This window comes from Protomyctophum parallelum (assembly GCF_964188405.1).
Source record: "Protomyctophum parallelum genome assembly, chromosome: 6".
NCBI lineage: Eukaryota > Metazoa > Chordata > Actinopteri > Myctophiformes > Myctophidae > Protomyctophum > Protomyctophum parallelum.
In genome coordinates, this window is record NC_139701.1 from 53,283,379 (window position 1) to 53,355,467 (window position 72,089).

General features: G+C 43.1%; 2 protein-coding genes across 2 annotated transcripts in view; one reads left to right on the plus strand and one right to left on the minus strand.

The window, feature by feature from the left end:
* Positions 1 to 24,259: 24,259 nt before the first annotated feature.
* Positions 24,260 to 60,089, minus strand: LOC310860089 (receptor-type tyrosine-protein phosphatase S-like; the record flags this gene model as incomplete). Its single annotated transcript, XM_083766851.1, has 12 exons — positions 24,260 to 24,286; positions 28,355 to 28,490; positions 29,129 to 29,283; positions 29,728 to 29,853; positions 31,576 to 31,702; positions 34,782 to 34,960; positions 40,996 to 41,281; positions 42,015 to 42,169; positions 43,783 to 43,902; positions 48,644 to 48,819; positions 50,045 to 50,168; positions 60,060 to 60,089. 12 exons carry the CDS (start codon positions 60,087 to 60,089, stop codon positions 24,260 to 24,262), a joined length of 1,641 nt encoding a protein of 546 aa, XP_083622977.1.
* A 2,901-nt stretch (positions 60,090 to 62,990) lies between these two features.
* The window catches only part of LOC310860090 (ankyrin repeat and MYND domain-containing protein 1-like), a gene marked incomplete at both ends in the record, with an annotated part of 22,201 nt that continues 13,102 nt past the window's right edge, over positions 62,991 to 72,089 (plus strand). Inside the window, 5 exons of the mRNA XM_083766852.1 lie at positions 62,991 to 62,998; positions 67,671 to 67,893; positions 68,667 to 68,789; positions 71,610 to 71,668; positions 71,843 to 72,089. The exon at positions 71,843 to 72,089 is cut by the window's right edge and continues 162 nt beyond it. Coding sequence (XP_083622978.1) covers positions 62,991 to 62,998; positions 67,671 to 67,893; positions 68,667 to 68,789; positions 71,610 to 71,668; positions 71,843 to 72,089 — 660 coding nt within the window. The remainder of the gene's footprint in view (positions 62,999 to 67,670; positions 67,894 to 68,666; positions 68,790 to 71,609; positions 71,669 to 71,842) is intronic.

Genomic DNA, 72,089 nt, shown 5'->3' on the forward strand with positions numbered 1-72,089 from the left:
CATGCAGTCACAATGCCTGGTGTCTATTTAGTGTGCAAGGCTTACATCCGGTCTAAAGCCCACCCACTGTCTGCGCTGATTTATATACACAATACATACACGATCCGTATCCTCCCCTCACCGGATGTTGAATTAACAGTACTAACGGCCGTATTTGAAAAGACGTATCCAATCTTTTACACAATAAACCGATTTCCGACATTTCCTTTTCACTTGATACCGTTTCGTAGAGAGGGCCTACACAAACGTTCTATATACCAAATGAAAGCCTGCATTTCATAGTTTACATAGTATATAACCTTTTTTTAAATGAGCAAGAAATGAGCGAGTTGTGATTAAAAGAAAAGACGTGTGATCTCTTTGCTCTTTAACACACGACACTAGCTAACTAGGCTAGCTAGCTTCTAGCCTGTTGTTTGTTGGTGAAAGACTCCAAGCTGGGAAGTGTATTTCAGTGAGTAGCTATACGTGGTTTTGTTTATTTTCTGTAAAGTCTAACCCAAATGCTCCTCCATACTACTATAGCCATGTGTTCTGTTCTGTGTTTACAAACACAAGCACGCTAATGGGCGGTGATCAGAGCGTGAAACCTGAGGACAAAGAGATTCCAGGACCAATTGTAAACAACATGCAAATCTCGGAACTGCGCTCTTCTGCCCCAGAAACTTGTTAAAAAACAAGCCCACTTTGACGTATAAATGTATACATTTCATTTGCCCAAATGAACAATCTGTTTGAATGAAAACCTTCTTCAACATTCAAACTGTATAAATATGAAAAAAAAAGAAAATCACATAAAAAAAAAAACGAGTTTATTTATTGATTTAAGGCATGTTCATTCTGGCGACATGAGGCATGTTTTGTTGGCACTGGTCACATATGTAGGCCTACTGCAAATTCATGTAGATGGGGAGTCTGAACAAACAGCCAAAAAGGACACGCACATCTACTGTATATAGCCTACCTCTGTAGGCTGGGTGCTGGATCAAAGTAAAGTATTATCTACACTACTACACGTAGTGTAAATAATCGAAAATAAATATAATATTCTACGTAGACTTTTAACAACAAACATGTACATTTTAGACTCCAGATTCATGTAATAAGTACACAAGACACTTAAAAAATCAGACATAATAACACATCCTGCAAATCAAAAACAGTAAATTTCAATAACGCATTCTCACACATTCACTTTATTATACTGTTATCAATACTAAGTGTTGCTGATGCAATGACATATAATCGTTATATACTACACGTGTAGGGGCGACAACCCCTTTTGGTGTTTTAAAGCATTGTTATACTTTAGCTATTGAAAAATAGCAGATCTACAAGCTCATCTACAAGTTATGAACTTGTAGGTCTACTATTTTTTTTAAATCATGAAAATGTGCCTCAAATATTTGAATATATATTATTACAGTGTGACTTATTGATTATGTGGTACCCAACGATATGATGATCTCTATAATTTGCATTTTCGGAAATAATTGATACTAAATGTATGCAAGTAAATGCTCTAGGCCACAACATACCTGTGTGTTTGAAGAGTGCCATCTGCCTGAGATCACGGAGAAGAATAGGGTCTAGCACAATGCCCTGTAGAGCTTGAAAGGCTGGAGAGTCTGCGGTTAGCCATTTCTTCTTGTTGTTCTTCAGCGGTGTAGTCCCGGTGCGTGCATGTAAACTCAACTCCATCTTCCTCCCAACGATTTAAGCCAAGAATATGGTGCACCAAAGACCTCCACTGACGCACACAAGCCTGAAACATAAACACAATTATTTATATTTGAATATGGGAAATTCCATCATCTCTGAAATAAGCATGTTTATTACCCTCCCCCATGATCACTTTAGTAGTAGTAGGCTTACTAATGTTAAAAAAAACACACACAGCTGTTATTAGGAATACAAAAACAAAAGCCTATTACTGATATATAAGATAAACTACTTTGAAATAACTGAATTCAGTATTATAGTACAAAATACTACTGTCTTTATATGCCAAAAACAATCCAAATTACCTGTAAAGCAGCTATTCTTGGAACAGCGTCTTTATGGATGAATGTTTGTCCTTGTTCTCCTTTGGGTAGCCTTATTTTTACCTTTTCAGAGCCCATAGCCTTTCTTTGTCGGTACAGTCTCTGGTTCTGGTTCTTCATCAAAATTATCACTGCAAACTTCCGTCTTTAGTTTCATCAGCAGGTAAATGGATGTCTTTTTGGATAGCGGTAAGCCAAAGTTGCCTCGTTTCTAGGTTAGCTAGACCTGGGATACGATGGAAACTCTACCGTTTCAAAGTGGCTGGAGTTTTTTAGTTGGTACAGCCAGGATAAACGCACTGCTTCATGTTACAAAGCTGGCAAATAGAAAAATAGAAGATGCGGGAAAAGGGCTTATGAAAGCGATTAAAAAAGGACTTTTGTCAAATGTTCATAAAATGAATGGAAGCCAGAGTCCTTGCAGTAGGCCTACGCGTCCAATGCAATAGTAGCCTACAAGAGCTCTGGGGAGAGACGGGTCTGAGAAGCGCATCCACTATCTGCTCATAATAAACAAAGTGTACGGGCGGAATTTGCTCGAGTCGAGATTTCAGAGCGAGACTATTCTAAAAAAAAAAAGCTTATAAAAGCGAATATAAACCACAGGGTTTGATCAAATAAGGTCTTACAATGTTCATAAAATGTATAAAACAAAGTCCATGAGGTGCACGTTGAATGCGATTAAGAAAACAAACGGAACGAATAGACGCACACAGGCTCTGGGAATAAACAAGAGCGACTGAGCGGAAGTCTCGCGATGAGACGAGATTTCAGAGCGAGACGTCACGAGAAACAAGGAAGTCCAGGCGAGCCGGACAACATGGTCAGAACAACAATACGGGAGCACATTTGGGACAAATAACAATGTGAACTCAGTTACACATGCTAACAAGACGATATGAAAATAATTATTCATTTTCGTGACTTTTTATAGCCAAAGTAACTGATGTCCCGTCCCAGGCGAAAAATAAATATATTTAGTATATTAAATGTACTTAATTGTACTTGCCCCTCACCTCTGGAAATCCCTCCCCCCTGACATCAGAAACATGGACTCTATCACCATATTTCAAACTCACCTCAAAACCCACCTGTTTAGGCAGGCCTATGACTCTGTGTGACTTTCTGCTGCAAGCTGTGCCCTAGTTTATTTCTTTTTTTCTTCTGCTTTTAACTGTGTTATTGTACTGCTTTTAATCTGTACGGCGACCTTGAGTGCCCTGAAAGGCGCCTTATAAATAAAATGTATTATTATTATTATTACTTGAAACTATTTGAATTTATTTTGAAACCACTTAGGTTGTACTTATTATACTTAAGTTGCACTTTAGATCTGCTAAAACATATCTTAAATATATTTTTCCTATACGTTTTAACCATTTTGTGACAAAAAGAATAGTGTTAAATTGAAAATACACTTCCAGTATCCCAAGTATACTTTTTCCGATGAGTGAAAAGCATACTTAGATTGTATGTATAGTGTATAGTGTAGATTATTTTTACTATTAATATGATTCGAGGCAGTACAAGTATACTTTTAGCATACTTTCTGTGCAAAAAGTGTACTTAAGTATGGAAAAAATATATTTATTTTTCGCTTTTCACTCATCGGAAAAAGTATACTTGGGATACTGAAATTATATTTTCAATGAAACACTATTTTTTTGTTGTGAAGGGGTTAAAAAAGTATAGGAAAAATATATTTAAGATATGTTTAAGTAGATCTGATAGTGTATTCGAGATAAAGTATATTTTAAGCACATTAGTTCATAATGTTATTCTATTAACACATTGGTAGTATATTTTAAATGCATTTATTTAATACTTGATATACACTCGATATATTCGAAAATACACTATAAATATAATCTAAGTATGCTTTTCACTCATCTGAAAATATACCATACCATCCCATATACTTGGGATACTGGAAGTATATTTTCAATTTAACAATATCTTTTGTCACAAAAGGGTTAAAAAGTATAGGAAAAATATATTTAAGATATGTTTTAGCAGATCTTAAGTGCAACTTAAGTATAATAAGTACAACTTAAGTGGTTTCAAAATAACACAATTTAAATTAAAATAGTTTCAAGTACAAATAAGTACATTTAGTATACTTTAAAAAAGTATACTAAATATATTTATTTTTAACCCCTGTCTAACTAATGACTAGTCTAAACTAAGTATGCATCCCGGTTGAAAGGCGAGTGCTCTACTGACTGAGCTACCAGGCCACCCTCATGTCAGGGTCCAGACGACAAGATTGAGTATAACCACATTCCAATTAGCTAATGCGAAGAAATAACATAAAATAGACACAAGTTTGCAATAGTCACAAAAGTTAAGGTAAGCCTATAACACATTATCATTATAGCAGCCATCTTGGACATATGCAAATGAGGTGTCCAGACACCCTTAAATAGACACCAAGTTTGCATTTTATAGCTCATATGGTTCAAAAGTTATAGCCAAAACATTTTCCATAATGGATAATGATTTTGGCCACTATGGCAACCGCAAAGGTCGGCGGCTTGGTGCCCTAGCTAAATAATTAGAGCATGCCCTGGACCAAATGTGTTGCTTTTAGACTGATCTATGGGGGAAGTTACTTTGAAAGCGTAGCTTGTAAAGCTACAAGTAGCTCACCATGGCAGTAGCTTGATCAAGCTACATAGCTACCCCTGGAGAAATGTAGCTTGTAAAGCTACAGCTACATAGGAAAAAGTAGCTCAGCTACTTTTTATTTTTCAGCGTTAAATTGAGAATGTACATGCGGGAGACCCCTCCTCCCCTCTGGGAGACCCCTCCCACCCTGCTCCCCTCTGGGAGACCCCTCCTCCCCCTGCTCCCCTCTGGGAGACCCCTCCCACCCTGCTCCCCTCTGGGAGACCCCTCCCAGCCTGCTCCCCTCTGGGAGACCCCTCCCACCCTGCTCCCCTCTGGGAGACCCCTCCTCCCCCTGCTCCCCTCTGGGAGACCCCTCCTCACCCTGCTCCCCTCTGGGAGACCCCTGCTCCCCTCTGGGAGACCCCTCCTCACCCTGCTCCACTCTGGGAGACCCCTCCTCCCACCCTGCTCCCCTCTGGGAGACCCCTCCTCCCCTCTGGGAGACCCCTCCCACCCTGCTCCCCTCTGGGAGACCCCTCCTCACCCTGCTCCCCTCTGGGAGACCCCCCCACCCTGCTCCCCTCTGGGAGATCCCTCCTCCCCCTGCTCCCCTCTGGGAGACCCCTCCTCCCCCCTGCTCCCCTCTGGGAGACCCCTCCTCCCCTCTGGGAGACCCCTGCTCCCCTCTGGGAGACCCCTCCCACCCTGTGATACCAGGGCCAATCAGAGGCCAATTAGAGGCAGCTGTTGGCTTGTCAAGTGCTGATATGCCCTCAAAGCAATCAGAAAAAGGAACAGTCCTTGATTTTTCAAAGGGGGTTCTAGTACAAGAATTAACACAGCAACCAATGGTCAAAATTAATATATTTCTTTCATGTTATTGCCCAAAATTGTAGCTTGTAACTTGAGTAGCTAAGCTACAAAAAATGACCCAAAAAGTAGCTGAGCTACTTGACGAGGTACACAAATATGAATGTAGCTAAAATACCACAAGCTACAGCTAAATGTAGCTAAGCTACGTAGCTCAGCTACATGTAGCTTAATACTCCCCCAACACTGTCCATAAGGGCCTGGACTAAATTAAGAGGCCACTATAAATTATATAAAAGTGGTTCACAATTGATACTGTCACACTCACACAGTATTTATCAATGTTGTAATGCTACACAGGGTCCATGTACTGTTACACTCATGAATGTTTTATTTTTTTCTCTTCAGCTCTCCAACTTCATCCAACAGTTCACACAGCAGGTAAACAAACACAAACAGACACAGCATTTTAAGCTCCAATGTTTTTCTTATTAACAAAGTAAAATTGCCTTATTATATTGTCTCCGTACAGAGTCTGATGATGTAAGGTTGGTGGGAGGAACCACTTACTGTTCTGGTATACTGGAAGTTAAACACTTAACGTACAACCGTATACTGAAATGGAAACCAGCAGCTGCTTTTAAGTCTGGAACCTGGAACCTGAAGTCAGCATCTGTGGTGTGTAAACAGCTCGGCTGTGGCTCTGCTGTTGACACAAATCAGAGGATTGTTTCAAGAGGTCAACCTGTGTTGTTGATTACATCTTTCTGTAATGGATCTGAATCTTCACTGAGGGAGTGTGGAACAATGCAGGCTAGTAGTTCTTGGGACATACTGGAGGTGATCTGTTCAGGTAATAAATAATGACTAAGGCCTGACTCACACCTTTACAACAGATTGATGTATAGCTGATGCATGAGATTTGTTTACTGTTGCAAGCTCGCAATTCATTTCCAATTGGAGTCAGATGGTTTGACACAACATTTTTTTGTTGTATGAGGGTGAGGGGGGCAGTCTAAACACAGCCGAAAGCCGTACAACAAAAATGTTTTGTCAAACCATGTGACTTCCATTGGAAATGCATTGGGGCAAGATGTAAACAAACCCTTTGTTTACATCTAGCATCCAACAATGTTGTATGCTAGATGTAAAGTTGTGAGTCAGGCCTTAAACATTCCCTGTTGTTGTTGTTGCTGCTGCTCTGGTCCTTTTAAACACATTACGTGCCATTGACGCATCCAGACATCAGAACAGTATTTTCCGTGATTACAATAAAGATTGCTCTTCACCAACGTATGAATTGTCCTAGGTTGCTCGGCAACCGATGCAACCGGAAATAAACCGGAAGTCCGCCTCCGTCCACTTCCATGTAGACAGATTTACAAAAAAATAATCAACAGAACAAAACGAAATAATTCCTAAGCCAATGTTTCTGCTGCTCTGACAAAACTGTCTAATCAGCACAACTGATAATATTTCTAATGTGATTAATCCGTCCTCAAATCTTCTATTAACGCCTATAGGTGTGACATCAGGCTCATTTCAGCACGACTGGAGAGCCTATTTCAACCAATTGCTTGGTCAGAAGAACTACCTGTATTAATTAATATAAATCTTTCATTCCACTTTTGTCTTTTTTTCTTATTATTTGGGCAACTCCTCTGCATACCACCAGGGGATGGGGGGCTCAAGTACCAGTGGTTGGGAACCTCTGGTATAAAGGATTCATGATGGAGAGGCTTTGTAGGTCCATATAAACCATGAAGCTCTGTGGGTATGGGGTGTTGGTCAGGACGCAACAGACAGGTTATTATGGCGTCTTTACCTAAAGTTGTAGCGCAGCACGCTACGCTGTTTTTAGCGGAATTTAGCGGAAGCAGAAAAATGACGCTGGAATCCTCGCTTCCGGCTAGACACTCTCCCAGACAAGTCAAGTCGTGACACGGCTTTTCTCTTCACAGATGAGTAAGGCTACTTAGCCTGGAACTGAGGCTAGTAGCTAGCACAGGGGGAGTTACAGCCTACAAGCATGGGCTGCATGTGTGTGACAAGTAAGACGCGCAAACGCGGGAAGCGAACGCAGCTCGTGTGTGTGGTTGTTTGTGTGTGTGTGTGTGTGTGTGTGTGTGTGTGTGTGTGTGTGTGTGTGTGTGTGTGTGTGTTTGTGTGTGTGTGTGTGTGTGTGTGTGTGTGTGTGCTACAGCTGCGCCCTGTGTGTGTGTGTGTGTGTGCTACAGCTGCGCCCTCTGGTGGTGGGCGGGTGGTGTCACAGCGGGACAGACACACAGACACACAGACACACAGACATGATCAGCAGGGTCTCATAGTTAGTGCTCACTGCGTTCGCAACTAGTTCCTCAACTCTGCGCAAACTTGACCCCTTGTTTCATGCTGCATTGAGGTCCATAACCAACTCCCTCTATAGGACTCATCACTGTACTCCTTAGTGACTTGGTGTTCCTTAACCTCTTGCAGGTTGCTACATTTGGTATATTCTTGGTAGTCTCCCACTTTACATCAATTGTGTTCTAAATTAGAATTTGTCCAAAACTCTCTCAACCTCACATCAAATGCTTGCCCCCAACAGGGGAAACAAAGCCTTGCTTTTTCTGGACCCTGGTCTTGGAATGACCTACAGACCAGACTCAAACTGGCTTCTGTGATTCCCCTAGTGAGCATTAACAGGATTGCAATGAGCACACTTCCCAAACATTGCTCCTGCTTTGACGTATAGCAAATGTTGGTTCTCTTGCTTTTTAGTTTATTAGCACATTCTGTAGCTTAGTTTTTATATATTAGCCTTTATTGGTTGCGTTATTAGGCGTTCCTACATGTTCTCGAGCTTCTTCGGTAGTGGGTACTGTATTTATGACCGTTACATGTTTGTCCTGTTATTGTCTTGTTTATTGTTACTGGCAGAGCTGTGTTACTTATTTTGCCTCTTCTCTTGGCCAGTTCACACTTGTAAAAGAGACTTCAGTCTCAATGTGGTTTTCACTGGTTAAATAACTTAGGTTAAATAAAATAAAATAAATAATAAGTATAAGTCTAAATACATACAGTATATCACATTACTAAATCATTATATAGTATGCAATACAGTAGACATTTACAGTACACATATGGTCACATATTGATATCAATCTCCAATGACTTAAGTGCATTAACTCTTCTATCAACTGCACAATAACTATAACATCCACAAGAAATGTGGAAATTATAGTCTCCACAGCCATGTACTGCACTCCAATTGGCTTAATTGGGTATACCACAGCTGCCAAACATAAGCTGATGTGCCCATGAAATACACACGGCCAAAAAACAAGTTAAATAATACATTATTCGTATTGTCGGGTCCGCCCAACCACAATGTAATATCATGCTACGTCTCCATCTTGTCCAGGCCTGTTCTCCCAGTGCGGCATACCCACTTCCCCTGGTTCTCCATCCAATATGTTGGTAGGCAGGCAGTCTGGTCCTGGGCATCATCCATGGCAGGTGTCCCTGGAGCGCAGAACCACTGGTTCGTCTGAGCAGTTCAGCCATGTGTGTGGAGGCGTCCTCATCGCATCCTGCTGGGTCCTCACTGCTGCACACTGCATGTAAGCCACAATTAAATCACTATTTTGTGGTAATATGCAAAGACAGAAAGCAGGTTATAGGTTATTCTAAATGAAGGACACCTACCAGCCACCGCTGGGCCCACCGGCCATCGTCTGGGCTTCTGCATATACTGGGCCTCCATTCCTGTCAAACCAGTTAAAGTACAGGTCCATCTCGTTGGCCTGCAGTTGGTTCAGTTACTCACGGCCACGGGTAGAGTGGCCGGTAGAGACGCCGCGGTTCGATCCTTGACCTGAACCTCTAATTGTGAATGTAATGCACAATCTATGTAATGGTGTGTGTGTGTGTGTGTGTGTGTGTGTGTGTGTGTGTGTGTGTGTGTGTGTGTGTGTGTGTGTGTGTGTGTGTGTGTGTGTGTGTGTGTGTGTGTGAATGCACTGGTGAATGTAATGCACAATCCACAGCAGGCTTTCCTGGCGTGTGCACCCCTTGTGGTGCGCAAAGGATCTCCCGGGGGTGCGCGACATGAAAATGGTAGCCTAATGGTGGTAGTATTATTATTATGCACGGCCAAAAAAGTTTGGGAACTGCCTTCGACTAATGACAATGCCTAGTTAAAGCTGCTATAAGCACATTTTAATTACCTTTTTTATATTTATTTATTATTTATTTTTTTGGTATTCGGTGTGGTATTTGGTATAGACAGTCAGCAATGAGTAAAACGCTCCCAAAAATGTAGTCTCTGTGACACATCTAGGGGCCACAATCTGCATTGAAAGATGTTCTTAGAAGCTTTGTCATTGGTCGATAAAACCCTGGTCGAAATGACTAACCAATCAGGGAAATGGACCAATGACAAAGCTTCTAGGAAAATCTTTGAATGCAAATTGCGGCCCCTAGATGAGTAACAGAGACAAAGAAGAAATTGGGAGCGTTTTACTCATTGCTGGCTGTCTGGGAAAAAAAAAAAAAAAAAAGGTCATTACATTTTGGACATAATATTATGTGCCATGGTAATTTTTCAGTTTTTTACATATTATGAAACTACATAATGTAAGCTTTCATCTGATGTATTGTTCATTGAAATTGGAAAAAACTGAAGAAGATATGACCATCTGAAACTTGTTGAACCGGAAACCCCAAAGTAGAGAATTTCCCCTGCAAAGTTCCAAAGATTTTAGCACCTCTGGGCCCCAGGAATGGGTGTGACAATAGATACTTGTCTCCACCCCTAATGGCTTGCATAATCACTCCCCCACCCACTAACCACTCCCCCACTAGGTTAGCTGTCAGTGACACAGTGCACAGATGAGTTGAGTGGACACTTAGTAGACAGTGTGGGAAAGTACATAACGTACTTAAGTTAAAGTATCAATATTGCAATATAGATTTTTGTAACCCATTTTTCACCCCTGTGTCAATCATCTAATGTGATCCTGGGCTCTACACACCCTCCACCAACCTAGTCCCCATATATGGGAGACAAGGGGAGAGCAACGGACTATTTCTATTCTAAGCTCCATCTCGAAAGTGATGGAAAAAATAGTCTATGAACAGGTTGAAAAGTATCTTGCCACTAATAAATTGCTGTACGAGTTCCAATCTGGTTTCAGAACATCCCACTCCACTGACACATGCCTCCTCTATTTGAGCGACCACATCAAACACGAGGTGGATGCTGGAAAATACTGCGGCATGGTCATGCTGGACCTCCAAAAGGCTTTTGACACCGTGAACCACTCCATACTGGTTAACAAGCTTAAAGCTATTGGTTTTGATAGCACATCAGTGAGCTGGATGCAATCCTACCTGGAGGGGAGAGAACAGATGGTGGAGGTGAACGGAACACTGTCCCCTCCCCTCCCAGTGAGCTGTGGCGTCCCACAAGGAAGCATACTAGGGCCTTTACTGTTCCTAATTTATGTTAACGACATGACTTCAGCTTGTGACTGCAACTTGTTCCTGTTCGCAGATGACTCAGCACTGCTGGTCTCGGACAGGAACAAACTGCAGGTTGAAAAGACCCTCAGCTCTGAACTCGGTAGAATCTGCACCTGGCTCGCTGATAACAAACTATCCTTACACCTGGGAAAAACTGAATCCATCCTCTTCGGATCAAATAGTAAACTCAGCAAGGCAGATGGCTTCTTGGTTAGAGTCGGTGACAATATTATCACACGAAAAGATGAAATTACCTACCTAGGTTCCATCCTGGAGGCCAATCTTTCCGGTGATAAAATGGCCACCAACGTAATCAAAAAAGTCAATCAAAGAACAAGATTCCTTTACAGGATCTCCTCACTGGTCAGCAAAACCACCTTGAAGACCTTAACAGGAGCCCTCGTACAAGGCTTCTTTGACTATGCATCCACCTCTTGGTACCACAGCACCTCAAAGGCCCTTAAAACAAGGCTCCAGACCTCTCAAAACAAACTGGTCAGGCTCCTACTTGGCCTCACCCCCCGAACCCACCTCACCCCTGCCCACTTTGACAGGCTGGGATGGCTTAGGGTCGACGACAGAGTACAGCATCTTGCAATGGGTCTGGTCCACAAGATTCGATACACCACCAAGATACCCATGTACCTGTCTAAATACTTCCTTAATGTAAACGAAGTCCACACCCACAACACCAGAGGGAGTGCAACAAACCATGTACAACCCAGATTCGGCACAAACAAGGGACTAAATTCTTTTCGCTCCTATGCCACCAAAATGTGGAACGCCCTACCAACAGTCATTAAGACATGTGAATCCCTTGACTCCTTCAAAACCGCTCTCAAAGGGCACCTACGGACGGCTGCAATTCGAAACTGGCCTCTGTAAAATCTGAATCCCCCCCACCCCCCCACCCCATTTTCCCTCACTGTATATTGTATATTTTCCCTTTTTTGCTTCCCATATGATGAATTCCTGTTCTGTTCTTTACCTACAGAGAAATGTCTATTTGTATGTCTCTAAATGTTTGTATGTCCTTAAATGTTTTGATGAATTGAACAATGTGGACCCTGTTGTAAACAAGTGTAATGCTTAATTGGGTCGTCCACTCACAGTTGACAGTCTTTGTATTGAGTTTGTGCTTAAAATGTACTGTAAATTCTACAAACTGTTAATAAAGATTTCAATCAATCAATCAAACTCATGCTTCCTTAGTACACACAAAGTGTATGCTTTGTAATAACACAATCTACAAAGTAGTAGGCTGACTGAGTTTTCAAATAAATACATGTGGAGTAAAACTACTTGCAGCCAACACTGCAAGTAGGCTATAATGCATTCCACGATGTTGTAGTTTTAGACCCATGCTTTTAATTGCTAAATGTATAAATGTTTACATTATTATTATGTACACAGGTACCTTTTTACCCCTAAATGCATGGCTTGAATCAGCCGTGCACTGATGTGAAAGAGTTAAAACCTTACCAACAGAAAGTCAGGGGGAAAAAATACCATAGACGTTTGTTATGGTCCTTTCCACTTTTTAGGAAGATCACACCAGGATTTGTATACTACACTTGTCATTGATCATCAGGCAGCAGCATTCAACGGTAATAAAGTTACAAAGATTTAAACACAGTGCTAAACCACACATAGCTACATGTGTGCACTGAAATAAAGGGCAGAGGAATGGATTACGACTAAAACAATCTCGTCAGAAGGCACAGCTGTGTGTGGTGTGGAGACCACAAACACAAAACTAGAGCGACTTTTCTTTTCTTCAGTGGACGAAGACGGGTCCTAATCGCTTCATTTATACTTTTATTACAAGATCCAACAGCATCATATCAAGTTAACAATAATGATGTTGTGTTTAATAGTGTGTCATAGAAACACACTGCAACTAATCTGGACGACTGAGTTGGAGACTGACTGGAGAACAAAGATAGCTACAGCCAATCGAAACGACTATGTGAATACGTGCAGGAATGTTCACACCCCCAAAATACGAAAATAATCTTTAAATACAGAGACATTTTTGCAATGTAATTACACCGACTTAATGACACTAAAACGACTTCCTGATGGAATAAAAACATTCTTTAACATTCCAACTGTGTTAATGTGGCTAAAACGAAAACGACAAAAATATAATCTACGCCCCATTAAGGATTCAGTTTTTTTCAATCAAGGTTCAAGTTTTAGACTAAGTAAAAAGTGAGTGTTAATTATTTTCATTTGCTGCTTTCTTTAGTTTTTCCCTATTTTTGACAGGGGACATTATTGTTAACAATATAACACCTGATTGTGTCTGGATATGTCAGTATAGGTAGAGCTCTCGCCTATGGACCACAAGGTCATGGGTTCTAATCCGGGTGCCGACAACGTAGTGTATGAGTCTTCAAAAACCCTGTCACAATTGCATGGTCTTCATTTTCTCAAGTTCAGTCTTCCATGTTTCTATGGCTTATTGTGCTTATTCTTCTTATTGCTTATTAGTCCGGCAGCCGACAGGCTTCTTTTGTTTAAAGTGGGACATTTGTTATATTGTCTACATACATTCATGAATCCACTTGCTGACCGGCTGTCGGTATTGGGACATTTTTGTATAGGGATTTCTTGTGACCCTACCATTAACATCCTATGTCAGGCAAAAATGTCAAACTTCCCATATGCTTTTAAGTAGCATGCTAGGGGTTTTTCATGATTCTGAATTCATTCCAAGCATTCGTTTTGCACAAAATACACTCCTTGGGCTAAAAACAGCCATAGCCACCCAAATGTGCTGACCTCATCACATTTTGTGCTGATCTCATCACATTTGTCATGTGATCAGCGTCTCAAAATATGAGGCCATGGTTCTCAGCAGGAAACCGGTGGATTGTGCAGTCCGGGAAGGGAATGTGGTTCCATTACCCCAGGTTAAGGAGTTCTAGTTTCTCAGGGTCTTGTTCACGAGTGAGGGGAGGACAGAGAAGGAGAACAGCCCTAGAATCGAAGCGGCAGGGGCGGTATTGCAGTCACTGTACTGCACTGTTGTGACGAAAAGAGAGTTGAGCCAGAAGGCAAAGCTCTCCGTCTACCGAGCAATCTTTGTTTCTTACTCTCACCTATGGTCATGAAGTGTGGGTCATGACCGAAAGAATAAGGTCGCGAATACAAGCGGCCAAACTGAGTTTTCTTCGACGGGTGGCTGGCATCTCCCTTAGAGATAGGGTGAGAAGTTCAGTCACACGAGAGAGACTCGGAGTAGAGTCGCTGCTTCTTCGCCTGGAAAGGAGCCAGCTTAGGTGGTCGGGCATCTGGTTAGGATGCCTCTCGGGCATCTCCCTAGGGAGGTCCTTGAGGCACGTCCCACTGGAAGCAGACCAAGGCGCAGTTGGAGGACAACTGCCTTGGAACACATCGACTCCCTGGCCTTGTAACGTCTCGGGATCGCCCAGGAGGAGGTCACTAATGTTGCATCATTGAGCAGTGCATAGAATGGAACGCCCCACTGCACATCAACTTCATTGACTTCCGGAAAGCATTTGACAGCCTGCACCGTGACACCATGTGGAAGATCGCGAGATCATACGAAATTCCTCCCAAAATGGTCTCACTGATGGGGCTGTTCTATCGTCACTTCGAGTGCAGTGTCCTTGTTGATGGAAAACCATCCGAATGGTTCACCGTGGAGTCTGGTGTGCGGCAGGGGTGCATCATGTCACCCATCCTCTTCTTGATGGCCATCGACTGGGTTATGAGGAAGACAGCAGCAGACAGACCCAGGGGCATCCAGTGGACATTGTTTTCTCAATTTTGAAGATCTTGACTTTGCCGATGACCTTGCAGTGCTCTCCTCCAAATATACCCATCTGCAGGAGACATACCTGGGTAAGTCTGATCAGCAAAGAGAATGCAACACAAAAGGACATCAGAGCAAGGCTAGGGAAGGCTCACAGTGTTTTTGTTAGGCTCCAATCTATTTGGAAGTCTAAGCAGTACACTGTAAGAACCAAGATCAGACTTAACAACAGTAATGTGAAGTCAGTGCTGTTGTATGGGTCTGAAACTCAGGATATGAAGAAGATTGATGCCTTTCAAAACCGATGCCTCAGGGAAATCTGCTGAATCTTCTGGCCTGAGAGGATATCTAACGTAGCGCTACACCGGATGAGTGCAACAGCGTAGTGATGGAGATCAAACACTGCAGATTCCGATGGCTGGGGCATGTGTTCAGGATGGCACAGGATTGTATACCTAAGGTCGCTCTAGGATGGACTGGACTGGATGGGAAAAGGAAGAAAGGTCGGCCCAAAATAACCTTGCGCCGAACTGTGGTAGCCGAGCTGAAGGAGATGAACCTGGATGGATGTGTATATGGATGGATGTGTATATGTGTCAGTAACCTCAGGCTGCGTCCCATCTGCGTCCCATCTGCCCTCAAGTCAGCCAGAGTAACACCACTCCTCAAAAAACCAACCCTTGACCCCTCAGATGTCAAGAACTACAGACCGGTATCACTCCTTTCATTTATTTCTAAAACCATTGAACGTGTCGTCTCCAACCAGCTCTCTCTCCATCTCTCACAGAACAACCTGCTGGATCCCAACCAGTCCGGATTCAAGAAGGCCCACTCCACAGAAACTGCCCTGCTGGCAGTCACAGAAGCACTACATGCTGCCCAAGCTGCTTCCCACTCTGCAGTACTGATTCTCCTAGACCTATCAGCAGCATTTGACACAGTGAACCACCAGCTGCTCCTAGAAACCCTAGCGGAGCTAGACATCGGTGGAACGGCACTAAAGTGGTTCTCCTCCTACCTCACCGATCGGACCTACCAGGTTTCCTGGAAAGGTCTGCTATCATCCCCCCGAACCCTCCAAACTGGGGTCCCACAGGGATCTGTACTTGGTCCCCTCCTTTTCTCACTGTACACTAAATCCCTTGGCACTATCATCTCTGCTCACAATATATCCTATCACTGCTACGCCGATGACACACAACTGTTCCTATCCTTCCCCCCCTCTGCCACTCAGGTGGAAGAGCGCATCACTGCATGCCTGGCTGACATCTCACAGTGGATGTCCTCCAACCACCTCAAGCTGAACCCAGACAAGACTGAGCTTCTCTTCTTCCCAGCTAAGTCCTGCCCTATGCGGGAGCTAACTATTTCCGTAGACAACGCCCTGGTAACGTCTGTCCTAACAGCCAGGAATCTTGGTGTTGTGCTGGACAGTCAGCTCTCGTTCAAAGCTCACATCACAGCTGTCACTCGATCATGTAGGTTCACACTCTATAACATACGACGAATTAGACCGTTCCTCACCCAGGAATCAGCCCAGCTCCTAATCCAGACAACAGTCTTGTCAAAACTCGACTATTGTAACTCCCTCCTTACTGGCCTACCAGCATGTGCACTTAAGCCTCTCCAGCTGATCCAAAATGCAGCAGCTCGCTTGGTCTTCAACCAGCCAAAATTCTCACATGTTTCCCCCCTGCTCCGCTCCCTCCACTGGCTCCCGGTCGCCGCCCGCACAGAATACAAAACTCTGATGCTGGCATTCAAAGCAACCAAAGGTATGGCTCCCCCATATCTTACAAGTATGATTGAACCCTACAAACCCACGCGCACTCAGATCAGCCAACGCAGGGAAACTGGAAGTACCCTCACTAAAAACGCCGGGACAACGCTCCACACGTCCCAAACTCTTCTCCCTTCTGGCTCCAAAACTGTGGAATGCACTTCCCATTGCAGTCAGAACTGCAGCATCACTCCCAATCTTCCGCCGTAGCCTGAAAACCCACCTTTTCAGACTCCATCATGGCCCATAGCACTTACCCTAACCCCTTAGATAGCATTTCTGTTGGCTTAGATAGCATTTGACACAGACTTACAGCATGTTATGTAGACAGCACTATAATTGTATTGTATATAGTCATAGCACGCCATAGTACATATGTATACCATAGTAGTGAATATGTATAGTTTATTATGTATAGTGTATGTTTATTATGTATAGTCTATGTATAGTTTCATCATATAGATATTCCACTGTTACCTTCTTAGCTTACGCATGTTTCATGATAAATGCTTTTATGTGATGTATTCCCATGCTTTTGTTCTTGCTTAAATGTAAGTCGCTCTGGATTAAGAGCGTCTGCTAAATGCCTAAATTGTAAATTGTAAATTGTATGTGTATATAGACAATATTTCAGGCCAATAAAAAAGACTATATACCAAATTCCCCACCCGTCCACCCCATCTGCCGGACTATATTGACTTCTTGCTTGGTCTCGCATTATCACTGCTTGCAGCTATATTTGTGTGGGAAGGAGGATGACTGAATTAAGCAGTCACACTATAACCACCGTGTCTCTACTCTCCGGAATAATCCTTATGCTTTCTTGCTATGCTGTCAAGGAAAAGGAGTCCGTGTTGCAGAACTGGTGATTTAATAAACAAAATAATAATTCGAAAAGGACAAACGTGATCAGCCAGGGTTCTAATTCTGTATCCAACCTCCGTAGTGAACAACAAAGTAGTATATCTCTTCCTCTTAATAATGCGACTGCTTCCCTGCACACCAGAACACAAAGTGAACACTCAACCCGCCAACACAGTTAAAGGAACAATCCCCCTGTATATATCTAGGGTTACAACACCTGGCCTGAGTCAAACTAGAACTGGACTCAGAGCTGGGTGTGGCTGCGCACCTGTTGTGCATGGACTTGATTAAGGCACAACAGGATAAAGCAGTCATCTCCACAAACATTCAGAAGATGTCTCTGTCCGGACAGTGGAGAGCCATCTGCTCTCCTGTGTATTAATATTGTTGTGAATTATTCCATGAACTGAGAGGAATAAACCAGTCTATTTGAGAACAACTGCCTGTGTCGTGTCCTTCCGTGCCCTGGGTTGTGACCCACTCTGACTTTTGGCAGTTGTTGATGGCCGAGGAAAATAAGATTCCAAAATGTGTCTGATATGTGGTGAGAACAAGGATGAATTGCTACCTAACGGCCAGCTTGTAGTGCGGGAAATTATGTTTTCCGTGTTTCCGCACACATAAAATGCCCAAAACAGGCAGTTATCGGCCTAATGTGGACACTGCTATATATATCTATCTGAATTGAAAGAAGATTGACATATTATGTATTTTTATTTTACATCATTCATTGTTACAGTCACACAATGTATGTGGATTTCTACAGTGACATATCCATAATTATGAAGACATGCAGGTGGTGACTGACTGGTTGTTTCTACAGTGACAGTTCCAAGGACATGCAGGTGGTCTTGGGGGCAGTGGACCTTAAGAACCACGAGAAGTATGTCCAGATCGTCCCTGTGGTGAGAGCCATCGTTCACCCGCGTTACAACCAGTCAAGGTTCTCTGATGGTCGCCTCAAAGCTTTTCACAATGACGTCGGTAAGGACATGAATGTAATGTCACCGACACAACGTCATACCAGTTAGCATTCTGAATGTGTTGACGTGATCACGTCAACACATTTAGAATGCTAACTGGTTGTAGAAGGTAGAAGGGTTTAACTTCATAAATACATGACATTAGCCTGGCATGGCCAGACTAATATCACTGTGTAGATATTAGTCTGGAACTTTGGTGTGGAAAATGTATTTCCAAGATTGCAACGTCACAGCAAAAGTGTCTCACTTTCAACAGTGGGCTCTGATTTGTCACCCACAACTCTGGGGGTGAGCTAAATGTAACGGATCAGTGCCAGACCAAAATATTCCCTGGGATTATTTTTCTTTTCCTGTGGCAGATTTGTCTGTTTTCCAGGCTAAAATTATAGAGATGCTAACGACATAGCATTTTGTGTGTGTGTGTGTGTGTGTGTGTGTGTGTGTGTGTGTGTGTGTGTGTGTGTGTGTGTGTGTGTGTGTGTGTGTGTGTGTGTCAGCTTTACTCCAGCTGAACGTCACCTCCAGCCCTCTCTGTGCCGTGGAAAGTCGATATGTTAAAACCGCCTGTCTGCCGAAGCAAGCCTTCCCCGATGGCATGAAGTGTGTGATCTCTGGTTGGGGCCACGCTAAACATGGTATGTAATCCAACGAATTACTCTTCATGTGACCACCGCACTCTGACTGTAGGTGCGCTACCCGTTCAAAACATATAAAAAATAACGGTAGTGGGTCGCACACAGCTACACTTCAGTTCAAAATACGAATTAGAATAGCCAACTACGCCCCCAAGGTGATTGCGCCCTAGGAAATAGTTTTAGTAAATACTCCAATTAAGGTAAACCACATGAAACATGAATTACTCTCCACAAGGTTCGTTGTACACTTAAATGTAAAAAGGCAGAAACGGGTTTAACCAAAGTACAAAAAGTTTTATTATAATTACACATAAATCAGTATCATTAAAAAGGCAAATGCATTCATGGCGAATAAAAGTATGAGCAGTGAACTAACCAACTATACTGGGCCTATAGAGCGTCGCAGTCCCACCCAAGAAAATAAAGGCAGGATACAACACTATTTGTTTTGTTTTTCTTCTTACTAATTATTTGATCGGCCCAAAACATTGTAATTATTGTCATGATTTGTCACGATCCGAGTTGGCTTTGTCCGCGGCGTAACCGTCTTTAAATAAATACTTTTTGAAAAGCCTATGGAGAAAATTAATGGAGAATCATTTCCTGGGCCACTCGTCGTTCTGAAAGGGGGCGGGACTGCGACGCTCTATAGAGACCAGTGCTAAGGGGAAGAGGGGAGGGCCAGGCTGACCGACCCAGGGCAGCGCCACCCCCACAAATCAAACCAAACCAAATAATTAAAATCAAACACAACAGAAAGGGGGTTACCACTGCCATGGGCCGTCACCTGGTACCAAACGGGGTCCCCAGCACCAGTCCTGCAAAGGGGATCACAGAACAGCAGTTAGGGACTCATAGTAAAACCTTTATTTATATAGCACCTTTCAAAACAAGGTTACAAAGTGCTTTACAGAAAAACATAAAATCAAATGCAGTGCACACCATAAACAACAGTTGACAATAATAAAAATAAAGAACAGGCAATGAACAGAAATGCAGTAGGACATAAGAACAATAGGGAATGTTAAAAAAAACGTTTAGGTGTTAAAAGCAGCTTTATAAAAATGAGTTTTTAGGAGGGATTTGAAGCGGGGGACGGATTCTGCGAGGGGGAGGGCATTCCAGAGAGTTGGGGCTCTGAATGCAAAGGCCCGGTCACCTTTAGTTCTCAACTTGGAAGCTGGGACTACCAAGAGCGCCTTTTCTGAGGACCTTAAGGTGCGCTGTGGGACATAGGGCTTGAGTAGGTCAGCTATATGTAGGATGGGGCCAGATCAGAGATGGACTTAAAAGTTAATAATAGGATTTTAAAATCAATTCTAAAAGTGATTGGGAGCCAATGCAGGGATGCCAGGATTGGTGAGATGTGGTCGTATTTTTTTGTACCGGTCAGGACTCGGGCTGCGGCATTCTGAACTAGTTGTAAACGTTGGATGGATTTGTTGGAAAGACAAGAGTACAGGGAGTTGCAATAATCGAGACGTGAATAAATGAATGCATGGATTACTTAGTTAAGTCAGGGGTGGATAGGAAGGGTTTGATTTTGACAATGTTTCTGAGGTGGTAGAATGATAGTTGAATTACTTTTTTTACATGGGCTTCAAAATTGAGGTCGGGGTCAAGGATAACACCAAGGTTTCTCACGGAGGGCTTTACATTTGGAGTAAGAGAGCCCAGGTTTTGCACTAACATAGCTCTGTCTTGGGGTGGACCAAAAATGAGAACTTCGGATTTAGAGTCATTTAGCTGTAGAAAATTGATTGACATCCAGTTCTTTATGTCTGTGAGGCATGCATGGAGTTTTTGTATGCTGGAGGGGTCTTTAGGATTGATGGGGAGATACAATTGGGTGTCGTCGGCATAGAAGTGAAATTGAATGTTATGGCTGCGGATGATGTCGCCGAGGGGGAGCATGTATAATGAAAAGAGGATGGGGCCTAGGATGGAGCCTTGGGGGACGCTAGAGGGGGGCATTCAAAGTACATCATTTAACCTAGCCTACTAAAAGTAGCTTGCAGTCTGTTATGGGCACAACACAAAAAACAGACAGAATAAACCAAAATAATAACAAAACGATGATGACCCTGGCTATAAAGCCTGCATTTGTAGACGAGGCTACCAAGGGTGGACCACATTATCATTATACATATTTGTCTCTCTCAAATAGCAAGGCTTCATTCCATCTCATGGGAGCCCAGGCAGTGGATGGGAAGGAGTGCTGTAGACAGAATACTCTCTTTTATTGTTGGCACAGCATAAGCTATAGAAAAACAGCAGAGTTGTCATTCACTGGCCCTGCAATAACAACCGGCCATGTTAGCCCACTTATTCGATAATACAATAAATCCAGAAAGACAGAGGACAGAGAAATGCAACGTTAACATACCACATCTGCGAGGCAGAGTAGCACACTACACATTGACGGGCGACGGGCAACAGCAGCAGAAGCACACTGAAACATTCCGGTGCTGCCACACTTCACTTAAAAATACAAAATTCGTATTTGTATCTCAAATACATTTCTCAGACCAGTATTTGTATTTTGTATTTAGATAATATTTTTGACCCAGTATTTGTATTTTGTATAACAAAATATCTCTGCGCGCAGCGTGGGTCAAGTCTCTCTAGGTGCCTTTCCATTAAGCCTTTGCGAAAATAGGAAGCATATGTTCATTAAAGGAGCATTCAGTGATTTGGGGGATTTGGAAAAGCAAAGTTACCTGGTCCTCCCCGGTAACAAGATGTGCACATGCACGCACTACAGTGGGAGGGACACGCGGCAGGCCAACAGCACGTGCACCATGGCTCAGGGTTGCGGTGGCGGTGGCTCAGGGGTAGAGTGCCTGGATGGTAACCGTAAGGTTGCCAGTTCGAACCCGGGCTCCCCCAGAGTTACTGTCGAAGTGTCCTTGAGCAAGACACTGAACCCCTAATTGCTCCCGATGTGCTAGTTGGTGCCTTGCATGGTTTCCGCTGCCATCGGTGTATGAATGTGTGTGTGAATGGGTAAATGTAATGCACAATCTCTGTAAAGCGCCTTGGATAAAGGCGCTATATAAATGCACCGTTTACCGTTTACCAAGGCCCGCCACCGCTCGATCGTGATTGGAGGAAGGCCCTTTCTATCCTGATTGGATGAAGGCTGGGCCAGTGGGCCACCAAAACGAAACCGGTATTTTGACCCCAGGGGTTAACTGGGGACAGGGAGGAACTCCTTATATGGTCAGCACACTCTATAGTAGGGAGGATTATCAAAAAAAGAAAGAAAAATAAGTGATATTTGAATTAAATGAAATCACGGAATATACCTTTAAGTTGAAAAAAGAAAAGCGAATTGTCGGTCGTTTCCATCCACTGATAATGCGAATCATGGGAGAAACAAAATAAGTTCATGAAATAAGCAATAGGTGGCACTATTTTGCCAGTAAAGTGAGGCACACCTTATTTTTCTTTTTGACATTATTTTAGGCTATACAAAAATATTATACACGGACTGACTGGTTGCCATTTTCTCTACAAGTCCTTTATGCTGTGCAGAGGCTGTAAAACTAATGCTGGTAAGACTAGAATCACTATAGATTGTAGCCTAAATATTAAATTAATTCCCTGACTTTCTATTGGACATTCAACTATTAGGCTATAATAGTTGAATGAACTATTATAACTATATTATAACTATAAATAATAGCCTATAATACATATGTTTTTCCCCGACAGGCAGCTCTAGCAGTCTAGCACTTTGTTTCGGCTACCTGGTTTTGGACCAGGGCTGGACCAGGTCTAATCTATGTGATTAGTGATAAGCTAACTACAACATGGTTGTAAAACGTATTGATGCTTTCACGGAACCGGCGGCCATCTTTTTGAGTGTTGCGATCCAATTTTTAGGGTTCTGAACCAATTCATTTTCAGCAGGAAGGCTCTGAACCCCCAGTTGGAAAAGGGGCCTCTGTGTGGTTGACCCTCAGGAGAAGTCTCTCTGTTTTCATGACCTTTTGATCCTCAGGAGAAGGACAGACTTCAACAGCGCTGATGGAAGTCCAGGTTCCATTGATCTCCAAGCAGAGCTGCATGGATGTCTATGAAGGACGAATGGACGACGGCATGATCTGTGCAGGACACATGGAGGGAGGAGCTTGCACAGTGAGTGTGCGCATGTGTGTGTGTGTGTGTGTGTGTGTGTGTGTGTGTGTGTGTGTGTGTGTGTGTGTGTGTGTGTGTGTGTGTGTGTGTGTGTGTGTGTTTGTGTTTGTGTGTGCGTGCGTGCGTGCGTGCGTGCCAAGGTTATAATAGTTATAATAGTTAACTAATCCTATCTATCTATCAAAGCTAACGAAATAACAAAAACAAAAATAAAATAAAAATCCTTTGTTAACCAAAAAAAAAAAAAAAAAATCTTGCTCTGACCATTTTTAATCCTGCACCTGACAAATAAGACAATTAAACTAATGAAAAAACTTTAAGCGTAACAAAAATGAAAACTAATAGAAACTACCATGGCACTCGTCCGACCGCTCAGTATTCCGACCCCTGACCATAACTGCACGTTTTTTACATGAAATTTACCCGAATATGGGGGGAATGGACCCGCTCCCAACCCGAACCCGTTTTTCGGCCGCGCCGGTCAAAATCCCCTGGGCCGGTCAGAAAAGCCCTTCCTACGTCACTGCCCAGAATTATATGTAATTGGCCACAGACCACAATTTCAATATGTTGTTCAAGGGACCCCCAGAAGCAAAGATTCAAGTAAAGTAAGAGTAAGAAGCTCGTATAGTGTGGCACTCTGTTTTTTTATTTGGTTTGTTTAAAACAATGGTTTAAAGTGGTTAAAAGCTAAAAGTGACACAGATGCGTTCCCGTCATTAACATCCATACTGGCTGTGTGTTTTTATAGGGTGACTCAGTCAGACTGAAGTGTTTATCATCCATCCTGGTTGTGTGTTCTTCACAGGGTGATTCAGGAGGGCCTCTGCAGTGTGAACAGGATGGGCTTCACTACGTAGCTGGTGTGGTGAGCTGGGGATGTGCTCAGAAGAACAGGCCTGGTGTCCACGCCAACGTCCACAACTATGTGGACTGGATTAACCAAACCATGGCTGGCGATGATGATGATGGTGATCAAGTTGATCGTGAATGATTGATACACATACATACATGCACGCACCCATACACATACATGCACATGCACACACACGCACACACCCGCACACTTACACACACACACATAGTGACACACGCAGCTTTCAGACAAACTCTCCAGACTGGACAAACTGTTTTAAATAGCACACACATTGAACGTGCATTTAGTGCATGTGCATAGACACCCCATAAATATAGCATCCCATTTTCTCCGTACTTTGCTTTCAGTGATTTTTTTTCCTGTTGGTCATGATTTGGTCATTGATGTCCTATTGTCCTTGAATAAACTCTACATTAGAACTAAAGGACGCGCCTGGACCCTCTCTGTTTAAAACCAGCCTGGCATATACGCACATATTATCAACACTCAATAGACTACACGATTTTGTGGACCCATATATTATGGGTCCACTTGGCTTCCATGTGTACACTCTTAGAGATATGGGCCTGCAAAGGCTCATGCATAGTCTGGATTTTCGGTGGTGAGGTGACCACCGAACTACAACATGACGTCACGAGCCACGGTGAAGAGCAAACCACCGCCACCACTCCAGCCCTTCTCTCTGTTTTTACTCACCACCGCTCAACGTTATTTCAGCTCCGGTGGTCAGCTCACCACCGAAGCGGTTGTCACCTCACCACCGAAAATCCAGACTATGAATAGGCCTTAAGGGTCTCTTTGGAAATCCCTCAAGGACCCCAGAGGGTCCCTGGACCCCACTTTGAGAACCTACTCTGACGTATTCAATGAATGCAAAAACAGACCGAGCTAGCAATGCTAATTGTAGTCCTTTTTTTTTTTTGAGGGGCGCCCTATGCCCAGCTTTGTCTATGCGTGGCATTCACACTTAAGCCTCTCTAATTGATCCAGAATGAAACAGCTCGCTTGGTCTTCAACCAGCCAAGAGTCAGCCAAATCCACCTAGCCCATAGCACTTGCCATAGCACTTGCCCTAGCCTAGCATAATACAGTACATAATGAAAACGGATCTGACTGAGGGGCTGCCATTGTGCAGCCTCTAGCTTTTCACCAGAGGAGAAAAACTGCATTTCTTTTTTAATCCAAAATGAGTTAATAATAGCACAAGCAGACTCTTTACATACTAGAGCATGTCTGAGATAAATGCCAGAGCTGAAATCGACATGTAAATTTGAAATAAATGCTTAAACATGTAGCTAGGTGTAATGTTAGTGTCCGCAGAAGTGAATGAACCTTCCAGGCCTGTTTTCTCAGCTTGTTGTTTCTCTGCAATACATTACACTTTATATACTGCCATATATTTCCAAAACTGGTGGATCAAACTGAACAACCAAATATGCCAATCTGAAGCTATGATTCCCTGATTTCATATCACATGAACAAACGCGGGGGGGGGGGGGGGGGGGGGGGGGATCCAATGACTTACTGTTTGCAAAGGTGAGTCACATAAAATTTAAAATAGGCTATTCTTTTGCTCTCATGTGAACATGGTGGATTTAGCTGCAAGCTCTTTTCCAGCCGTAGTTCTCGCACGCAAAAACACTACCTAAAAAAATAATAGCAAGTAGCTAACTAAAAGCCTGACTACCTATACTAGAAAGTCTACCACCTTAAATAGAAACACAATAGAGCATCGCAGTCCCTCCCCCTTTCAGAACGACGAGTGGCCCAGGAAATGAAATGCGTAAATAAGTATTTATTTAAAGACGGTTACGCCGCGGACAAAGCCAACTCGGATCGTGACAAATCATGACAATGAACACAATGTTTTGGGCCGATCAAATAATTTATAAGAAGAAAAAAATATATCAGCGATCCGGTTTGATATCAATACAAAAGCTTATCTGGCATAGCGGTTGCCGGTTAGTTTCTAATTGGCGGAACGTTCCGGCACGAGCAGTTCATTGGTTAAGTATGGCCGGTTTGCCTGGTGGCTGGTGATGGGTGGTGATCCACCTGAACTGGAGCCACACCCACAGCTGTTGTTGTATGATAAAGGGGGAGGGGTTAGGAAAGGGTATGATATTGTGACGTCACTATATCATTTTTTTTCCATTGTAAATACATTGCACATAACAACCACACCAAGTGGTCTACTGAAGTACTGTCACCTCATAAACACATGAAAAACTGGGAAAAATAAAAAAAATTGTGCAAGCAAGTGTTTATAGCCTAATTATAAATAACAGGTCACCAGCTCAGTCTATGAACTTTAATGTTTATTTAGGGTACTTAAGATGTATTTTTTTGCCAGCCAAGTCTATAGACTTTAATGTTTGTTTTGGGCAGTAAATGACAACGTAAGACGCCATCTGGCTGATATAAATACACTGCCCTCGCTGCGCACCTCACTTCTCACAAGTGTGATTTTCTTATGTTAGTACAAATACCAGTGGCGACTGGTGTATTTTCACCCAAAAAGTAAGCCAAAATGTGCACACACACTACTTTATTTTGATAAATTAAATTGCTTTTCGATTTAGGCCATGGCCTAGTAGTAATGCATTTGTGCAATTGACTTTTGATAATAATGACAAGCTGCTGTATAGAGGGTATGCGCGTGACATCTATAACAAAAAACATTGCATGGATGCACCTGGGACGTATCCTCAGTGATGTATCCCAATGTCATCAGGGTTTCGGGTCTCTCGAACATCATACCCCTCACACGATCAGTCCCATTAGGGAAAGACCAAGGCCACACAATCCGTTGGAACTACTCCAGAACTACTCTGCCAGGGCTGGGAGGTGACATCATCATCATCGACTTTCTGGCCTTGACAGCCCATACATTCTAATCTAAAAGTAGTGTTGCTTAATCGCTAAGCGTGTTGGAACTTTGGACTCACAAAACAAATATGTCACTATCTAGACTAGACTATGGTCTAAATAATGTTAGTTATACTAAATTATTTTGAGTCCCTATACCTTTTGTTTCCTACATTTTGTTTTTCATTATTATTGTCTCCACCAGGCCGAAGGCCTAGGGGGAGAGTATGTTTTGCACTCCGTCCGTCCGTCCGTCCGTGTGTCCGTGTGTGTGTGTGTCCGTCCGTCCGTCCGTCCGTGTGTCCGTGAGCAGCTAATCTCGGCCACCGTTAACCCGGTCGATGCCAAATTTTGCACACACACTCCCTGGATGCCAACGATGAACCTCTGCCCCAAACTTTCCAGAACGGCCTGTTATAGCGCCACCAAGAGGCCGCTTTGTGCAAAACAAGTTTTTGCACAGTACACCTACAGATTTTGTCCAAACATCACGCAAATTCGTACACAGTCTCTCTAGAGCCATTCAACGAAACCGGTCTTTCAGATTTCCAGAACGGCCTGTTATAGCGCCACCAGGAGGCCGCTCCAGGAGGCCGCTTTGTGCAAAACAGGTTTTTGCACAGTACACCTACAGATTTTGTCCAAACATCACGCAAATTGGTACACAGTCTCTCTAGAGCCATTCAACGAAACCAGTCTTTCAGATTTCCAGAACGGCCTGTTATAGCGCCACCAGGAGGCCGCTTTGTGCAAAACAAGTTTTTGCACAGTACACCTACAGATTTTGTCCAAACATCACGCAAATTGGTACACAGTCTCTCTAGAGCCATTCAACGAAACCAGTCTTTCAGATTTCTCAGACTCCATCCTGATTGGTTAAGATTGGCTTCCAAAGTTCACAGGAGTGCTCAGTTTCAAACAAAATGCTGCAAATCATGAACACATCGCGTGATTTCCGTGAAATTGTGCACCCACATTCCCACTAGGCAGAGGACGAAATGCCACATGAACAATTTCATCTCAGCCTCAAGGTGGCGCTATAACTGGCCGAAAAGTGTTTTTACCTCTAACTGCACGGATCTGTGGATAACTTTGTATGCCAACTCCCTAGAGGCCAAGGAAAAACCTTTGCCTGGAATTCTTCACATCTGCTCATCCTGGTGGAGACCTGTGCCCAGTAGGGCACTTTTTCTAGTTTAAGTTTGAGTCAGTAATTTCATGAAGAAATCAAAGACAAATCAAAGCAATTCCATGAATTAAAATGCTTAAGAAGTAGTGAAAATAGCGACAAGCTCAGAACGTGGCGCAAAGCGCTGCGTTGTGAGCTTGTAGATTGGCTATTGTCACTAGTTTGGGTGCCCTAGGGAAACATTATAGTTTTCTTTTGGGTAACTAGAGCATTGATTTCTCGTGACACGTGAGATGGTGCTGCATGATGATGGTACAGTACCTCTGTCTGCACCATGGCAGGTCTCTGGGTTCGCAGCATTTTGACGGTCTGGAAGAGATCCACCACGCCCTCGTAGCGCATCCTCTCCAACACGATGCTCAATGTGATGAACACACCCGTCCTCCCCACACCAGCACTGGGGAAATGGCACGCACGCACGCGCACACGCGCACACACACACACACACACACACACACACACACACACACACACACACACACAGTCCGTGGTTACATTTTTGCCGTAGCCCTTGCCCTAGCCTCGACGACCTTACAGCAGTCGTATGCAAATAAGCCTCAATTTATGTAGCCTACTTTAGATTGCATTTTATGCAAACACAGAGCATTAAGAGCGTCTGCTAAATGCCTAAATTCTACATTGAATTCAATTAAATGTAAGCAATCTTTTAGCATTTTGCCATTTTGAACCCTTGAACACTAAACTCAATTCTCTAAAGAGCAAACTCAATTGTCAATTGTAATCCTGAACAAGAACATCAAACTATTAGAGGAGTAATCCTAGCCCCAACGTGACTGTTTTATGCATTGTAGCCATAGTTACAATGCCAATACCTTTTAATGCCATGACAGACCTTTCTCTTATGGGGACCATAAGTTTGTCAGGTTTTAACTATCCTTGTGAGGATGTAGATATGTATGCATGCACGCACACGCACACAGACACACACACACACACACACACACACACACACACACAGACACACACACACACACACACACACACACACACACACACACACACACATGCAGTTACCTGCAGTGCACAGTGATAGGTCCATCTTGGCCAAACTGTTCCTTTGTTTTATGAACTTGTCCGATGAAGTCGATGAAGCCCTCCCCCGTCTTGGGGACGCCCTGCTCAGGCCAGTCAGTGAACTGGAACTGTCGGATTGTTCTGGACTGCCCATCCTGAGGGGCGCAAAGGGAAACAACAATGGGTCTCATTCACAGAGCCGCTCGTAAAGTTCTACTAACGTGGGATCCACAAAGGGAAACAACAACTATGGGTCTCATTCACAGAGCCGCTCGTAAAGTTCTACTAACGTGGGATCCACAAAAGGGTTCTTACAAGATGATGAACCCAACCTGTCGGGATCAATTAGGTCATCCATCTGTTTGTAAATCAAATGACCACATGAGCCCAATGTGGCCATTTGAGTCTTTTACTGGACATATTTTCAGATGGGGTCGGCGGCCAATTAGATATAATTTTTGGGGTCCTTGACATGAAATACTGAGAACCACTGATATATAATCATAGGTATTTCAGAAAACTGTAAGGATTTTGAAGGCCTAAATTAACACGAACTTGATTTAGTAGTGCGGTAAAATAATCCAAACGATGAGACGTACCCTGGTGTCGGTGACCTTGAACTCTCTCAGGATGTACTGAGGCATGTTGTATTCAGCCATGGGATCCACCACAAAGTACTGGTAGCGTGCAGAGCGCTCCGCGGGCCAGTACTGATGACACTTCTCCTGCAAAATGCCAAACAAAAAAACAACAACCCACAAAATAATACATCAATCATAGTATTACATTGCACAGCGGTTTTTATTATTATCGTATTTATTATTATTATTATTATTATTATTATTATTATTATTAGTAGTAGTAGTATTATTATTATTATTTATATTTATACTTCATCGTATTTATTATTATTATTATTATTATTATTATTATTATTATTTATATATATTTAGGGCCCAGTTGGGCCCAGTAGTACCCAGTAGGGCCAGTAGGACCCAGTAGGACCCAGTAGGGCCCGGTAGTACCCAGTAGGGCCCAGTTAGGGCCCAGTAGGACCCATTAGGGCCAGTAGGACCCAGTAGGACCCAGTAAGTACCCCAATTGCATTGCACACACACACACACACACACACACACACACACACACACACACACACACACACACACACACACACACTCCTCGAAGGAAGGAAGCAAGGAAGGAAACAAGGAAGGAAGGAATGTGTGTGTGTGTGTGTGTGTGTGTGTGTGTGTGTGTGTGTGTGTGTGTGTGTGTGTGTGTGTGTGTGTGTGTGTGTGTGTGTGTGTGTGTGTAGGCCCAGTAGGGGCCAGTAGAGCCCAGTTAGGGCCCAGTAGGGCCAGTAGGGCCCAGTAGGACCCATTAGGGCCAGTAGGACCCAGTAAGTACCCCAATTGCATTGCACACACACACACACACACACACACACACACACACACACACACACACACACACACACACACACACACACACACACACACACACACACACACACACACACACACTCCTTCCTTCCTTCCTTCCTTCCACCTTCCTTCCTTTCTCCCTCCTTCGTAGGGCCCTAACTGGGCCCTACTGTGTCCTACTGGGCCCTACTGGGTCCTACTGGGCCCAACTGGGTTCTACTGGGCCTACTGGGCCCTAACTGGGCTCTACTGGGCACTACCGGGCCCTACTGGGCCCTAACTGGGCTCTACTGGGCCCTACTGGGCCTTACTGGGCCCTACTGGGCCCTACTGGGCCTACACACACACACACACACACACACACACACACACACACACACACACACACACACACACACACACACACACACACACACACTCCTTCCTTCCTTGCTTGGGGTGTCTAACCTAAGGGGTACCTGTCTAACCTATGGTTTGTCGGACTATCGCCGGAACTTCTGTCTGTCTAATGTCGTGTCGAACTGTTGGAGTAAAAAGACGGTATTTCAGACAATAGTCCGAAACTGTCGGACCATTGTCCTGTCGGCTAAAAGAGTGTCGGAAAAAAGACATGCACCCGTTTACGCTCTAACCAGTAGGCAGAGTGCTTCAACGTCGATCACTCTCTGCTGATTTCTTATCGTCTGCACCTTTGTTAAATTGACGCACACACGTACACACAAACACACACTCCTCTCTCTCTCTGTCGCTCTAATTAATTCATCTCATGTCGCGCAGCTGCGTCTAGATTCTCCCGGCGGATCCTGCCGGGAGCTGCCTATGCCATAGAAAGCATAGGCTAAATGACCACAGGCTAAATGACAGTTGACTAGTATGTCTAAACTAAAGCCTATACCCCAAGTCGGACTGTTGAGGTAAAAAGCGGGTATTTCGAACTATTGTCCGACTAATGTCGGACTATAGGTATGTCGGAAAAGCGTGCGCACCCTCGTGTGTGCGTGTATTCGTGTTTGTTTCACTAACCCGGCCCATCTCTCGTAGTTTGGTCAGCATCACCACTATGGTAGAGTTGTGCTCCCACAGCATTCTCCAGAAGTCCTCTGTTGTCTCTGCCAGTGGACCCTGGCTCGCCAGGTAGGCTTTCTGTTGCCTGGGGGAAAAGCAATCAAAACAACAACTTGAATCATGAATCACTTTCAAACATGACCTTTCTGATTCGATGTTGACAGCAAATTTCTGTTTAGATTTTGACAGCACATTTTGATTTAGTTTTAGTCACATCGCAATTGACTGAAATGTTTTAGTCTTAGTTTAGTTGCTTGGGTATTATTTACTTTTTTTGTTTTTGTTTTTGTCAGTGAATAAAGTAGTAGTAGTCGCCGAGTCGATTCAACTAAATCAATGCTGCATCATCATAGGCAGAGATTTTACACAAAATGTCACGTCATGAACACATACATGTCCATGTATTTGCCAGAGAATAACTGTGTTTACTTTATCTAACTATAAATGCACCAGTTCTCTGTGTGTACGTCTGTACGTCTGTAATCCACGTAACTCGAGAACTGTTCGCCCCACCGACTATCAAATTCTACACACGTGTTCCACACCACCACAGGGAGTGCAGTGCCCGATGTCAAGTTGGTCGGACCCACGGTTGTGCATAACCGCCCCAAAAAGGACTCTGCCCGGGCTGTGGACCGGGCCCCTGCCCAGGGTCCATAAATGGAGCTGGCCTGTTCTGACCTCACAACACTCCATATTTGGGCATGCCTTACACAGAACTCTATAAGCTGGCCTGTTCTGACATCCCAACACTCCATATTTGGGCATGGCTGACACAGAACTACATATATACGGTATAGGAATAAAGGGACACAGAGAGACACATACAGAAATCTGACATCATTCTGAGTCGGGCATAAAAGGGACATTGAATCGTATCGTCAACCATGTATCCATTAATAAAATGTGCCCATCGTTTATAGCACCTGGAGCACTTTTACAGACGGACCGGATGTTGTTGTGAATGTCTGTGTAGCAGCTAACAATAGCCACAACACTATCGATGCGATCGACAACAATGGGAGGTAAGATAAAAATCTAATGAGACTAGCGACTAAACAGCGGGGGCCCGTCAAACACATATTCAGATCGAGAGTTATTAACGTTTTAAGATTTCCGTTCTCATCGGCTAAATAGGCAGGGAACATTTTCGATGACATGTCAGTGTTGTGCAACACCGAGGATTGCGCAACAAGCGCTCCTAGGCTGTAGAGCGATGCGACCGGTTTTGATATCACTAAGTACCATGACGGAAATCTACGTCATGGGCCCTTAAACTGTTAAATTGTATCTTTACACCCCTAGTCGGGACCCATTTGTGGGTCACAGACACATTGTTATGGGTCCCCTTAAAAATCAAAAAACATTCCCCAAAAAAGCTAAACCTTTCATGGATTAATTAACAACAAAATCTAAAGATTTATTTTTATTTTTCGTGTCAGTAATGGAAAATCTAATCTAAGTATTATGTTATACTTTAGCTATTAAGATAGCAGATCTACAAACTCATAGTGCGGCACCGAGTGCCGTGCAACGAGCTTGTAGATCTGCTATTTTTGAAGAATCGTAAAAATGTGGTGCAAATCTTTGAATATAATATATAGAGCGAACATTTTTAAATCAAATCTTTGCAATAGTTTGAAAACATAGAAATAGACATAGAAAGATAGGTTTATCAGAAATGTTCAGATTTAGAAGATATTTTGTAGAAACGGCCTCAGGTCTAAATGGGTTAACAGATGTCGTATCACACAACACAGCCACTAGAGGGAACTGTTTCACCATGCATCATAATAATACCGGTGCACAACTATATGCATAATGCACGCACACACGCACGCACGCACGGAATACAGATTTTACCTTTTTTACAGATGTCCCCTATTCCTATATCCAGCTTTTAGTGTATGTTCACAAACTTTGTCCTACACAAACATTAGATTGATCAATTCCCATTGTCAAATGAATGGAGAATGTATGTCATAGTGTCTGAGCAAACCGGCATAGTGTCTATTTTACGTCATGATGATGTACGATGATAAGAGCGGCCCTCGATGAAAAGAGCGCCCCTAACTCCCCCCCCCCCCCCCCCCCCCCCCCCGTTTGAAAGATGATGTGCTCCGAGAAGAACACCTTTCTAATACACAGCAGCCATATTGGAAACTCTCTTCCTTATGTCCTTCACAGGTTTTCCCTTTTCTTTTTTTTAACGTATTTTTGAGTGGTACAACCACTCCTATATAGACAGGGCTAAGTGGTGCGCCAGTGCGCATGCGTCGTCAAAATTCATTATGCGCTGTCAATCAAGCGCCGGGAAGCGCTTCTGCGTACCAACAGCTGGGGCCGCCCAGAATGATTATTATGGCAGAATACTAGTACATTCTGTGGCGAGAGCATTTCCCACTGACTGCCACTCAAAGTAGGTACTACTGGCCAATCACAGCACGTCTTGCACAAGTGCACTGGCCATTGTGGCTAATCACACCGCGTCCTTACTCAAGCGAGGGAGGATTCCATGCTTCTGCTCATTGCTGGGAGGAGGAGGGTGGTTGACAGGAGGAGGATAGGAGTTTATTACTGGTGTTGTCATCGCCGTAGTGGAATTACACCTGTATCCTGTTCTAACTCTGGTGTTGTCATTGCCGTAGTAGAATTCTCACCTGTATCCTATCTAACTCTGGTGTTGTCATTGCCGTAGTAGAATTCTCACCTGTATCCTGTTCTAACTCTGGTGTTGTCATTGCCGTAGTGGAATTACACCTGTATCCTGTTCAAACTCTGGTGTTGTCATCGCCGTAGTGGAATTACACCTGTATCCTGTTCTAACTCTGGTGTTGTCATCGCCGTAGTGGAATTACACCTGTATCCTGTTCTAACTCTGGTGTTGTCATTGCCGTAGTGGAATTACACCTGTATCCTGTTCTAACTCTGGTGTTGTCATTGCCGTAGTGGAATTCTCACCTGTATCCTGTTCTAACTCTGGTGTTGTCATTGCCGTAGTGGAATTCTCACCTGTATCCTGTTCTAACTCTGGTGTTGTCATTGCCGTAGTGGAATTCTCACCTGTATCCTGTTCTAACTCTGGTGTTGTCATTGCCGTAGTAGAATTCTCACCTGTATCCTATCTAACTCTGGTGTTGTCATTGCCGTAGTGGAATTCTCACCTGTATCCGTCAATGAAGCTGGCGTTGATGTAGTCGGAGCCCTCCACGCCTCTGATTGGCTGCAGGCAAACGCGGCTGGACTCGAAAGGCATGATGTTGACCAGGCGGTTCTTGAACTGGTTGCACGGCAGGTTGGCACTGATGAATCTTGAGGTATGTGCTTTAGTGTTGGCCAGTTTCTGAGGATGTAAATCACAGGCACGTCTTGAATTTATCTCCGCCGATCACTTGACATCTTCTGATACTTCCGTGACTGTGGAGAGCAAAGGTCCATTCCTCAGTGGATGTATCATCTATGAAGGTTAAAAAACAAATTGAGCCCCCATGTACCTCGCCAAAAACGGCCATAGCCGTCATCACAAATGTGGTGAGGTCAGCATATGGCCATTTTCAGCACAAGGAGTGTTTTTTGTGAAAAACTAATGCTTGGAATGGATTCAAAATCATGAAAACATTTTAGGTAATTTTGCCTTATTGTGCCTTAACAGGTTGTCTATGGTGGCCATATGGATTTGGGGCTCATGAATTTTCCCCGCATTTTTGTGAAGTACATGGGGGCTCGATTTGTCTTTTAAAGATGGAGTGCCACAATTTTTGTATTTTTCCATGTGTCTATGAGGTGACAATACTTCAACCCCCTGGAGTCGTTTTTATGTGCAATGGTGTATTAACTTTGTATTTAGGGTTTCTTCCTGGAGGCTGAACCCTTGACAGTCAAACGGGCCAATGAGATAAACAGTAAAATAGTGACATCACACTATCAGCCCCTCCCCTAACCCCTCCCCCTTTACATCAAAAAGTTATTCCTCCTTATATTAATAATAATAATGATCATGTTTTAGGGTGGAAGAAAATTGTGGCACTCCATCTTTAACATTCATAGATGATACATCCACTGCGAAACGTACCTTTGCTCTCTGCGGTCATGGAAGTATCAGTATGTGCTAAACAGAACAGACATTGTCATTTATCTTTGTTTCAGCTAGATAGATAGTCTCTACACCTCCCATCACCCCCCAGCTGGTCATCTTTGAGCAGGCCACCATTGGACGGGTTAAGAAAATTGTGTCTGACCTCTCCTATGTACTATACCAGGGGTTTTCAACCGGTGGTCCGCGGCCCCCTGGTGGTCCGCGGAGGTACTGCTGGTGGTCCGCAGCCAGGCATTCAGAAATGTTGTATTTTTGACTTTTTTTCTTTACTTTTTTTTTACCTTTCTAATATATATATAAAACTTATTTGCACTATTTTTACTTGTTTGTGAATAATAATAATAACTTAAGTCGAATCTAACATTACAATTCAAAAAGTCAAGTGCTCAACGTGTCAAATAAACTAAAAAAAACCTGACGGAGCCATCAGCTGCTGCAGCGGAACAACCATCCTTCTCTTCCACCCAACACATGTTGTGCTTCCACCCAACGCATGCATGCTTACCGTGCTTGCTGCCCAAGGCAAGCACGGTAAGACGTTGCCATAATTATTCATCCAATTCATAATAATACGTTTGGGAAAGTCAAATCTCCCTGCCATAGAGTTATAATATCTGCCGCGGATCTCACATAATACGTGACGTAGGCCTATTCAATGTGCAACTTCTCAGTCTATCGTTGCCGAAAAGGCAGAGCTACAAGCTCACAACGCGATGCAACCAGGTGCAATGTGAGCTGGTAGATTGGCTATTTTTGGTGCGTGACACCGTCGTACGCTGATGTATACATTACGCTTTTAAAGTGACGGTACACAATGAACAGTTCCCTCTGTATGTTAGAAAGGTAATGTATAAACCGTTGTAGGTTGGTTAAAATAAAGAGAAGATTATTAGATTAATAGAATAAGATAAAAATATATATTCTGTGTGTGTGTGTGTGTGTGTGTGTGTGTGTGTGTGTGTGTGTGTGTGTGTGTGTGTGTGTGTGTGTGTGTGTGTGTGTGTGTGTGGGGGGGGGGGTGGAGGGGGGTTGTCAGAAACAAACCTACTGTGACTGTCAAATGTGTCTTCAGTGTTTGGGTGATTAACTGAAATGAATTATTATTTTGAGACTTATTTTGAGTCCTGCTTAGTACAAGTAAAAAACACTTTTGTTAAAATACTTAGTTTTTTTTGTCCAGCTCATGAATGTAGCCTGTGATAGTGTGATTAGTGAGTAACAAGTAAGAAGAAAACAAAAACAATCTTTACCCACGGTGCATGAATGCCCCACCACTATTGTGTCGGGTGGGTCCATCGTAGATCTACGATGAACCCACCCGACACAACAGTGGTGGTCCCCAGGCTGCTGCTAGTCAGAATGGTGGTCCCTGGGTCAAAACCAGTTGAAAACCCCTGTACTATACCCTCAGCATATAGGGCTAATGCCATCAGGTAGGAGGTATACGAGGTCCATGTGTGCAAATATAATATATATATAATAATAAAGAAACCTTGAGCGTGTCCTTGACCTTGATGTATATGCTGCAGTCTTCACCACCACTGAAACCCCCTATATATATTTTTAAATGCACTTTTGCAGACTGTACTAGGCTATACCAAGTACCATACACTTATTAGATTCCAATTAATATTAAGCCCAAACCACGGTGCCGTGTCATTAGTCAGAAGGTTCATTGTTCCGAAATTACTATCCCTATCTCTAACCCTAACCTAAACCTAACCGCAAGCACGGGAGCAAACCTAAACCTAACCGCAAGCACGGGAGCAGTGCATGTTCGGACTAACGGGACTTCGGATCTATGGGTAGTTCCCCAAACCACACCAGTTGCACTTGCAACTCCTTGCAACAACACCGTTTTACGGTCTTCCACACCAATGCAACTCCTTGCAACTCAAGGAATAGCAACTGTGGTTTGGGCTCTAGGTTCCTACACTAAATATCTTCACCAAAGATATTTTCATATTAAGATTATGGTACTACTAGTAGGCCTACTACTGGGGTGCACGTGGGTTAACCCTGAAAGGTGTAAATGATTCTCAATCATCATTATAATCCACCTCCAGCCTTCTAAAGTGCAAATTCAACTGTTCAACTGGTTGTGAACCATGCAGTCAGAGGGCAGATCAGACTAGTATTATCCTTATGAAGACGAGCAGTTCAGACGAAGAACTATCTATAAGACCAGCATTTATTCTGACCCCATTATGGATAATTAGTATGGTTAATCATCTCAACTGCTCATTATGCACTTTCATGATGCCACTGCATTGCTCCGACGCCTTATTCTAAAGTGTCGTTTGCTCCTGTGATGGTTCTATGGGCATGTGCACACATAGACATCAAAAGGGGCTCGAGCCCCTGCCCTGTAACCCGTCTGTAAAAAAGATCTATACCCTCTCCAGACCATGAATGCAGCATTTCCTATGGTGAAAGCAATGCAAATGCCATCCCCCTCCCCCCACTCCCTTTCCTTTCCAAGCATTCAGGAGAATTGCCTTTTTTCCAAACTCTCCTGGTACTTGAACGCAACATTTTGTGTGGAGAGAATATAAATCCATAACATGGACAGACGTAGAAATTAAAAATCCATAATACGGACATATTCAGCAGCTAAAGGAGTGCGTGTCGTGCCAGGAAAACAGCCGATCTACAAGCTCTAAACGCGTCGACGCGTTGAGAGCTTGTAGACGCGCTGCGGCGCTTTGAGAGCTTGATCGGCTATTTTCTCAATTTTGGGCCAACAGAATTTCAGCCCCTGCCTCTCTCTAACATTCTCTGCACATTCTCCGTCCCTGGCTGGTTCCCTGTGTTGTACGCTATACAACAGGCATTTCTCTCTCCACCTGTCATACTTTATGATGTGTGCATTTGCTTTGCTTACCCCTAGGGCCTAGTAGGGAATCATTACAAAATGGGGGCTAATCCAGGATTATTACTAAGCCTATAACCCTAACCTCACACGAAACTATTGGCATTTCAGAAGCACGTCATAACCCTTTGTTCTCACACTCGAAATACAAGCACGTCTCCCTGTGTCAAAAAAAATCCCATCCTAAGAATGCAATGCAGACATAATAGTCACAAAGACACCCCCTCCAACCAACAACACGGACCAATAAAGAACCACACAGTATGGCATGTCAGTGAAATCTACAGCGTCACACGTCAACACCTCCCAAATGCCTCTTTTAAAAAATTTATTATTATCCTCCTCCGCTCTCCGCTGACAGCTACACAATGTGATTCTTCCACGTTGGCAAAAAGCAAAGTGTCAGTTTCAGTAATACTAGAAGAATACATTGGTTTGCGGCAGTGTGTGTGTGTGTGTGTGTGTGTGTGTGTGTGTGTGTGTGCACGCTTCTGTGCATGCGTGCATGCGTGTGTGTATAGTTACTCGTTGTGGATATCCTCGCAGAGCCGGCCTGCTCACGACTATAAGGTCAAGCATGATGAAATTAGGAACAGTCTCACGTCGGCCCCTCCTATGAATCCCTTTTTTAATGAGACTGATGTAACCAAGTGTTTCAAGAGGTGTAAACCCAGGAAAAGTCCTGGCCCTGATAAAATCAGTGGGCGCCTGCTAAAAACATGTGCTGACCATATAGGCCACATTTTTAATTATATTTTTAATTTGTCCCTCTCCCTGCAGAAGGTGCCTTCTCTTTGGAAACAGTCCATAGTGGTGCCCGTTTCCAAAATAAAGCACCCTATGGAACTGAGCTACTTACGACCTGTTGCCCTGACCTCTCTGGTTATGAAACAACTTGAAAAACTGGTTAAAACAGAGCTCCTGGTCTTGAACATATACAGACCCCTTTCAGTTTGCCTACAGAACCAGGAGAGGCATGCAAGACGCCTCATCGACCTTACTGAACCTTCTATACAAACATTTAGAAGGCAGTAAGAAGCACGCCAGGCTGCTCTTTGTTGATTCTTCATCAGCCTTTAATACAATACAGCCACATGTTCTGGCGGACAAACGTATTCATTTATTCTGTCTTGCAGGCTGGATCCTTGACTTTCCTAATAATAGGTCTCAACCGGTAAAAGTCAATGGAATTTTATCCAGCTTACTAACATCTTCTACCGGATCTACAAGCTTGTCGATCTGGTGCAAAATCTTTTATATTCTTTCAGAGCAAACGTTTTTAACTCAAATCTTTGCTTCCCTGAAACAACATATTTTCAGATGGGGCGGCCAATTACATATAGCCTATTTTTGGGGCTCCTCCATGACATGAAATACCACTGACAAAGAAACATAAGGTTTTTCATTCATATTTTCATTTCATGGGGAAGAGCTATTGAGCCACTAAACACAGTCGCTTTATTTACCCAGCGCAATTTGAAATGGAATACTAGGCCTAGAAAGGCCTCATCCACCACCTTGCTCTTTTTCCAATGCATTGTGCCTGAAGGGGAAGCAATCGAACATGGAGCTGCCGCGCGAGGGGAGCTTTGATTAGCGGTAAGTCAACTTTATAGTTTTATCATTAAACAGAACGCTCATTAACACGTTAAAGGCGTCGTTGGCGTTGTGGGAACTCATTAAAAGTCCTTAGCAAGGATGAGTTAACCCATTTGGTGTTTTAAGCATTATGTTATACTTTAGCTATTGAAAAATAGCAGATCTACAAGCTCATAGCGTGCCACGCTAATCGTGAAAATGCGGCACAAATCTTTGAATATTTATTCTTTCTGAGCGTTTTTAACTCAAATATTTGCTTCTGAGGGCTTCCTGGAACAACATATTTTTGGGCTCCATGACATGAAATACTTGAGAACCACTGACATAGAAACATAAGGTTTTTCAGAAAACGGTCATGATTTAGAAGTCATTTTTGTAGAATGACTTCCATTTGGTTGTTTAAGCATTTCATGATACTTTAGCTATTGAAAAATAGCAGATCTACAAGCTCATAGCACGGCACTGAGTGCCGCGCTACGTGCTTGTAGATCTGCAATTTTCAAAACATCGTGAAAATGTGGCGCAATTCTTTTAACCCATTCTGACCGGGCACCCATTTTGGTGTCAGCATCATGTTATGCTTTAGCTATTTAAAAATAGCAGATCTACAAGCTCATATCGCGCCACTCGGTGGAGCGATACGAGCTTGTAGGTCTGCTATTTTTGAAAAATCGAAGAGCGACTGACATTTTTAGAATCTGATCTCAGGTCAGAATGGGTTCATCAGACCCAGTGTGTGTCCGGCGGAAACCTCGTATGAATCTGATCTCAGGTCAGAATGGGTTAATATGTTATGTAATAATGACACTACCTTGAACTCCAGCTCCATGGCGGACAGGCTCTCCGTGGGCGGCACCGCCCCCAGCGTCTGGATGTGCGCGTAGAGGCCGCGGGCCGGCACCTCCGTGTGTCCGCTCGCCGCCGCCTCCAGCAGCGCGGCGTGCACGAAGGCGTACTGCTCCTCCGTCTGCACCATGTAGTTGCGCTGCGCGCGCATGCACGTCACGTGGCCGTACACGTCCACCGACTTCTCGTGGCGCATGCGCTCCAGCATGGCCTCGATGACCACCAGGCAGCCGGTGCGCCCCACGCCCGCGCTGTTACCGTGGGAACGCACACACACGCGCACACACACACACACACAAACACCTTGATTGAAGATGTACTCACACATTTTACTTAGAAGTAAAAGGATCAATACTGCAATATTACAAGTCCGGAATTCAGTCAGTCCTTTTTTATGCCCATATACTGTATATAGAGATCCATGATGTAATCAGTGTATATATATGAGCTATATATGAGCATGCTGATAATGCGTGCGTATCCGTGTGTCCACACCACACGTAGTGGCCGTGTGCGGTCAAACAAACAAACAAACAAACAAACAAACAAATAAACAAGGAAACTGTTGTTTTTGGCAGCACATTTAGTTTAGTCATAGTCTTTTGAATAGTTTTCATTTTAGTCTTAGTAACATGCGACATAGCAATCATTTCAAAATTAAACCTTTGGACAGGCATAACTCATGCCTCGTTTGGCAAAAAGCCATGTCACTTGTTTTCACATGTGCCATGGTTCACTCATGGGGAACACATCTGTCACTTTGACCAGTGACAGCTCCGCCCTTAGAAACACGCTTAAACCTGATTTTCTGCCGGGACTTTTTCGAGCAATTTGCGCGAAATGTTCTACACACAATCTATGGACCATTGCCTGAAATCCCAGTTGAAGAGAAGTTTGTACGTGAAAGAAGGTAGTCGACGAACATTTTTCGTCTTGGTATTAGTCGACGAAATCAACACTGCAAGCAAGCAAAATATGTTTTACCTGCAGTGGACCACCATGGGCCCTGCGTCGGGCGGGTTGCATGCCTTCACCCTCCTCAGGAAGGCCAGGGTGGGAGTGGGGTACTCAGGAACCCCGTGGTCCGGCCACGCCATAAACTGGAACTGCCTCACCTCTCTCTTCTCACTGGAGCCGTTCTGGTATGGCAGGCAAGAGGAATGTATATAGACGGTAGAAGATGAAGGCATAAGCCATAAGGTATCACAGAGGATTGGAACACACTTGAATTGCATGTAAATGGTAAAAGACACAACTTGTGAAAATTGCTTGTAAATAAAAAACCACACCCGTATGAAGTGAGGGGCGCTCTTATCATCGTACATCATCATGCGTCATCTCATACTGGCCAATCAGAATGCCTGTTGCCTGTTTTCGTCATATTTGGCGGACATTTGACCTAATTTCTCCTTTCATTGTCGATGGCAAATAATGAGACGTGTGTGAAGTGAGGCGCGCTCTTATCATCACACATCATCATACATCATATTCCAGCCCATGAAATCCTCACAAATGTCATTCCGGCCAATACTTTTCTGCCCTCACTATTTTGTCCTTAACTCGTGTCACATGTGTCACATTTGCCATTGACAATGACAGAATTCACGTCATATGTGGACGAGCAAATCGTCTATGAAAATTGCTCAACATATGCAAATTAGCATCCGGCAGTTTATACATGCTGGGGAACCATACTCAACATTTCTAACATAAAACCTTGGTGTACTCAACATGTCCGGGTTCACAATGGGGCACTATGGGCTGGCAAATTGACTAAATCTGTTTTAATTGAACAAAAAAAAAGCTTCTCACGTCAAATATTGCGTACATTTTAATATGCGTTTAAAATGTGATTAATTTCGATTAATTAATTGCAACGCTTCAAATTAATTAGATACATTTTTCGAGTCCCAGCCCCAGGGACGTGCAGAGAATGTTAGAGGGGCAGGGGCTGAAATCCCGTAAGAGGGCACTTTTGGACAAAGAAATGCGAAAATAGCAGATCTACAAGCTCACAATGCGTCATTCCTGTGACGCGTTGAGAGCTTGTAGATCAGCTATTTTCAGGGAACAACCCAGCACTCTTTAGCCAGTGGAGATGCAGTGTACGACATGGATTTCGAAACAAATTTGTTCAACGCAAAATACTGTGTTCAAGTTCAGGAGACTTCGGGAAAAAAAGCTTCAGGCATGGCATGGAATGAAAAGAGTGGCATTTGCATTTCTTTCACAATAGTAATACTAATTAGAATGTTTATGTACAGGTTCCTATCAGTGTTGTTTTCGTCGAGTAAAACTAGGACGAAAAATGTTCGTCGACTACATTTTTTCACTGACGAAAACTAAATGGAAACTAATCTATGGTGACTAAAACTATGACTACATATACTGTCGATTTTGTCAAATAAAAACTAAACTAAAATGTTAGGAAGGGATTAGTGGACAAGAGATCCAGTATAAGTCATTTTACACTTCGTTGCATGCTGAAAATAGCAATTGTGGGCTTGTAGATCTACTATTTTCAGCAAGTGAAAAAAACAGATGGCATCAAGGGCCCCCAAAATACATTTTGTTAGACTAAATCAACTGTAGATTTAGTCGACTAAAATCGTATGATATTTAGTCGACTAAAACTACACTAACACTAAAACATTCCGGGTGACTAAAATGTGACTAAAACTATTCAAAAGACTGACTAAAACTAAAATCAAAATGTGCTGCCAAAAACAACACAGGTTCCTATACTGTATACCTTGTGTAGGTTGAAGGTGCGTATGCTGTACGTGGCCAGCTCCACTGTGTCCAGCATGGTCACCTGGATCATCCCATAGGTCTCTGTACCGCGGGAGGGCCAGTACTGGTCACACTTCACCTGTACACACACACACACACACACACGCACGCAACGCACGCAACGCACGCAGCGCATGCATGCACGCACACAACATGCAGGATAGTCGTAAAATAACTGGGAAAAATAGCCAGCAAAATAGCAGATCTACTAGCTTCACAACATGGTTGCGCTCCCTACATTTCTTTGCCTTATTTTTTATTGTTTTACATACATTAAAATTGTTCAACTGGCTGATCTACACGTCGACACGTGAGCTTGTAAATCGGCTAGTTGAACTATTCAAAAATGTTTTTGTTTCAAAATAGGGCCTTAAATATCTTGAGCTGGGGTATCGTGGACGTCAGCAAGGGTAAAATGGCTTCAGATCTGAGGAGAAGTCTGAGGCATGTCCTGGACGTGTTATTACCACCAACGTTCAAGGATGTGTTTACAAAACATTGCAGGGTTTGTTTACAAACATTTTAGGGTTTGTCTACAAACATGTGTGATTTGTTTACCTACACTGTGGATTTGTTTACAAACATTTGGGATTGTTTACAAACATGACAGGATTTGTTTACAAACAATTTGTAATCTGTTTACAAACAATTTGTAATTTGTTTACAAACAATTTGTAATTTGTTTACAAAGATTTGTAATTTGTTTACAAACATTCAATATTTGTTTACAAACATTTGGGATTTGTTTACAGACATTTTGATATTTGTTTACAAACATTTGGGATTTGTTTACAAACATTTGGGATTTGTTTATAAACATTTGTGATTTGTTTACAAACATTTCAGATTTGTTTACAAACATTTGGGATTTGTTTATAAACATTTGGGATTTGTTTATAAACAATTCGTAATTTGTTTACAAACATTTGGGATTTGTTTACAAACATTTGGGATTTGTTTACAAACATTTGGGATTTGTTTACAAACATTTTGATATTTGTTTACAAACATTTGGGATTTGTTTACAAACATTTTGATATTTGTTTATAAACATTTCGGATTTGTTTACAAACATTTGGGATTTGTTTATAAACATTTCGGATTTATTTATAAACATTTTGATATTTGTTTACAAACATTTGGGATTTGTTTACAAACATTTTGATATTTGTTTATAAACATTTCGGATTTGTTTACAAACATTTGGGATTTGTTTATAAACATTTGGGATTTGTTTATAAACATGTGGGATTTGTTTACAAACATTTGTGATTTGTTTACAAACAATTGATATTTGTTTACAAACATTTGGGATTTGTTTACAAACATTTGGGATTTGTTTACAAACATTTTGATATTTGTTTACAAACATTTGGGATTTGTTTATAAACAATTTGTAATTTGTTTACAAACATTTTGATATTTGTTTACAAACATTTTGATATTTGTTTACAAACATTTGGGATTTGTTTACAAACATTTGATATTTGTTTACAAACATTTTGATATTTGTTTACAAACATTTTGATATTTGTTTACAAACATTTGGGATTTGTTTACAAACATTTTGATATTTGTTTATAAACATTTCGGATTTGTTTACAAACATTTGGGATTTGTTTATAAACATTTCGGATTTGTTTATAAACATGTGGGATTTGTTTACAAACATTTGGGATTTGTTTATAAACATTTGTGATTTGTTTACAAACATTTGATATTTGTTTACAAACATTTTGATATTTGTTTACAAACATTTCAGATTATTTTATTTTATTTTACATCACATATGATGCGACGACCTACATGGCCTTTTTTAACAAAGAAGGAATTTAGAGGAATCCCACCCTAGGAAAGAAATCCTAAAATATATGAACATAAATATATTATATATTATATTATATATTATATGGCAACATAATAATGGTAAATGTTGCATTTATATCCAAGGTGCCGGCACTATGATACCATGTCTAGATTTGTCATTCATGTGTTTGCCACATTTATTTTTCCTGCATTTTTCCCATGAAAATAATTAATAAAGTGTTGTTGCTGTTTATTTTTTTATTTTTTTTGTCTGAGACCGAAGACAAATTTCCACACATGGACTAATTTAAACTAATTAAACACAATTAAACCTCAAAGGACCTTAAAACAAGGGCCCAGACTTCCCAAAATAAACTGGTCAGGCTACTACTTCGCCTCACTCCCCGAACCCCTGACCACTTTGATAGGCTGGAATGGCTTAGGGTTGACGACAGATCTGCATTGGATCTGAGCGAGTTGTGACTCAATGAAAAGATGAGTTTTCTTGGCTCTGTGCGGGGTTAAAAAAATGAAACGGCACAGGGGGGTGCAGGCGTGCAGCACAAGTGAGACTTCAAGGCAGCAACGCTGCAACTCTTCCATGGGCTATAACGGCCTTTCAAACGTGATGATTTCCTGTTTTTGGCTATATAGAAGTGTATATTTGCACGTCTCTAAATGTTATGATGAATTGAACATGGTCATGGTGTACCCTATTGTAAATAAGTGTAATGGGGGACCGCACGACGGAGTGTTAGTCCGACATGCGGGACGCTGCTCCCGTGCTTGCGGTTATGGTTGGGTTAGGGTTTGAGGTAGGTTGTTGTTTGTCGGACCAATGACTAGTCTGAACCCCTGCACCCCTGCTTTATGGTGTCATCCACAGTTAACAGTTTTGTATTGAGTTGGGCTTGAAATGTACTGTAATTCTCCAATCTCTATATACTTCAATCAATCAATCAAACCTCTTGACCGCTATAAGTAAACTCCCTTTTCCCATAGAAAGGAGATGGTATTTTCTGCCTGACACAGTGACAATCTAAATGTTACTGGCCGCCAGTGGTGGAAAAAGTAAAAAAGAAAAGTAAAGCATTTACATCTAAGCATCTACATTGTAGATGCATTCAAAATGTACTTGATTTGTACTTGTACTTTTGTACAAACTTAGCATAAAAATGTACTTAAAGTACAGAAAAGTAAAAGTACTCATTGTGCAGAATGTCACATTTCGAGTTTTCAAAAAAGTTCACAATGCGTCACATCGCTGCACACGTGAGCTTGTAGATCGTCTATTTTCAAATGGCTGAAATGCATATAGGGCTGAAGTGGTTAATGTATGTTTGGTAATAATAATCAAAATGTAATGTATAATGTATGTATGTAGAAGTAAAAATTATTGGAAATTGGAAATGATCCAATTTTGATTGGTTGGATCAAAAATGATCCATTTTGTACAATGTACAAAACAAAAATACATCACATGGATGCACTTGGGACATATCCTCAGTGATGTATCCTGAGGTCATCAGGGTCAGGGTCATCAGGGTCATCAGGGTCTCCCAACATCATACCCCTCACTCAGGTGACCCAGCCGGGGTGATCAAGTCCCGACTTACGTCCCAGTAGCTCCCCTCGACCCATTAGGGAAGAACCAGGGCCACACAATCCATTCCTCCTGAACTACTCTGCCAGGGCTGGGAGGTACGCTTCTGGCGCATAAAAGGACTAGGCTCTGTGGGTTTGACTCCTGTCCAGGCCCCGCCCCTTCTACGTCTCACCAGGTCCACTCATAGAGCATTATGGATTATGGATTATGGATTATTAGGATAGAGACTGATCTGGCGCGAAGCTCCCCCCCCCCCCGAAGGACCGTCTATTTCCGCCTTTTTTCGCCGATTCAGCAAAATGCGGAAGTGCAACCGAGCGCTCAATGTTAAAGCCCAGCTGCACGGGGTTTCCTCGTCATGAATCCACGGGTCCGCGACTGTCCACCTGCAGTCCTTCCTCTTACCACTAGGGCCCAGTGCTTCAATGTTGGATTGCCTCACTGGCCCCTTGGGTCCACTCCTGCTCTCACCAGGCCCGTCTGGTTGCACCCTTTTTGCACCCTTTTTGCCTCCTATATGATTAATTCCTGTTCTGTTCTTTAGCTACATAGAAATGTCTATTTGTATGTCTCTAAATGTTTTGATGAATTGAACAATGTGGACCCTGTTGTAAACAAGTGTAATGCTTAATTGGGTCGTCCACTCACAGTTAACAGTCTTTGTATTGAGTTTGTGCTTGAAGTATACTGTAATTCTGCAAACTGTTAATAAATATTTCAATCAATCAATCAAACCAGAGTCCCAGCACAAGACAGTTCATTCAGGAGTGGTGGGCAATGGTTCCGCAGGGAAATGGTGCTGCGGCTCCAGCTTGCTGCTTGCATGGCCCTCCTAAAGGCCTCAACCAAATGAATGTATACTTTCCCCGTCTGCCGACAGCCACAGCATGGGGTCACAGAGGTGAGGACGTTGTAATATGGTCCCAGAATGCAGTGTGACTCAGCGGGACATGGCCATGGTGACGTGCAGACTGTGACAACAACCTTCTGGTCGCTGTCATAACTCTGTTCAGCCCTGGGCTATATGAACGATGTCAGCCAGACCCGACATCATATAACTCACCACTAACGCACGCACGCACGCACGCACGCACGCACGCACGCACGCACGCACGTTCTGTGTACTGAGGACGTCAACATTTCGGGACGCCACTGAAAATAGCCCGCAACATAGCAGATCTAACAGCTTGTAGGTCAGCCCTTCTTTTTGTATATAGTATAAAATTGGGAGGGAAACGGTTAACAATCTTTCGTGACATGACAAATATGTCCCATTGCAGTGTGAGGTGTTTATGATGTCATGTGCTGGTGAGTGCATCGATTGATTAATGCATTGTATGTAATTGCATTGTAATGCATCATGCATGAGTGCATTGATTGATCAATCAATCAATCAATCAATGGTTACCCGTAGTTTCTCCTCCAGGCGCGTCATCATGACGACGGTGCTGGTCCTCTGTTCCCACACCATCCTCCAGAAGTCGCTGAAGGTCTCGGGCAGAGGACCCTGGGTGGCGATGTAGGCATTCTGCTTCCTGTAGCCGTCTATGTAGTTGGCGTTGATATAGTCACTGCCAGGCACACCTGATAAATGGTAAATGGTATAATGGTGCATTTATATAGCGCCTTTATCCAAGGCGCTTTACATAGATTGCGCATTACATTCACCCATTCACGCACGCATTCATACACCGATGGCGGCGGAAAACATGCAAGGCACCAACCAGCACATCAGGAGCAAAATAAGGGAAAATAAGGGTTCAGCTCAAGGACACTTCGACACTAACTCTGGGAGAGCCCGGGTTCGAACTGGCAACCTTGCGGTTACCATCCGGCCACTCTACCCCTGGCAAGGAAACAATTTATTAAAACCGATTTACGGACGCGAGCGCATCTGTGTCGCTTTGGTGTTTAACCAACTGTAACCCTTATTTTAACCTTCAGCTGTTGAAAAATAGCAGATCTACAAGATTGTGTACGTGCCGGGTGCTGTTGAAAAATTGAAAATATAATCCTAATCATGATCAGGACTGCTGTATGTGTGTGCCCTCAGGGCTCAGATTTCATATCACACCACCACCATACTGTCACTACAGTCCTTGCTGACCGCAAATGCCTTCGGGGGAACCCTACAACAACGTGAGTGCAACAATATATTAGGCTATGTTCCCTTTTTTTCTCTCTAAGATCTAATTAATTGTTCGGCCCAAAAAATTGTGTTTGTTGTCATGATTATGTCATGATCCGAGTTGGCTTTGTCCGAGGCTTACAGATTATAAATACTTTTTGAAACATCTAGTGGAAACCAAAGTAAGCAAAGTTACCATGTAACTGGACCAGGGTAACCAGGGTAACTGGACAAAGCTCAAGAACTTGTTTACAGCCAGGCCCTGCTCATAGAACATTTCATGGTAGGGGTTCAATGCCTTGCTCAAGGGCACTTCAGCGGTGGTAACTTTAACGTGCCCGCTCCACAAGCCGTTCGGCCACCGCTGCCCCTTGAGTAATGACTCTCATTGTAACAATGGAATGCGGAAGTGCTCATTCTATCTCAATGCAATCCAGCCATAGGAGCCAATGTTTGGAACTATAGCCCATAGGCACCCGCTTTGCGGCGAGATCAAAGCGTGTCACCACTCTCTTACTAGATTACTCTGGGGGAAACATGCATGGGAAATTATGGGCCTGTCGTCGTCATGACTGCGACGCTCTATAGCGCCCGTGCAAGATTTTAATCTTTATTTAACACAATCAACGGCCAATGAAAGGCCACAGGGGCCCTGTGGCTATAGTTTTGGCCCTGCCTCACCGTCCAGTGCAGCCAGGACGACTCTGGAGTGGTCGTAGGCGATGACGTTGGCGTATCGGTTCTTTGGCTTGTTCACGTCCATGTTGGACTGTTCCCACGTGAACTGCTGGCCCGGGTCTATGCTCTGCCAGAGAGAGAGAGACACAGACAGAGACAGAGACAGAGACAGAGAGACAGTGAACTGTGTATCTGTGGATGCTTTGTGGAGAAAAAACACTTACATTTTGCTAAGATCATTGAACACTGGTGCACATAAAGTATCTGATCTACAAGCCCACGAAACACGCAGGCAGGCATGCACGTACGCAGTAATAGCTACAGATGCTTTAGGCTGACATATCCTGCTGGTTTTCCTCTCGACATGCTGGTGAGGTGTCCGTGCGTGCGTATGTGCGTGCGTGCGTGATGCCGTGATCATAATGACAATGGAGAGCTGGGTTGTGCACACATCTTATTTAAAAGTGTTGTTAAGGCTCCCATCGCACCACACTGACAAATGACACACATTACTGCTAATGTTAACTGCCTGCCATGCCTGCCTGCCTGCTTTAACGCACTGATTACTGACAGAGCTCTGCAATCACACATTATCACATCCCATAATACTCATCTACCATATCAATACTTGGATTGCAGTGGAAAGTAATTAAGTACGTTTAACCCATTTTGGGCGGGAACCCTTTTTGGTGTTTTAAGGCATTATGCAGGGCTGCCATATTTCAGAAAATGTCAAGAGTGAGACTCTAGTGTCTTAATGTGTTCGACGCCGTCCGAAGGGCGGCGGCGGAAAAAAATTGCTTTTTTAATGTCGATTTGGCCCGTTTTAACGTTGATATTTAACCTTAACACTGATGTCTTCACCTCCATGCCAGCTGCTCTCCCTGCACTGACAGCCTCCTCATGCTTAAAGTAGAAATGAAAAAGATATCTATCTATGCTCCTCAGACCCAGCCAGCCAGCCAGCAAGCCACACACTTAGGCCCTCATTTATCAATCGAGTGTAAAATCTGCCACAGATTCGAGTGCAGGTTTCGTAGTACACCCACGTCGCCACGGCATTTATAAAGTGATCGCAAACAGCTGATCCTTCCTTCATTTTGTTCTCACGTTAATAAATGTCACGGCTGAATTTGATCTGGCACGCCCTAAGAAATCAAGCCTCGCCCTCGTTTTTGCGACATGAACAACGGCAATACGTTTCCTGAAACCATGGTTACATGAAAAAATAGGTTTCTCCCGTGCCTTGCTGCTCGCCTCACCCCCCTCTCTCATACACACGCACAGCACGCACACGCAACTTGCAAGCCCAACTAACTGGTGTGTTGTTAAACAAATAAAGAACGAACACCTGCATGAATTAAATAAAGCGTGCGTGCGGGGGGTGAGGCGGGCAGCAAGGGAAGCGAAGCGAGAGGAGAAACAGACAACTAAATAAACTAAATAAATGAATTAAACTTTATTTAATTCATGCAGGGTCCCTGTCTGTTTCCCTCTCACCTCGCTTGCCTTGCTGTCATGCACGCACGCACCTACATGACACATTAAATAAAGCTGTCTGTTTCTCCTCTCGCTTCGCTTCCCCCTCACCCCCCGCACGCACGCACGCACATATCGCTATTTGCAACTTTAACTGTGTGTTGTTAGTTGTATATTAAATTATTAAAGTATTTTTAATTTAATATAAAACAAGATATATTAGTGAACGAAAACCTGAACCTGTGAACCATAATTAAATAACAAATAGGCACACACACGCTGCTGTTTTGCAGGTGCTCCTCCTGTCCTGTCTGTCTGTCTGTCTGTCTCTCTCTATCACAGTGGTCCGTCCGTGACCAACTGACCATGCACGTTCCGACGTTCGCCAGTCTATTTAGATTGCCTCGCAGTCGTTAGTCACTGTTATATGAATGTGCAGCCAAAACCATAGCCTCATGTGGCTGGTGCATGGGCTGGCTGGGTAATATACCTATATCTCCGATGCAGTTCCCACTTGCGCTGGGAGCCTGGCACGGTACATTTGGCATTCGAGCGACGCGTCGGGTTTATTATATTGCACATACCGTAAGAAAGACATCGGCCTTCATGCTGTAGATTAGGCCAGTAGGCTATACCTGCACGTTGGGACTCTCCGCAGCTGAGCTGCAGCAGCTGCTGCACTATACTCTCCAACGTCCCGTCATGGAAATATTTCAGCACAGACAGCCCAAATCCTCGCATGTATGCGCTCATGCAAAACACTGTTTAAATGGCTTAAGCATCTCTTGCAACATTGTTTTTAATTGCGCGATTTTATCTCCTACTAATTTCATATGACACATGTATTCCTTAACATTTTTATTTATTTATTTTTGACATGTAGCCCATATACATTATATACCTTTTATATAAACATTTTAGGAGTGAATACATATATGTTTTGATGCCTGTGACAGCCTCTCAGCAGTTCAGACAAGGCTGCTCTGCTTGTGTAAAACAGAAAAACAGCGTACGCCAGCTCGCGACCAGACGTGACTATTTGTCCTACTCAAGTTCAATTTCAAGCTTTGCCGGAAATGTTAAATGCCGAAAATGTCGGTAATTTCGGCGTGCGCCCATATTTGGCGTACGCACGGTTGATAAATGAGGGCCATAGTGCTCAGACCCAGCCAGCCAGCACGCCACACACATAGTACTCAGACCCAGCCAGCCAGCCAGCCACACACATAGTGCTCAGACCCAGCCAGCCAGCAAGCCACACACATAGTGCTCAGACCCAGCCAGCCACACACATAGCTCCGTAAGGGAGAGGTTGCACCACTCACAAAATCTTCAAAAAACTGAAGAGGCTACTGGAGATTGGAGAACCTGATTTGGACATGATCTGATGCAGGACAATGTCACTATGACAGAAAGAGAAGATGGGTCTGGCCACATTCATTCACCCCATAATCTCAGTGGAAATTGGGGAATATGTCAGAAAACTGGAATGTGGGAAAATTCCTTATTTTTACATTTTCTTAGTTCAAACACATATGTGGGCTCTCTCTAACCTGACGCTGCCAGATCCAAGAAGCTTGCTAGGCTCTCTCTCTCTATGAACAGAAACAAGTCGCGATGCGGCCCCTCCCCCTTCACTTCACTTCACACACACACACGACTTTGTCCCTATAATGTGCACGGGCTATGGCACCGTTCCACTTCCTCATATCACGCAAGAGACGCCACACACCAGTATAGAAGAGAGATAGTCACAGGTCACTTACTCACTTGTTGTAACTTGTGGGGGCTATATTGTCTTCCATGAAAAATATTTCGAAGCTATGTTAAAATCCGCATGGCTCATTTCCATGCGTCACACAGTCAGGGACCCTGCTGACGATTTTGGTCCACTGTTTACCCTCCTGCATATATCAGCGCTGCGAGCAGATCGGCTATTTTACCGTTTGTGTGGAGCGTGCGTTATTACGCGGCGGAGCCGCAGAGAATTCTTTTATTTATCATTATAATGCGTGTGAAATGGCATGTGTGGCGTGGTGCGTGGTAAAGGGTTAAATTGCGTGACTGTCACACTCAAAGGGTGAGACATGGCAGCTCTGCATTATGTTATACTTTAGCTATTGAAACAATAGCAGATATACAAGCTCATATAGGAGCTACGTAGGTATGTAGGTCTGCTATTTTTGAAAAATCATGAAAATGTGGCGCAAATCTTTGAATATATTCTTATATATATATATTCTTTCAGAGGCAATGTTTTTAACTCAAATCTATGCTTCAGATGGGTGTCGGCGGCCAATTACATATATTTTTGGAGGTCCTTGACATTCTTTTTGAGAACCACTGACATAGAAACATGACTTTTTCAGAAAACATTTAGAAGGCCTCGTCCTCAGGTCAAAATCAGTTAAGTATACCTTGACCTTTAACCCTGATAAAAGTAAGTAAAATAACTAATATATGTTTTTTGTGATCTAGAACATGTTTTATTTATTATTGTGAAAGATATCCCTCAAATGTAAATTATTAATGTATTATTATTATTATTTTAATAATTATTATACATGTGCATACAATTTGCAAAAAAACTTGTATACATTTAGAAGGCCTCGTCCTCAGGTCAAAATCGGTTAAGTATACTTTGACCTTTAACCCTGATAAAAGTAAGTAAAATAACTAATATATGTTTTTTGTGATCTAGAACATGTTTTATTTATTATTGTGAATAATACAACAACAATACGACAACAAACACACAAAAGAAAACACATCAAAGTAAAACATATTACATTTCTTTTGTGTTTTCTTTTTTTACAGAGAGGAAGAAATAAGATATTTCTTTAGATGTTTTTTTTAATATTGGCAAGGATAATGAGGATTTAAGTGAATCATCTAGGGAATTCCATAGATGAGGGCCTCTAAATTTGATGAAAGATTGATGTTTGGAAGTGCGACAATAGGGTAATTAAAAATCATCTCTTTGCCTTGTGGGGTAGGAGTGAATGTCAGAAGTAACACGGAAAAAATTGTGAAAAGAAGACGGAATGTCTTGTTTGCATTTTTTTAATTTAAACATAAATAAACAGGTCTGAAAAACATTTATGCTCCCAATAGGCCGTATTGTGAGGTCCCTTTTCGTTCAGTTCCGTTCCCACGGAAGGGGGACTACACAATTCTTTCTCCATAAAAGAGATTTATAGGTAGAAAGTCCAAATAAAATAGTTCTACTCGTGCCCTACTGCAGTTTTTTTATAATCCGTGATCGAAGACGGGACTATTTCTTACAAGGTGTAATAATATGTGCAAGGGGAGTGGTGTGGTTTTGGTCACGTGGACCAATCGCGTAGCCGCTTTATTCCCTTGAGTATGCGCGTGACGTCTCGTATGCGGAAGAACTTTTTGTTGTCCATAGCAACCTAGCAACTCACTGTTGCGACGCTGTTTTCATTCACTCTAAACTGTGAAAATGGAAAAGAGCCGTTGTGCGATTGACTGTACAAACAGATTAAAAAAGAACTCGGAGCTATCCTTTTACAGACTGCCGAAATGTAAAGAAAAAAGAAGTAAATGGATCGCTGCACTTTGCCGATGTAGTCATGTTTCAGGGCTACTGGATTTGCGGGTGCCACTTTCACTTTGTGTCAGGTATGTTGCTTTTTTTGTAAAACCATACGTTCAATGTAAAAGGGCCTTTTCACACAATGTCCCGTTTTAAACTAACCTAACGGAGTTCTCTTCTTGTGGACCAAGAAGTGGATTAACATAGTCCGTTCCCCTGAAAGAGATCTGGTCAGGAGTAATTACTCAGTCATCAACATGTTACGTGAGTCCGTGGAAAGACTTGATGTTAATGTTCTTATTGATCAACACACCCTGCAGTTACTGAATGTTAAGTCTCCATGGTTTTCCTCAGAATATCCTATGACACTGATTTATATGACACATTAAGAGTCCACTGATAACCACTACAGTGGTTTAATATCAAACTTTTTTTGTTTGTTTGTTTTTTTCAAGGACCCACATAACTTTTGATTTGCTATTGCACAAATGGACTTACTCTGAGAGTGTACGAATGGAACCAAATGGACCCATAGTGTCAGAGTTACAGACCTGCATGTGTCCATTTGTACACTCAGGCTGTAAGGGTCCATTTGGTTCCATCTCTCAGAGTTACAGACCTGTAAGGTCCATTTGGTTCCACTCTCACAGACCTGTAGGCTTAAGGCCGGGTCCATTGGTTCCATTTGTACACTCAGTTACAGACATGCAGGCTAATCCTCTCTCACTCTAATGCCAGACTGGCATTAGAGTGAGACACTGGCATTGCCAGTGTGTGCCAGTGGTCACCCTTGGCACCCGTGGTTAAAGCTGCCTACCTCTGCTCTACACCAACAACGTTGTGAGCTTGTAGATCTGCTATTTTCTGCAAATGTTCCCTCCAGAATAGGGATGCAGAATAGGGATGCAGAATAGGGTTCCAGTGGTTAATGTAAAAAATCTCACAATGATTTGGCAGCCCCGTCCCGGATGAGTTTGTTTTGAGGCTGATGTCTGAAACAGGACATATGTGAAAACACCCCATATATGTAAACAAATTAATATCATATTTCTAGTAAATGTTTTTGTTGTTTTTGTTATTTAAAGGGGAAAAGAGTGATGATCCTCTACATCCTGACTACGTGCCAAGGTTATTTGGTTTCACCTCCATCACTGATCGAAGTACAGCAGAGGTACAGACTGTTGTTGAAGTCCCAGGCATTGGGGTCCAGACAGAGGAAACACAAAATGACATTGCCTCATTACATGAACAGATTAAATCTTTAAATGCTGAATGTCAATCACTTAGGGATAAAGTCAACAAATTAGAAAGTGAGTTGAAACATCGTACTCTTGATCCTTCAGAATTTGATGACAGCAAAATTAAATTCTTCACAGGACGTTCATGTTGTTGTTCAATTTTGTGTCACCACGTTTACCACCTCCTGCAAAACAGTCACTTAGTGATACTCAGAGACTTCTGCTTACACTGAGGAAGCTGCACCTCAATCTGTCTGAGGAACTTTTAGGTTACCTCTTTGGCATTCATTGAGTCAACTGAGGTAAGCCAAGCAGGTTCATCTTGGCAGCAGTTTTAACCTTGACCAGTCAACTTTCAACCATAGACTGTAAAAAATATGGACAAAGCGTTCCCCGGGTCTAACATGGACGTAAAATGAAGCCTGTAATTCTATGGTAATTCCTGATGTAAATCGCCATATTTCTAGATCCGTTTTGGCCCAGCTGGCCATTGGCTGGCTCCGTTTTGGCCCAGCTGGCCATTGGCTGGCTCCGTTTTGGCCCAGCTGGCCATTGGCTGGCCCAGACAACGAGGCGGGACTTCCCCCCTTCTTCTCTGTTGGTTTTTATTTTGACTCGAGTGGGAGGGGAATCCCGATCATAGACTGTAACGGTAGCCACGCCCCTCAGAACATACGCAACTTTATGGTCATTTTTTTAATTAATGGGACCATAATTTTCCAAAAAGAATATTATGACATTAGAAATGAGACTTTAAACTAGTGACTGGAAGCAGAAGGTATTCATGACCATGTTTATTAAGGTAATACAGTCTAGGTGAAGTTGGGCCCAAATACATGGACTTCTATGGGGCTATGGGTTTTTCTGGGTCCAATGACAGCGCCACAACAGGCCATTATATGAATCGCGATTTCCTTATAGGCTTCACAAAATATCTGTCCATTCCCCCAACAAGTGATGCTCTCCACCAACATTGCAAAAGGGCAAACTACCAAGCAGCAGTGATGAGACGTTCTCTGACTAGTAGGATGTGTGCTCCTTCACCCATTGGCAGTGGATGGGGCATGGAGGATGGGGAGTTAACAGTAACATGGATGACTAGAAATCCTGCCCCTGATAGTGTGTTGCAGGTAGTCCACTGTAATTGTAAAAAAAAAAAAAGCAAATGTGAGACTGAAAGATGTTCATGTATGTCTGCAAAACTGTCTTGCACTGATTTATGTCACTGCCAGGACTGTGAAAATGTGTCAAAGGAAACAGAAGAAAGAGGTACATGGGATGATGACTCTGATGAAAGTGATAGGGATGAGTAACCCAACACCATGTAGGCCTACTACTTGTTTTGTTCAACAATTAGTATAAGGTGTTATTGTGATGCATTTGTATGTTATTTTGTATTTTCAATTTTCATATATTTCCTTGGCGGGGGGGAGGGGGTGGATGTACAGATGACAGATGCTGTGACCCTTTGCTGTGACCCACTTGTAAATAAATAAATGTTTCATACCATATGTTGTAATAATTCTGACCTCTACTACTTTAATTTTTAGTCTTGTCCATTTGTTGCATTATTCCAATTTAGGGGGCGTGGTAACATTTTGATAGATTTTCTGCCATGTTGGTCCAAGGTGCCCTGATTTTCTTTTCTACCTTTCATTACACATTAGGTTGATACATTTTCTATGTATGAAACATAAGCTCTTGGCACAATTTACTGTGTAGGTTTCATTGTAAATATGCTACATTTCATGATATAAATTCACATATGAGTAAACTAAAGGCACCAATACTTATTTCAGATGTTAAGTATATGCATTTGACATTTGAGAAAAAATGGTGTTGCCAAAAACACATTTTGCGTAGTTCGCTTGACATGGGAACGAAACTCATTTTCTAACACTTTTTCATGGGTCCCAACACGGCCTACAAGAATTAATACATATCTATAATGGTCGGTCCATTTTGGTTCATCATTTATATAATTTTTCCAATCCAAAATCGACACTATTCACTCAGAATTCACTCTCCTGAGGGCACGGTGGCGCCTGCTGTAACTTCTTTGTCGAGCTGGGGCGGCCAATCGCGGTCCTGGATTTTCGGTGGCACCAAGAATGCCTGCACTGAGAATCAACAAACAGCCTGTCGGAGTGGACCAATAGCAGCCAGCTGCAGCCTCGCCAAAAGCCAATAACAACGGTAGTGCCGTCGCCTCACAGCTAGAAGGTCCTGGGTTCGATTCCCGCTGGGGATGCTGTGGTTGCTGGCGGCGTGCTCCCTCCTCCGCGTCATCAGTCCTCCTTTCTGTTCTCCCCGTTCTAGGGTAGGTACCCTCACATGTTCTCCCCGTGTCCCCCCAGTAATCCTGGTCTCTAAACTACCTCCCCCTGGCCAGCCGGGGCGCCTGATGGAGGGGAAAGGAACTGGTCGGAATAACGTGTTCCTTCCACGTGCTACACGTCCGGCCGGGGAAACTCCCCCCTGTCAGGTGAAAAGAAGTAGCTTGGACTCCTCATGCATAGAAGGAAGCAGGAGGTCAGTCCGCTGCAGTCAGTCAGACTAATGACTAGCCAGTTACTAGTCTAAACCAAAAACTGTCTAAACTAAGTACTGCACCCAAAGAATATATATACAAAATAATCCTATTCTCTCTCCTATACCTCCTCTCCTGCCCATGAACATGCCCCCCTGCTACTGTCCAACCACCCAACTCACCTCCTTCACTGATCATCTGACCTCTCCTCCATAGCTTCAATTACATCCTTCCCCCTCGGACAGATCCAGTGTTGATTTTGGCAGCACATTTCTATTTTAGTTTAGTCATAGTCTTTGGAATGAAACTTCATTTAGTCACCTGGAATGTGTTAGTGTTAGTCTAGTTTTAGTCGACTAAATGCCATGCGATTTTAGTCGACTAAATCTACAGTTGATTTAGTCAAATAAAATGTATTTTGGCGGGCCTTGATGTCGTCGTAATGACACTTGCTGAAAATAGGCGATGTACAAGCTCACAACGCGTCTCAGCGCGACAAGCTGTGAGCTTGTAAATCTACTATTTTCAGCATGCAACCAAGTGTAAAAATGACTTATACTGGATCTCTGGTCCACTAGTCCCTTCCTAACATAGTGTATTTTCCACCACCTGCCTCTCAGACGCAACAGAACTTCCTGAAACTCAACTGCAATAAATCTAACTAAATGCACCACATCTCTCTCTGTGTGGGTGTGTGGGTGTGCGTACGTGCATGCGTGCGTGCGTGCGTGCGTGCGTGCGTGCGTGCGTGCGTGCGTGCGTGCGTGCGTGCGTGCGTGCGTGCGTGCGTGACTGTGTGTGTGACTGTGTGTGTGTCTGTGTGCGTGTGTGTACGGTTGTAATACACGTAACTCGAGAACCGTTCGCCCCACCGACTTCAAATTCGACACACGCGTTCCACACCCCCACAAGGAGTGCAGTGCCTGGCCTCGAGTCTGTGACATACACCTTTGTCCAGAAACACCACAAAAGGCTCTGGTCAGGCTCTGCCAGTGCAGGGCCTAATGAGCCCAAGTCCCACTTAACTAGTCCACTTTTCACAGTCAGTTTGCACTGGCATCCATATGCAGTATGGGCACAAAAGGGACACAGATAGATAATTGAACGGGTATTATGAGTTTCCCAAGTTGCATCGTTCTCAAGTAGGCCGGTGGCCGACGGGCACATACAGGTCTAGTCCGAAATAATCATCATCGGTCCCGACTCCCTCACCCGCTCCACCCAGGACTTCTCACTCAACATCTTGTCACAACCTCTACACGAATCATAGGTGTCATCTTCGAACCTATATCTCATTCCTCCCCAACATGTAAACCACATCACAAAAACAGCATTCTTGCACCTCAGAAACATTTCCCATTCCCATATCCCCCACGCACACGCACGCACGCACGCACGCACGCACGCACGCACGCACGCACGCACGCACGCACGCACGCACGCACGCACACACACACACACACACACACACACACACACACACACACACACAGCCGACCTGCAAGCTTTCTAGATGTACTATAAATCAGGAATTAGTCAGGTGCATGTGTTCACCCCATCTGCTGGATATGTAAATGATACATCACAGGTGTATGTGTGTGTGTGTGTGTGTGTGTGTGTGTGTGTGTGTGTGTGTGTGTGTGTGTGTGTGTGTGTGTGTGTGTGTGTGTGTGTGAGGGTGTGTGTGTGTGTGTGTGTGTGTGTGTGTGTGTGTGTGTGTGTGTGTGTGTGTGTGTGTGTGTGTGTGTGTGTGTGTGTGTGTGTGTGTGTGTGTGTGTGTGTGTGTGTGCAGTACGTGCGTGTGTACAGTACGTGCATGCGTGCATGTGTGCGTGAGTGTCCTATACTTGTGAGGGCCAAGTGCCTCACCACAACTATGGTAAGCTTATTCACTAAATGGACTTTGTGAGCACAATTTGTCCGGTCCTCAAAATATTTATTTTATTTGTATCATTCATTTATTTATTATGGTATAAAGAATGACTTTTAGAGTCAGTCTTTCAATTAGGAAAATAATGAGGTTAAGGATAAGTTTAGGGTTATAGACATTTAGAGGGTATAGGTTTAAGTGTTTAGAACTGTAGCAGTTCTCCAAGCTCACATCTGGATGAGCTGTGAAGCGTTGGGATCTACAGTAGTAACTTTCCGCCTATGTTCAATGCCAAACGTTGAGATCCTAGCAAGTATAGTAATTCGAAGATGTGGCTGTGCGTGTGTGCGTGCGTCCGTGTGTGTGTGCATGTGTGTGTTCTCTAGGCATCAGATCCTGCTGCCTCTCTTTAAGCCTCTGTTGTTATTTATGCCTCCTGTTCTGGAGGTCAAACGGGGAGAGTGTGCGTGCATGCGTGCATGCATGCGTGCGTGCGTGCGTGCGTGCGTGCGTGCGTGCGTGCGTGCACAGCGCAGCGACACACAACACCAGCCAATATGCAACGTGGTGGAAAGTAACAAAGTACATTTACTTAAGTACCATACTTAAAGTGATGTATTTCTACTTTACTTGAGTATTTCCCAACCTCAAATACTTTTTCTCCTACTTCTACTATACGCTCACATTGAGAGCTTCTAGATCTGCTATTTTCAAAAGATGTTTATACAACTTGAAATGGGACATTCTGCACAATGAGCACTTTGTCTTTAAGTACACTTTTATGTCAATACTTTTCTACTTTCACTCAAGTACATTTTGAATTCCGGAACTTTACTTGTATAACCAGGGCTGCACATAAGCGGTGCGCCAGCGCGCATGCGTCGTCAAAATTCAAAATGCGCTGTCAATCAAGCGCCGGGAAGCGCTTCTGCGTACCAACAGCCGGGGCCGCCTAGAATCATTATTATGGCCAGAATACTAGTAAATTCTGTGGCGAGAGCATTTTCCACCGACTGCCACTCAAAGTGGCTACTGGCCAATCACAGCAGGTCTTGCACAAGTGCACTAGCCATTGTGGCCAATCACAGCGCGTTCTTACTCAAAAGGGGGAGGATTCCATGCTGCTTTCTGCTGGGAGCAGTGGGAGGAGGGCGGTTGACACTGACAGGAGGACAGGAGTTTACGAGAAAACCTGACACAAATAGTTTCGTCTTCTCCGTTTCAGATAGCAAACTACTATAGTCCCCGGTGTAAAAGGGCATGCTTTGGATGCTTTGCACTCTTCCCATTTGCCGCTGTGCTTGTGTTTGTTTTCCGGGTGCTCACAACGTGTCGCAACACGTTGTGAGCTAGGTTATTTAAATACAAAATAATAAAAAATCTAAATATTGCTTTGATGCTCATATTATCCTTAGGAAGTGTAAAGTTGTTTTTATTAGAATATGCATTCCATAGGGCTGGACCACACATGGACCTAGATTTTAGCAAATTTAGATTTTTTTAAATAATGGGATGAATCTACAACAAGAGCCATTCTAGGGCTAAATCTAGAGTTGCAATACCCTCCATTGACTCCCCACTCATCCAATAAATATCGTTTTGCTATAAGTTATTCATCCCTCTTTTATCCATCCGGCGAGACGGGTCGCCGCATTTTAGGAGCACCAAGAAACTCCTCCAGGTGCTCCAGTACTAGACCAAAAAAGTTCTGTGCAGCCCTGCGTATAACGGAGTAGTTCTATATTACAGGATTGCTACTTTTACCCATTCAGGACAGGAACCCCTTTTGGTGTTTTAAGTATTATGATAGCATTATGATATAATTTATACTTTAGCTATTGAAAAATAGCAGATCTACAAGGTCATAGCGCTATACAATATACAGTATATTATTTCAGAGCAAACGTTTTTAACTCATATCTTTGCTTCTGGGGAGTCCCTGGAACAACATATTTTCAGTTGGAGGGCCGCAGCCAAATTCAGATATTTCTGGGGGTCCTTGATGTGAAAAAGGTTGAGCAACACTGACATACAAACATAAAAAAACTGTTCAGATTTTTTCACCAATGCAAACAGGCCATAATATCGTGACTGAGCACCCTAGGTCACGTGCACACATCCGCCGGGGTGACGGCAGCCTGCTGGGCGAGCGCTGGCGCTTTGGCATGGGGGGGAGGGGGGGTGTCAGATCAACATAATGGAATTAATTCTGTACCGGCCATATATGCAGCGTGACTTTGTAAAGGGTTCGATGATCAACATAATGGAATGTTATGAACAGGTCAGATGTAGAGTTGCTGGCCGGCTCCATATATATGCAGATATGGAGATCTCGTGGTCTCCATGATGTCACGTGATGTCATGAGATGTCACGAGGCATGACCATATATGGAGACGTGATACAGTATATGGAGTGTGGGTGACTATAACTAATGGACGGACGGACGGACGGACTGACGGACGGGAGATGCATGCTTTCATAGCAAATGCGACCTACGGTTGCAATAATAATAAATATGATATATTTGCTGTTTTGCACGCACGCACACACACACACACACACACACACACACAGTCACACACACACACACACACACACACACACACACACACACACACACACACACACACACACACACAGAGTGCTGCGAGTAAACAGCCCAGGCCATCTGTCGTCCTCTATCTGTTCCAGCATTCTGCACGTTAAATGTAAATGACCTGCTCTTTCTAAGACATCCACCAGCCTTACAAGCCCTCACTGACTCTTATAGTGGAAGTATAAGGTAGCTCAGAATCAGTGTTGATTTTGTCGATTAATACTATGACGAAAAATGTTTGTTTTCGCTGACGAAAACTAAATGGAATCTAAGCTATGATGACTAAAACTAAGACTAAATATATATTGACAATTTTGTCAATAAAGAAAAAACTAGACTAAAATGTTAAGAAGGGACTAGTGGACAAGAGATCCAGTATAAGTGATTTTCACACTTGGTTGCATGCTGAAAATAGCAGATCTACAAGCTCACAACGTGTCGCAGCGCGACGCGTTGTGAGCTTGTAGATTTTCAGCAAGTGTAAAATCAGTCATTACGACAGCATCAAGGCCCGCCAAAATACATTTTAGTCGACTAAATCAACTGTAGATTTAGTCGACTAAAATCGTATGATATTTAGTCGACTAAAACTAGACTAACACTAAAGCTTTCCAGGTGGCTAAAAGGTGACTTTCTTTCTGGACAACAATTCCCATTTTGGGATATATATATTTTTTAATGTTAACTTCCTGTCTATTTTTCCCATTTTTATTAGGAAGAAAACCCGGACTGAATATTTCTTTTTGAAAAAAAAACAAAAACAGTACGCGTTTTGGTGATGTATTATATTGTCTGAATCAACTGTTTGTTGATTCAGTTTGTGTTTGTTTACGCACTAAAAGAGTGACTTTGAGAGCTGTTTCAGCATACGATGTAAGTCAACGAGGAGCATATTTTGAATTATCAATTTCTAATCACGGGAGCAATTGTTTTTGATTTCTTGGCCACATTTGGAGTTACATCATGGCAAGGTATAACTACACAACCCAAACCTCTACCAAAGGGGTTTACTCTTTAAATGAGCATCAGTGAATGAAACATTGTGACCTCATACTCATGGGAGAAGTATTTTTCACCTTTTTACTATTTTGAAAAACATTTTTGAACAGTTAAAATAGCCAATCTATACAAGCTCAAAATAGCAAATAAAGGCAAAGTAGTTCAGGGATAAGGGGTTTACGAGCTCTCAACACGACGTGTTGTGAGCTTGTAGATCTTCTATTTTCGCTATTAGGCGGGTAAAAATATGGTTTGACCCTAAAAAAATTGCAACAAAAGGTTTCTCAACTTTTTTTTGTAGTATTAGGTGTCCTTAATAACATACTAAAAGTTTACCAAAGTTTGACCACCCGAAAGGTGTTATTTTCAAGATGGCCGCCGCCAGTTCTTAAAATACCATTACTCCTCCATTATTCATCCTAGAAAAATAATTTTGTTGTCTAACCCCATGTTTTGGTTATCTAGGAATCAATTAGCATATATAAATTATATAAAAGTACAATGATATATTAAAGCAATTGTTTATAAGGTTATAACAGTGTAATAGGACATTTCCCTTTTCTATAATGCCGTACTGCTGTATAGGTGAATTCATCACCTATACACAATTCACATTCTGTTGAAGCTTTCAGGAGATTTATTTTGATACCATAACAATAAGGAATATATTCATTATTACTGGGTGGTACTGTCATGTGACATTTGTAAAAGCATGGCTGCCAAGTGATAGACTGCATGGGAATATTACACAAATCATGGAATAAATTTACAGAGAAATGTCTGCCCTTTTTTTTGGTAAAGGTGTGGCAATAATAATAATAAAAATAAGTCCCCTATAAGGGTAGTGGTTCCCAAACTGTGGGCCGGGACAAACATTGTGAAAATAGGCAATCTATAAAAGCTCACAACGCTGAGTGTCTTTGCAGCAAACACACTCAGTCAGTAGAACCAAATGGCCACTTGTCTGGTCTATGGGGAAGATGGACTCCTCAGTGGGGATACAGTGGAGATAAATGGCCCCTCATGGGCCTAGAGCAGGGGTATCGAACTCAACTTGGGGCGAGGGCCGCATTGGTCAAAAGGTCACTTGATGGGGGCCACAACCAGTTGCGGACGCACGCTCGACGTCTCAGTCAGTCACTGCTATTCTATCTATCTATCTATGTATGCTCAGACAGCCAGCAAGCCACACACATAGTGCTCAGACCCAGCCAGCCACACACATAGTGCTCAGACCCAGCCAGCCAGCAAGCCACACACATAGTGCTCAGACCCAGCCAGCCACACACATAGCTCCGTAAGGGAGTGGTTGCACCACTCAAAAAATACTGGAGATTGGAGAACCTGATTTGGACATGATCTGATGCAGGACAATATTATGTCACTATGACAGAAAGAGAAGATGGGTCTGGCCACATTCATTCACCCCATAATCTCAGTGGAAATTGGGGAATATGTTGACAATAGTCGACAGCTCTGCCGATTAATAATCGATTAATTGAACCCACCCCCCATATTAATCAATATCACAACATGGAGGTCTTAGAACTACCACCACAGGGACAGACAAGCCCCAATCTCTCAAGCTCTCAAGTGCCCCATAGCTTTAATGGGACATGTACTGTATGAGCCACCTCGGACACGCATAGAGGAGAAGATCTTGAGGGTCTTCTTAACTTTGCTCTTCTGTGCTCCAAGTCCCCAGGGAGAAATCCAGTGACCCCCACTCCCCATACTCCCCTGTACCCACCTGAGGGGAACCCTAGGCCCACTAAACTCTAGACCGGACCCCCCTTTACCTTCTCACCCAACCCCACCTATCATACTCCCCTCTGCACCCGGTAGAGACTTAGGTTCTGACTACTCTGCACTAAGAGTAAGTAGAGCGTCGCAGTCCCGCCCCCTCGAGAGAAATCACCGTTCATTTTCCTCATAGACTTTTCAAAAAGTATTTATTTAAAGACGTTTACGCTGCGGACAAAGCCAACTCTTGTCGTGACAAATCATGACAATAGACACAATGTTTTGGGCCAAACAAAGAATTAGAAAGTAGAAAAAAACAGCAGATTACAACACTTGTTGTTTTTCTTCTTTGTAATTATTTGTTTGGTCCAAAATATTGTGTTTGTTGTCATGATTTGTCACGACAAGAGTTGGCTTTGTACGACGCTTATAATGTCTTTCAATAAATACGTTTCGAAATGTCTATGGGAAAAATGCATTGGGAATTATTTCCTGGGCCTGGCGTCGTCATGAAAGGGGGCGGGACTGCGACGCTCTATAATGCAAGAAATTAGTTTTGGGTGGGGTGTATAATGATTATTTACAGTAGTTTGAGCCAACGTTTATCCACCAAGCTATCCAAAACGTTTCAATATTGCAATCATGTAGGCTATTATCTATCAACTGACAGTATTCTCTGCCACAACCTTCTGAATTACTGAAAATTGTGACTATTAGTTTTGTTGTGTTTTGAACACAACAATCTTGAAACACACAATCTTGAAACCTTATTCCAAAAAATATATAAATATTCAGACATTTATTAAATATTTAGTTTAGTTAACTTGAAACTGGTGACTATTTCAGAGGGTTTTAACAGAGTCACAAACACAATATTGGATTTCACAATTATCTAATTGTATCTCTGCAATTTGAACAAGTTCAATGGACTCCTAGACCCCAAAAACATAGGGTTAGACACAAAAAGTACTTGTCTAGGATGAATAATGAAGGAGTTAGGCTATTTTAATGGTTTTTAGGCCATCTTGGACGCCATCTTGAAAATAACACCTTTCGGGTGGTCAAACTTTGGTAAACTTTTAGTATGTTATTAGGGACACCTAATACTACAAAAAACTGTTGAGAAACCTTTTGTTGCAATTTTTTTAGGGTAAGGTGCTTTTTTTTCATAGATTTACTCGCCTACCAGGAAAGTGTACATTTCTGGCGATGGCTTTTCAAAAATAGCAGATAATGCTCGCAGCGTGTCGCTTCGTGCCGTGCTGAATAGTTAGTAGAGTAGAGTTTATTTATTTTGGTCATTATAACAAATCAATACAGTGCCTGTTTTTTTTTTTTTGCTAAAAAAAGAAAGAACATTGACCAAAAAGGTGTAGGCTGAAGCCTAAGCTTATAGTGCCTATACCCTTCTAACAAATAAATGGTAAAATAATACAACAAAGCAAACAGAAGGGGGGAAAAAACAAGAAAACAAAACAAAAACAAACAAACATACACCTGTATGTGCGTGCGTGCGTGTGTGCGTGCGTGTGTGTGTGCGCACGTGAGTGTTGCATGTGTGTGTGTGTGCTGTGTATGTGTGTTGTGCGTGCGTGTGTGTTTCTCCCTCTCCAGACTGGAGGCAGTGAGCGTGCAGGGCTGGGACGTGGCTGCGGTCGTGTCTCTGACGAGGGACAGCTTTGTTGGTGCTAAAGGCCCGTTGGAGCTGGGCTCGGAGCGGCTGATCCAGCAGGCCTCTCTGGGGGACCGGGAGGCCGTTTACCGCGCGCTGCGCTCCGGCGCGGTCCACCCCGACGTCGGAGACGCCCAGGGGAACACGCCGCTCATTGCTGCCGCGGTATACGCCGTCGTTTCTTCCATTTGTTTTTATGCCCCGTTCTTGCTCAGTTACTCATTCATTCCTTCCTTCATTCATTTTGTCATTTGTTTTCTATTAATCCATTTTGGGAGGGAACCCCTTTTGGCGTTAGCATCATGTTATGCTTTATAGCTATTGAAAAATAGCAGATCTACAAGCTCATAGCGCGCCACCGAGTGGCGCGCTGCGAGCTTGTAGGTCTGCTATTTTTGAAAAATCGAAGACCGACTGACGTAGAAACATGGCTTTTTCAGAAAACTGTCGGGATGTAGAAGACATTTTTTAAATCTGATCTCTGGTCAGAATGGGTTAATATGAGTATGTTGTAAGATTATATGATGACAGGCTCCCCCAGGCATGCAATCTACAGTATGTAAAGTGCTTGTGATAAAAGCACTGTATAAATGCACCATTTACCATGATATGGTTTAGTATACATACATACATACATACATACATCTGTATTGGGAGATGAGCGTGCACAACGTAAAGTATAGTACATCAAAACGTCTCACCGGCGATCTAGACGACTTCAGCATGTTTGGACTGCCATAGATACATCTGTCAGTCTGCTGGTGTGTCTGCCTTTTCCTGTCTGTCCCACGACCTGTCTGTCTGTCTGTCCCCCTGTCTGCCCTTCTGTCAGGTTTACTGACACGATGACCTGTCTGTCTGTCCCCCTGTCTGCCCTTCTATCAGGTTTACTGTCATAATGACCTGTCTGTCTGTCCCCCTGTCTGCCCTTCTGTCAGGTTAAGTGCCACAATGACGTGATCCACCTGCTACTGGATATGGGAGCCGATATCGACAAGTCAAACGGCGAGGGCGTGTCCGCCTTGGCAGCGTGTCATGTCCTTTACTACCCTGACCAGTCACTGCACTCTGTAAGTCATGTCCTTTACTACTCTGACCAGTCACTGCACTCTGTAAGTCATGTCCTTTACTACTCTGACCAGTCACTGCACTCTGTAAGTCATGTCCTTTACTACTCTGACCAGTCACTGCACTCTGTAAGTCATGTCCTTTACTACTCTGACCAGTCACTGCACTCTGTAAGTCATGTCCTTTACTACCCTGACCAGTCACTGCACTCTGTAAGACATGTCCTTTACTACCCTGACCAGTCACTGCACTCTGTAAGACATGTCCTGTACTACTCTGACCAGTCACTGCACTCTGTAAGTCATGTCCTTTACTACTCTGACCAGTCACTGCACTCTGTAAGTCATGTCCTTTACTACTCTGACCAGTCACTGCACTCTGTAAGACATGTCCTTTACTACCCTGACCAGTCACTGCACTCTGTAAGACATGTCCTTTACTACCCTGACCAGTCACTGCACTCTGTAAGTCATGTCCTTTACTACCCTGACCAGTCACTGCACTCTGTAAGACATGTCCTTTACTACCCTGACCAGTCACTGCACTCTGTAAGACATGTCCTTTACTACTCTGACCAGTCACTGCACTCTGTAAGTCATGTCCTTTACTACTCTGACCAGTCACTGCACTCTGTAAGACATGTCCTTTACTACTCTGACCAGTCACTGCACTCTGTAAGACATGTCCTTTACTACCCTGACCAGTCACTGCACTCTGTAAGTCATGTCCTTTACTACCCTGACCAGTCACTGCACTCTGTAAGTCATGTCCTTTACTACTCTGACCAGTCACTGCACTCTGTAAGACATGTCCTTTACTACCCTGACCAGTCACTGCACTCTGTAAGACATGTCCTTTACTACCCTGACCAGTCACTGCACTCTGTAAGACATGTCCTTTACTACTCTGACCAGTCACTGCACTCTGTAAGTCATGTCCTTTACTACTCTGACCAGTCACTGCACTCTGTAAGTCATGTCCTTTACTACCCTGACCAGTCACTGCACTCTGTAAGACATGTCCTTTACTACCCTGACCAGTCACTGCACTCTGTAAGACATGTCCTTTACTACCCTGACCAGTCACTGCACTCTGTAAGTCATGTCCTTTACTACCCTGACCAGTCACTGCACTCTGTAAGTCATGTCCTTTACTACCCTGACCAGTCACTGCACTCTGTAAGTCATGTCCTTTACTACCCTGACCAGTCACTGCACTCTGTAAGTCATGTCCTTTACTACCCTGACCAGTCACTGCACTCTGTAAGACATGTCCTTTACTACCCTGACCAGTCACTGCACTCTGTAAGTCATGTCCTTTACTACCCTGACCAGTCACTGCACTCTGTAAGACATGTCCTTTACTACTCTGACCAGTCAATGCACTCTGTAAGTCATGTCCTTTACTACTCTGACCAGTCACTGCACTCTGTAAGACATGTCCTTTACTACCCTGACCAGTCACTGCACTCTGTAAGACATGTCCTTTACTACCCTGACCAGTCACTGCACTCTGTAAGTCATGTCCTTTACTACCCTGACCAGTCACTGCACTCTGTAAGACATGTCCTTTACTACCCTGACCAGTCACTGCACTCTGTAAGTCATGTCCTTTACTACCCTGACCAGTCACTGCACTCTGTAAGACATGTCCTTTACTACTCTGACCAGTCACTGCACTCTGTAAGTCATGTCCTTTACTACTCTGACCAGTCACTGCACTCTGTAAGACATGTCCTTTACTACCCTGACCAGTCACTGCACTCTGTAAGACATGTCCTTTACTACCCTGACCAGTCACTGCACTCTGTAAGCCAGAGAGGTAAAGAAAAACAAACCACTGTACATTTGTACAAGACACAATGCACATGAAGTTTTAGTTTAACTCAGAGAGGATATACACATATACACACACAAGTGGTTCCCAAACGTTGTAGCCCCGTGACCCAAAAGAGAAAACTCTCCCCACGACCCAAAGTAGTGAAAATAGCAGATCTAAAAGGTTGTATATCAGCTATTTCACTACTTCTGAAACATTTGTTTTCTTTATATATAACAATATATAGCCTATAGCATATATATATCAAATTGTTTGGCAACTAGTGCAGTATGGTATTGGTATCCATTTGGTTACATTTGTACACTCTCAGAGTAATACATGGATAAAGAGACATTTACTGGGTATGTTTGTATTAAATTAAATCCATGTTTTCATCATAAATCTAAATATATGAAGTCTTTCAGAGATGCAGAAGAAGACGTAGAGCGCCTATAGAGGGCTTATTGGAACAGCAGTCTTATCAGCCCAATCATGGACAAGGTGGTAACGGCTGCGCTTGAGCGCCACCTTGTGGCTCTCTCACAGCCTAAAAAAAAACCTTCTGCCACATGCACAGATGACAGATCACATTCATCTATTACTTATTTTTATACAGCTGTTTTAGTTTATGTTTTTTAGAAAACCTAGAGCTCTAATACTATATGATATGCTGTGCCTGTGCAACAAGACATGTTTGACACCAACCACAAAATAATAATATTAAATACACCCTGGGAGCTGTTTGCCAGTTTTCTATTTTGACATCGCTGCATTGACTAATTGGAAGTGAAATTCAGGAAACTGTAAAACATATTTGTACTGATCTCTTTAAACAGTGGAAGTGGAATGGTTGTTGTGATGATTTATTGTCTTTTTTTCCCAATACATTTTTGCACAAATGCAACAAATGCTCCCATGTTTCTTTGTGATGTGTGTCACCAGACAGTGAACAGTTCCCAGACCAGCCCATGTTTCTTTGTGATGTGTGTCACCAGACAGTGAACAGTTCCCAGACCAGCCCAGTGGAAACCAGCCGCACATCTCATTCTGCTCGGTAACACAGCTACTTGTTAAAATGTATCAACAGTTTATTTCTCATGGTTAACAAACACATGAACATCACATTTGTCTCCACCAGTGAGGAGGTCAGTCTCTAATGTGGATTGAGGCTGGCTGATGTAACTTACACTGATGTAACTTACATAGTGTATCTGTGGTCTCATCTCAGGATGACAGAGGAACCCACAGAGCAGATGCCAGAGGAACCCACCGAGCAGAAGACAGAGGAACCCACAGAGCAGATGCCAGAGGAACCCACCGAGCAGAAGACAGAGGAACCCACAGAGCAGATGCCAGAGGAACCCACCGAGCAGAAGACAGAGGAACCCACAGAGCAGATGCCAGAGGAACCCACAGAGCAGATGCCAGAGGAACCCACAGAGCAGATGCCAGAGGAACCCACAGAGCAGTTGCCA